The 72,089-nt window shown below is 40.6% G+C and overlaps 2 pseudogenes; one reads left to right on the top strand and one right to left on the bottom strand.

Annotated features, from left to right (window-relative positions):
* The first annotated feature begins 4,865 nt into the window (after positions 1-4,865).
* On the top strand, positions 4,866-10,195 carry LOC137234986 (protein EFR3 homolog cmp44E-like; annotated as a pseudogene).
* An 18,817-nt stretch (positions 10,196-29,012) lies between these two features.
* On the bottom strand, positions 29,013-44,671 carry LOC137234984 (mediator of RNA polymerase II transcription subunit 23-like; annotated as a pseudogene).
* Positions 44,672-72,089: the final 27,418 nt, after the last annotated feature.

Here is a 72,089-nt window from a genome sequence, read left to right as displayed (position 1 = left end):
ATGGTTTTTATTAGACTAATTTGAGAGTACTTCACAATTAAACTTCACTTCGCAACTGATAGCGTGTTTAATTCAAACTGATTAGTCATGCCTCAGCTTGTGCTGAGGTTTCCTCGTTCACCCATTTCTCCTAAGGTCTAGTAATTTCCTGAAATTGATGCTTGTTTACTAGCTATATACACGTATATTTGTAATTTGTATCCATATGCATGTGTGTTTAGGCCACAGGCCTAAATATATCTCCCCTCCCTCGTAACATAATTTTCTTAGTTATTTTCCTTCGCTTACTACCACCCACATATGCTTGTGATCACAAATACACACAGGCATGTGTGAGTGGTGGTACGCATGTATCTTAGATTTTACCGCTGTGAGCCCGCGGTATAGCAACTTTGTTGCCGGGAAACCCAACGTAGGAGCTGTATCTTGGGTTCATCGGCTCATGTCGCAAAGAGGCTCGTCCTCTTTTGATCCAGCAGCCAGCAAAGGTACACGTAATCGCCCGTTCACGTAAGTTGTCAATTTCATAAAATATATTCAATAAATTCCGAAATTATATTTAATATTTTCATTTTCACAACATCTGTTAAAATCTTCCTTAACACTTGTTGTATTTACATACATTGAATAAAACAGCACTGTGAATTCCTTTTTATTAATGCGAAACCTTTTTGGTGTTTTTATGTCCTTCCTTTTTTCGCCTTAACCTAATCTTTAACAAATACGTGAGTGCGCGCCGTTGCCACCACGCATTTGTCCATGGTCCTGCGTCGCCGAAAATAAGAGAACCAGATATTTACAATACAGTCCACTCCACTCCTTTAGAGAACATCGAAGAAGCAGTAAAATCGTGATATAATCAAAGCGAAAATTCAGCATTAAGTCAAGGAAGCATAGAAAACAGTGGTGATAAAGTCAAGAAGCCCGCAATTATTATTCACACAGGAATACATTGTTATCAGCAATTTGCACACAAAAACTCTCTTGGTGATACCAGCAAGTTCATATCGGAAACGACAACATCAAAAAATTTGAATCAGTACTCCGGATAATCAATATAACGAAGGTACGTGGTTTTATAAACATTACGTGCTAGGTAGGGTTTTCCTTTTCACTTGTTAATAAAAATTTCAAAAATAAAATTATAAATCTGTGGAAAGTGTTTCCCATTACTAAAAACCGTGCAAGTGATTTTGTTGTGAAGTGAAGTCTTATTTGTGCAAAATAGAAAAAAAAGCGCTTAACGCAGTTATTTAAAGTTTGTGCATCATGCCTTGTGACTATCCGGAATAATCCCCTACAAGCGGTAAGATTTTCCGGACACAGCTCAAGGTAGCACAATACTGCTCTAAAAGGTTAACATAACCTCAACACCGCTTAGCGCCACCTTTCTAATTTCGCTTTTGCAAGATTTCCATTTTCAAAATATTCACCGAAATAAATTTTGATCTGTTAAGGTTACTTAAACAAAGAAATTAATCTAATTTGCGCGCACATTGAATTAAACAAATTTTTCCACATAAAAATCACTTGCGCCTATTTACACCGGCAGTACGTTTGCAATTTAGTTTGTTGCTTTATCACAAAGTGCACTTAGTTTCATACAAATATATTGTTGTTGTTGTTTGGGTGGCCAATAGCCTTATTCCTTGCACAATTATTTGAAATATTGAAGAATTATTATTCTCATTTGCGGCAATACACAAATCAGTTTTTACTGATCTAATTTTGTGATACAAAAGTTCACAGTCCTTGGTTAAATTACCAAAAGTCCATAACAAGCGTTCGTATATTTTTATCTTCACTGACACAATTTTTCCACTAGCCATTACTTATTGGCTTACACAATTTCTTAACACAGCTGCATTAGCACTAATCTTTAATAAATACGTGGGTGCGCGCCGTTGCCACCACGCATTTGGACATTCCCTCAAACTACTAGCTTTCTTGCAAGCTTCGAGGCCACTTCACCGAGAAATCTCTCTCGAATATATTCCTTCATTCCAGTTCATTTTCAATCAGGAATCTCTGCAAAGGCAATTAATTAATTAATATTTAAATAAATTTTCATTTAATATAATGGATACCTATATACGCCAAGCAGAGACAGTGACTGAGTTTGAAAATGACTATCATCATATGTCCCCTTCATACCATTCAAAACACACGCTCTTAGTCCAAAAGGAGGAGTTGAAATCGCTATGGGAGGAGGCGAAGCAGACATATGAGGAACTCTTAAGCTCCTCAGAACTGGAGGCAAAAGAGCTGTCGGCCATCAAAAAGAAGCACAAAATTGCATACTTCAGCTTTCTCAAGTGCCAGGCAGCGATGGCTGAACTTTCGGAAAAACTTGAGAAAGCCGAAAAGAAAGAAGAAAGCTCAGGAGACAGGGAATATCGCGTGCGCCTGCCACCGTGTGATACGGACGTTTTCAAGGGAGATTACTTTTCTTGGCCTTCATTTAGAGACATGTTCACTGCTATATATATACGTAACAAAAACCTAGAAGCAGTAGAAAAATTATATTATTTAAACCAAAAGACTCAAGGTGAGGCCAAAGAGATAGTTGGGCGATGTCCTTTAACAAAAGACGGTTTCGGAACAGCGTGGAAAAATCTTTGTGACAGATACGAAAATAAACGTATCTTAGTAAACGCCCAATTAAAAATTCTTTTTAGTTTGAAAGCAGTTGAGAGTGAATGCGGTAGCTCTATAAAGAAACTGCAACGTGAAATAAATAATTGCATCTCGGCGCTCCAGTGTCATCACATAGACATATCAAACTGGGATGCAATTATAACATATCTATGTTCCACAAAACTGCCAGAAACCACACTGGCACTCTGGGAAAAAACAATTGAAGACAAAACGGAAATTTCAAAATGGGCAGATATGGATAGATTCTTATCCAATCGTTTCCAAACCTTAGAAACCGTGACTGATCTGAGAGGGGATACAGTTTCCAAAACCTCAAAGCCACAAGTATCTCGTTCGACAACAGATACATCTGCTAAAAATTAGGGTCCTATCAGGCAAGTGCAAATGTAGCCAAACCTACGTGTAAGATGTGCAAAAGTCCTGCACATCGAATATCAAAGTGTGAAAAGTTCTTACGTTTAACACCCAATAAACGGTTTGAACAAATTAAGAGCAGCCGTGGGTCTATAAACTGCCTTTCTGCTGGCCATTCGGTGACAAAGTGCACCAGTCAAATGAACTGTGCCACATGTCATTTAAGACATATTTCAAATCAGCCAAAACCAACAAATACTTCTGACAGTATCGGAGCATCTACCTCACGGGAAGCTCAAATACGACGCAATCCTGAAAGAGAAAACGCTCCGATTAATAATGTGAACTCATGTTTCGCAAACACAAATAAAGGGGTATTACTAGGGACAGCTCAGGTCAATATTCGTTTTAATGGTGTTGACTATTCGGCGAGAGCCCTAATAGACTCAGGATCTGAATGCTCATTCATTACCGAGAAACTAAAGCGCAGAATTAATCTGCCATCCAAACACCTGCATGCCCAAGTTTCGGACATCAATAATACAATGTCTGCACAAGTAAAAGAAGCTTGCAACATACAATTGCGGTCACCAACAGACCCATTAATCGAGATCAATACGATCATGCTGGTTTTACCACAATTAACAGGGAATCTTCCAACTTGCCAAATAAACGCAATGACTAGGCAAGCATTCCCTGACTTAGTACTGGCTGACAAAAGATTCTTTGTCAATGAGCCAGTCGACTTAATTCTGGGCGGAGACATATACCCCCAAATTATGCTAGGCGGTATTAGGAAGGACGTGCTAAACACATTAATAGCACAGGAAACGGTGTTCGGCTGGATTTTGACAGGCCGGACAGATGCGGTTGATACAAATAAGACCCTAGTTTCATATTTCAATGAGGTCGCTTTAAATAAACAATTGGTGGCTTTTTGGGAGATAGAGGAAATTCCAAAGAAAAGGAGCATCAATAACAATGACACTTACTGCGAGGAGCTATACAAATCTACAACAGTTCGGAACAACGATGGCAAATACGTAGTCTCCTTACCCTTTAGGAAAGAGTTTAACTTAGGCCCCTCATTAAGAAGTGCGTGTTCTCAATTTTATCGCAACGAGACACGACTTGCGAAAAACCCAGTCCTTCAAACGGAATACAATAGAGTTGTATCCGAACATGAAACTTTAAGGCACATTAAACAAATAGGCAATATTTCGCCAGACTCAAATGACTGTTACTTCCTACCTCACCATGCTGTTATAAAGGAGGGAAGTACAACGACACAAGTCAGAGTCGTATTTAATGGCTCTTGTCCTACCAATAATGGCAAAAGTCTAAATTATGCCTTATATCCAGGTCCGATTCTTCAATCCGACCTGACAATTCTTATACTACGTTGGCGACTGTTCAAATACGTATTTAACAGCGACATAGAGAAAATGTATCGCCAAATATGGGTCAATGAAGACCAAACAAAATATCAGCGAATCATATTTCGCAAATGCCCCGCAAACCCAATTAACATTTTCGAATTGAAAACAGTAATCTTTGGTGTTAATTGTGCTCCGTATCTTGCGATTCGGACGCTGCACCAACTGGCTGATGACGTGGAGACATCGCATCCAATGGCAGCAGATATCTTGCGAAATTGCATGTACGTTGATGACGTACTCGCCGGTGGACACACCATCGAAATTGCAATCAAGGAAAGGGACGAGATATCATTGGCATTGCAATCGGCAGGTTTCCCATTGCGAAAATGGACGTCCAACTGCAAGAAAATTCTACAGGGTATACCGAAGAAACACTTATTAAGCGAGGATTTTCTTGAGTTTGCAGACACCAGCATGGTAAAAGCACTCGGTATCAGATGGAACGCTCATTTCGACTACTTCTACTTTGCAGCGAAACCAATTGATAATAACACTACTGTAACAAAAAGGTCAATACTGTCTGCGATAGCAAAACTTTTTGACCCTCTTGGCTGGCTGGCACCAGTCGTAATTGTAGCCAAAATTATAATGCAAAATATTTGGTTGGAAGGCACGGGTTGGGACGAAGAAGTATCACCAACTACTCTAGATCGTTGGACCGCATTTATGCAAAATTACGGAAAAATCAACGATATGCGCATACCGCGATGGGGTCATTTTACCCCAAAGGAGAGCGTCGAAATACATGGATTCAGCGATGCTTCGGAAAAAGCATATGCTGCCACTGTTTTCCTGAGGGTACAAACGAAGGATCAAGTCTTCACCAACTTGCTGATGGCCAAGACGAGAGTAGCCCCGGTCAAAACTATATCATTGCCACGATTGGAATTCTGAGGCGCAGTCCTACTTGCAGAAATGATAGAGTCGGTCATAGAAAATATGCAAATTTCCAATATTAAAGTAACCCTTTGGACAGATTCGACTATAGTACTGGCATGGATCCGAAAACCACCATGTTCGTGGTCAACGTTTGTGGCACATCGAATAACGGAAATCATCGACAAAGTTGGAGACAAAGTATGGCGGCATGTATACTCTGCGTCAAACCCTGCAGATTTGGCGAGCAGAGGCCTCCTCGCTTCGGATCTAATCGACAATTCTTTGTGGTGGCAGGGACCTTCTTGGTTACAAGAAGACAAGGAAAATTGGCCAGCACAAGAAGAAGATTACAATACGATTATGGAGGAAAAGAGGGTGAAAGTTCATACAACTTCGGTCAAAAATAACTTTGATATTCTGGATAGGTTTTCCGATCTACCGAGGGCTTTGCGCGTTATATCCTATATTCTTCGGTTTTCCAGAATACGCACCCAACAACTAAAGCCTCTTTTAAAAGGGATTCTCATTCGATAGCTCCTGACGAAATAGAAAAAACAACACGAAGATTGATAACAATATGCCAGAGGCAACATTATCAAGAAGAGTACGCAAATTTGAAGTCAGGAAACCTAATAAATGGGAAGAGTGAGATTTTACCCCTGAACCCATATATAGATGACGAAGGCATCATTCGAACTGGGGGGCGGACTGGGACATCCAAAGACATGTCTCATAACGAAAGTCATCCCATTATTCTTCCATATACTTGCAGGTTATCCAGACTTATAGTTCAATCCTCTCATGAGACCACCCTGCATGGAGGGAACCAGCTGATGGTACGTCATATCCGCACTCAGTACTGTATCCCACGCGTTAAAGTCATGATAAGGTCGGTTATCCACAACTGTAAGGTCTGTACTATTTACAGGAAGTGGACACAAACGCAACTTATGGGGACCTTCCGAAAGAGCGCACCACCTTTACTAGGGCCTTCACTAACACTGGGGTAGATTTCGCGGGACCATTCGATATAAAATCCTACCGAGGGAGGGGATGTCGAATTTCAAAAGGATACGTTTGCCTGTTTGTCTGCTTTTCGACGAAAGCCATCCATCTAGAAGCGACAAACGAACTTAGTACCGGGTCCTTCCTAGCTGTCTTCGCCAGATTCGTATCCAGACGAGGCTGTCCGAAAAAATTTTACTCCGACAATGGTACTAACTTTGTCGGAGCTTCGCGATCGTTACGATCCGAGTTTAAGGCATTTCTGCGTGAAGCAAGGGACGGAACATTGAATAAATACAGCTATCACACTTTAGAATGGCATTTTATACCGCCAAGCGCTCCTCACATGGGAGGTTTGTGGGAAGCGGGGGTAACAAGTTTTAAGACCCACTTTAAAAAGATCGCGTCCGATCATAAATATACTCTCGAAGGGTTTACAACCCTCTTATGTCGAATTGAGGCCTGCCTCAACTCGAGACCTCTAAGTTCCTCATCCAACGACCCTTCCGACCTGGAGCCGCTTACTCCAGGCCATTTTCTCGTAGGTGGGCATCTTTTAGCTCCACCTGAACTCGACTGCAGTGAAATCCCTGCCTCCATTGTAAACCGATGGCAAAAGATGAAAGCCCTTCATCAGACCTTTTGCAAAAGATGGAAATCGGAATATCTCACCGAGATCCAGAAACGGTATAAATGGAAACATCCACAATCCAACCTAAAACCAGGGGACCTTGTCGTCATAAAAGAGGATAACCTACAACCAAACGAGTGGAGAATGGGGAGAATCGTCAACACACATTCAGGTTCCGATAACCGCGTACGTGTTGTTGACGTCAATACAATCAAAGGACAAATTACGAGACCAATAGCGAAATTGGTACTACTTCCGCCCAACGACAACGAAAATGAACTTTAATAGTCCATATTCCTTTATCCCAAAAAACCCAGCTCTCGTTTACCCCGAACGAGGCCAACACAAATAACCCAGCTCTCGTTCCCCCGAACGAGGCCAACACACCCTAACGCAGATTTACTATCTGCCGCAGAATACAATTGAATAATTTTTTTTTCTCATCAGCATAAAAATTCAACTGCATATTGCCAAATTCCTCAAACGGGTTTTTGGGTTTGCGATATCTGACACATTGCACCCGCAACCGCTTGGGCTTAAATGTATAATAATTTTTTTTTTCAACTTTGATCACTTAAATGAGTATCCAAATGTGTTATTTACATTTCTTTACAACAGTTAAATAAAATGAACTACCTATGTATACTGAGCCTCGTCCGTCCGGATGTCACGTTGTTTAAAAGTTTTCCCAGATTATTTAACGAATTATTGAATTGCTTCAAATGAATGTTTTCATACATTTAAAGCGATACGGGCAATCCCCGCCTAACTCATACAAATAGAAAACATTGGGTAATTCGTTGTAGTTCCATAAGTGGAACACAAACAGCAACATTACCAAGTTTATTTGAAAGCCGCCTTACCTACAAGCATAACTTTAACACATATGTAATTACATACGATGTATGTAGCGTGTAAAAGAACAAAATATGCAAAGAAGGCAATTGGGAGAACTCTTCAACAGCTACGACAAGACGCGGCTGAATACGCTGGTAACACTTCAACCATCGTAGGACTGCGGGTCCAAATCTCACTCCCGGGATCAAAGGCTTCGAAGAGTCCTGACCAAAGCTCTCAGCTGGGTATGTAATGTTCGGTTACACCCGAACTTAGCCTTCCTTACTTGTTAACATTAAAACCCCACGACCCAAAGGTGCAAAAGTTACTGGAGGACACTAATCCGAACCTGCAAATCATGGCAACAAACCCGTTCGTAAAATTTGCAAATATAAACGAAGACACACCATCGTACCACCGCCGTTATGAGTTCTTTATTTCAAAATTTTCCGCTATGTGCCATGGAAACCATGACAACATTGAACTACGTGATAGTATTCGCTTGGCTGGTATTAAAGGTTTACAAGGTGTAATACGCAAGACCGTTTCGGATGATTTAGTGGAGAATATTTGGGACAAGGTGCATATGGAGAAAATTGTGCCGTCGCTTCTGTTCAATATGCATTCTGGCGACTTGACACCCGTTGAAGATGCCACTCATATTACTCCACCAGTTTTAGCAGAAAAAGTATTACGCGAATTAGTCGGGCGTGCATCTTTTGATCACATTCGCAGTGTACTAAAACCATTATTAACCCATTTAGATAGACACGAGTTATGGGACCGAACACATTTGCTATACACACTTTTCGAATTGTAATGATTTCGATTCAATCGCAATATTCATATACAGTTGTGGAGACTTTGATGCAACATTGAGATAACAACTTCAAATCATCACCAAAGACACGAACATCATTGGCCGTTGTTCTATCAAAAAAGCTATAGCTGCTGGTGAAAGTGTTGGCCCCTCTGCATTGGATATCATAAATAATTTACTAACACATTTACGAACAAGCGTTAGTACAACAACTGAAATTACTAACGAAGAATCCCAGTATCAAGAAGCTCTTATAAATGCACTTGGTGAATTTGCCAATCATCATCCTGATCATCAGAAAATTGAGATAATGCTATTTATAATGAATACGGTGCCTGATCTTTCAAAGAAAAGCAAAGGTGATCAGATGTTACAGAACATACTTCTAAAATCTCTACTGAAAGTGGGCACACAATATAGTACAGTTTCATTTGAGAAAGCATTTCCTGCATCATTTCTTCAACCTTTATTAAAGATGGCACGTGCTCCACATGATCCTACACGTGTTATTGTTATGCAAATATTTCAAGCTTTGCTTGATCGTCATCAAAATGAAAAAGTATTGAGTCATGTGACTGTGAAGCCTTATGCAGCATTGTCGCAGGAGCCGCCATCACGTTCGGACAAAATATTAACACATAAATATGGTGCTAATATAATGCAAGCTTTGATTGATAGTATGGCTTTATCTGATCGTATAGAATCGCTTGTTTGTAGCTTTAATACAGCTGCATTACTAATAGTAGAAATGGCGTGTGGAGAAACTGTACAAGAATTCCTATTGTTCATTCTTGGCATTCAACAAGTCGCTCTTGCATCTGATTTGGAATTGGAACCGCTGCATAAGTGTAATTTACATTGTATTGCAATTGCTTTACTGTCGCTTATATCTCGTGTTACGGGCGTTAATAATTTACTTGAATACACACAAAAGATAATTGATGCTCGCAAAGAGGAAGCACCATATTTCTTACCGCCTTTGCTGGATCCTAAAAAGACAACATCTACAAAAATTAATATATGCTTACCACATTTAACAATCGACAAAATGGCTTTAGCTGAAAGTCTGCAAAACGCTGGCATGGATTCAAATCGTTTACAAACTGGTACGCCATATGCTTTAAATCAAATCGATAATCCAGCCCATCGCCATTCTTGGGTAGACACAGTGAGTAATCCACAATTACCACAACGTAACAGTTCCGCTGACTTGACGGCATACAATGCAGATGGTGATAGTATTACCAGCTCACCAGGGGTTTCGAAGAAAACACTTGCTCCGGAATATAATTTTGAATCTATGAAACGTGCACTGGCCGAACCATCGGAAGCAATGAAACGTGAGCAACATGAAAAGCAATTGCAAATACTACGTACATTCCGCGAGAGTAACTTTGACGAATTGGTACGAAGCACCGAACCAAAGCATGATCTGATACAAAATCGTCTCAATGATCTCTTCAACTCATTAGCAGTGGAAAGGCAATAACGCAAAGTGATACGAAAACACAGCAGCTGCAAACAGAGAAGCCAATTTATGAGACAAATTTTCCAGAGCTATTCTATTATTAATTAAAAATACCTACATATAACAAAGTATAAAATTAAACAGTAGCTCGTTCGAAGTTCAATAACTTTTCTTTGGCAATTTTTTAACAGTCGCCTTTTTTTGCTAGTTAATAATGTTACGAAAAAATTTTATTACACATAGCAAACTCTTTGTAAGGCGAATCTATTCAAGGTGATAGCAAATCGAATTCAACCAAATTTTCCATATGAAATAATGTCTAACATATTTCTCAAATAGAAATTTATGCACTATAGAAATTTTCTCACCACCGCGTGTTTTACCTCAATGATTTTTTTTTTCATTCAGGAAATGGAAAAGCGTAGCAGACGTCAAAATCTCTACATTTAATGTCTGACTGTCACTACACGTTATGCACCACACGCCGCATTACACGTCACGCACTACACGTCACGAATTACATGCCGCACGACATATCGAGCACAACACGCCACACATGTCGCGTATTACATATCTCGACCAATCATTCATTTGGTCGAGATTTAAAATACTTAATTCCACGAATCTCAACATTATCGACAATACACGTCAAAATACTGTTGAATGGTGGAAGTGCAACTCTGTAATACCTTTTCAGCCAGGTTTGGAACCGTTCCGTGTGGTGGCAGGCCACTTGTTGTGGAAACAAAGTTCACCACAAATCAAAAATAAATTTTAGGACTACTTCGGTGACATCTACCGACAGAAATCAAATTATAAAATCTACTAAAGGCGCTAAAGCACCAGCCACATCGCATGGCTGCGTGCTAAATCCGTTTTTCTTCGTTTCTTTGCGCGCATAAGTATTCACTTATGGCCTTTAATTTTTTATTTAAATTAAATTTTATGTCAATAAAATGTTTTTTTTCCCTCTTGCGAAAATATATTAGAGATACCTTTTTGTTTACGCCACCCAAACAACATTCCGCTAACCTCAATTTGGGCATGATCAATGATACCAATATTCTTTCAGATCATGACCCGTTATCAAACCTTATTGGCCAAGTCAGAGGGAGGCGCAAAGCGTTTCGACGTCGCGTGCCAGCTCTGCGGCAGGGACCATAGTCTCCGAGTCTGTGCCGAATACAGGAAAAAATTCCCGGAGGAGAGGTTGCGGGCCGTGCTATTGCACAAATACTGTCCGAATTGTCTGTCGCCCTTCCACCGCGTGGAAAAGTGCAATAGCAAATATCGCTGCAAACGGTGCCAGCAAAAGCACCACACCACGCTCCATCTAGATGAGCGTCTTTCTGAACGCGATGATGCAACAACCATTGGCGACGACAACCCGTCCGATGACACGTTGTCAATCCACCTAATGAGGCCGACAAAGTCCTGGGCTCAGCAGGTGGAGGAAGAGGAAATGGAGGAAGAGAGAGCAAAAACAGAACTGAAACCGTCAACGAGCAGGAACGGGATGCGCAGTTTCCGACCGCTGTTGCAGCCGAACGAAGGGCGGAGGAAGTAAAGAAAGCTCGGAACCATCAAAATAATTGGCGGCGCCATGACGTTGGACTCCAACGAGGCCCCACCAAGCCATCCAAACGCGAGAGACAGCAGCGGCAAAAAAAATCGACGCCATACTCTCTTGAGTACTCTCAGAGAACAAGGACGCTAACGCGCGACACGCCGGAAGGCTTCCGGACAGGGCGGCTGCTCCAGGCTACTCCATCGCCCATCATGCGGCCTTTCGTGCCCATTGCGCCAACGGCCATCGTACGAATTGGATCGCGTGGGCATTTACACCTGGTTCGGGCCATTATTGATCCCTGCGCCACCAGCACGATCATCGATGCGGAGCTGGTGCGCTACTTACAATTGGAGCGCCAAGGACATGGACAATGCACCCTCATACTGCGCGGCAAATGCGAAGCGTCGACGCGCATAACGACCCAAGCAGCCGTCGTCGAAAGTCATTACCGCTTGAGTCCACCGTCCGATGTGGACCCCAAGATCGCCGCGCCCTTTGAATTCATGCGGCTGGCGAATCCGAAATTCTACCGCTCATCACCAATACGGCTTACACTCGGCGCTGACATTTACGCCGAAATGATGGTGAGCGGTACACCGGCATCGACAGTTGGCGGTCTCCTAACCCAACCGGCCGTGTTCGGGTTGGTGGTCTCGGGAGCCTGCCAAAAATAAATATCCGACTTTCACGCCTCACACATGCGCCATCTTATAATATATATTTAAGTAAATATGCACGGCATTTAAAACCACGTACGTATATCTAATAACTTCTTTTCTTTTTCCACAGGAGAGCGAAACGTGAGGCCAACCATCTGGCGTGCAGTGCTTGCAGTCCGCATATGCACTGCCTTCTTTCATTACACCGCCTTACTGGACGTGCGATCACGTGGCATCCCCTTTTTTAAGTGTTTTCTTTGTTGCTTACGGCAAGGGGCCGGTATGTTTAGGCCACAGGCCTAAATATATCTCCCCTCCCTCGTAACATAATTTTCTTAGTTATTTTCCTTCGTTTACTACCACCCACATATGCTTGTGATCACAAATACACACAGGCATGTGTGAGTGGTGGTACGCATGTATCTTAGATTTTACCGCTGTGAGCCCGCGGTATAGCAACTTTGTTGCCGGGAAACCCAACGAAGGAGCTGTATCTTGGGTTCATCGGCTCATGTCGCAAAGAGGCTCGTCCTCTTTTGATCCAGCAGCCAGCAAAGGTACACGTAATCGCCCGTTCACGTAAGTTGTCAATTTCATAAAATATATTCAATAATTTCCGAAATTATATTTAATATTTTCATTTTCACAACATCTGTTAAAATCTTCCTTAACACTTGTATTTACATACATTGAATAAAACAACACTGTGAATTCCTTTTTATTAATGCGAAACCTTTTTGGTGTTTTTATTACCTTCCTTTTTTCGCCTTAAACTAACCTTTAACAAATACGTGGGTGCGCGCCGTTGCCACCACGCATTTGTCCAATGTGTATATGTGAGTACTACTTCTGTTACCTTGTATGTATGCGTGTAGATGATGATTGATTTGTTTATGTACATACTGCTTAGTATCGGCTTAGTATTGGTAGTATCGCTTAAAAATAAATAAATATAAGGCGCGATAACCTCCGAAGAGGTTTCAGGCCAAGCTTCTCTCCCAATTTGCGTCGTGCTCCTTTTAATTTTTCCTACAAATTGGCGTGACGGGACCTACTTATTTTATGCCGACTCCGAACGGCATCTGCAAAGCAGATGAGTTTTCACTGAAAGCTTTTCATGGCAGAAATACACTCGGAGTGCTTGCCAAATTCTGCCGAGGGGCGATCCCGCTTGGAAAAATTTTCTTCTAATTGAAAAACATGGTTTCAAAAATTTTGATGTTGCTTTGCCAGGGGCGAGAACCCAGGATATTCGGTGTGGTAGGCGGAGTACGCTACCATCACACCACGGCGGCCGCCGCTTAGTGACACCAATATTCGTCACACTGCCCTCCACATAAGTCGGATCGTCCCGATCAGACAAATTTCCTGATCTAAACACTGCCAGCCTTTCCAAATGAACCAGTTTCATTTTAGTTCGGGGTTTTCCAATGGTTTGTATGCAGTAAACTACATAATTGATGCATTTTACAACTTTGTAGGGCCTTCCCAATTACAGTGCAATTTCGGAGACAAACCTTTTTTCCGTTGTGGGTTGTATAACAGCACCAAATCTCCTTCCCGAAAACCTTCCAATTTAATTGCTTTATCGTATCTGGCTTCCATCTTGTCACTCACAATCTTCGTTCGTAGCCTTACAAGATCATGTATTTCTATCATCTCTTCTTCCAAGACACCAATGGATTTCTTGACATTTATCTCCGCATCGGCATCTATCAAAAACTTCAAATCAGCTGGCAGTCGAAGGCCATTGCCAAAAATTACTTTTGCGGGAGTTTGGCACGTTGTCTGATGCACAGCCGATCGGTAAGCCACCAAGAATAATGATATGTGTGTATACCACTCTTTATGGTATTTGTCCACTACTTTCCTTAAGTGTTCCTTCAAGGTTCTATCGAATCGTTCCACCATACCATCGGACTGAGTATGCAATGCAGTTGTCCATGTTTTTCGAATGCCCAATTTCTTACAAATTTCTTGAAACTCCGCTGATTCGAAATTCCTGCCTTGGTCAGAATGTAACTCCATTGGTACACCATACCTTGCAACCCAATTGTTTATAAGCACTTTTGCTGCTGTTTCTGCTTCTTGATTTGGGTTTGGGTATACCCCTGGCCATTTACTGAAATAAGCCCATAACCACCAGGACGTATTTGTTTCCGCGGTTGCTAGTAGGAAATGGAACTGCGACATCCATGGCGATCCTTTCAAATGGTGCACCTGAAATATACTGCTTCATCTGGCCATGACTTCGGGTTTTGGGCCTTTTGGCTCTGCTACAAACTTCGCAGTTGGCAATTCACTCAGTGACCGACTGAGGGCAACCAACCCAATAGAATCTCTGCTTAATCTTCTCGAGCATCTTCGTAATTCCAAGATGACGTCGACCGTTAAGTAGCTCACTGAGAACGTCGGGAATACTTTTCCTTGGAACAACTATCAGTTTCCTCTTACCTTGACCATCCTCACTCTCCCATACTCGATCAAGGCAACCGGTTATTAATTCTAAACTGTTCCACTGTGCCCAATATGACTTCGCAATGGGACTCTCTGCTGACATCCCCTCTCTATTTGGTCTTTCGTTTCGTTCGAGCCCTTGCATAACATGTGACAGATTTGTATCTTCTAGCTGACACTTCCTTAGTTGTTCCTTGTCCCATTCTTCCGTACATATTATAGCCATTGGCCGGACATCTAAAATGTCTCTTTAGCCTCGGCCTTTGAACAGTACTTGCATTCCAAACTACATGGTCTTCGTGACATTGCATCAGCATTTCGATGGGTACTACCTTCCCCATTGCTCAATAGAAAAATCATAGCTTTGTAGTCGCTCGATCCACCGTGCCAATTGTCCTTCTGGATTACGGAGCTGCAAGAGCTATTTTAGCGCTGCGTGATCTGTCCTGACGCGGAATCGCTGCCCGTAGAGGTAGTTGTGAAAATGTTTAATCCACTCTACAAATGCCAACAACGTGTAATGCAATAGTTCCTCTCTGGTTTTCCAATTGTTCGGCTGTAATAGGAAACTACCTTCTCCTGTCCATCGACCAGTTGTGATAAAACGCCTCCTATAGCTTATCCGCTCGCATCTGTATCTAGAACAAACGTTGCTCCTGAAATCGTATATGTCAACATTGGGGCAGTGCACAAACGCTCTTTCAATGTTTGGGAAGCTACTTCTTGTTCCTTCTTCCATTCAGCAAAAATTTCCCAGTAACATAGAAAATAGCAATATCATAAACAATAAGAAAATAATAATACACAAAATAGACTTAAATTAATAGAATAAGTAAATTTTCAAGCTACAAACATAAAATACAAAATATAGAATTAATTTATATTTAACTAAATAAAAATAGAATGCTCATGCATTCGCCAAATGCATAAGCATTTTGAAAAAAAAAGGGAGAAGTAGTGTCAACAGCCAACAACTTCAATGCCAAATGAGTAAACCAGTTAATATGCTACCCTGTAACAGAAAGAGTCTAAATTTTAATCAACACAAAGGGGCATTTGCTAATTGTTGCTGACAGAACAATTCACACGATTTAATACAGGTGTGTGTACAACGCACGACTAAACCAAATTTGCATTCAGGCACATTTGCTGACATTGCAGAAGTCACAGCTCAACACTTATATGTAGGTCCATATTTGTGTCGAGTTGTATGTAGGTATGTAAGTATGTATGCTTAAAGTAAATATGTATGTATGTAAGAATATGTTTAGAATAATGTAGTATAAATAAGCTAACAATATTTGCATAAAGACTCATTCACTCATTAATACTTACACCTCACAAAACACTCTATTCATTTTCCACCTTGTATACTTGGTCACCGGCATCCCGCCGCCCTCCTATGAGGCGAAACTGCGTAGATGTCAGCCCTAAACAGCTCCGCCTCATAGTCGGGCGCTATGGAGTTCGGCTAAGCCCTCACACCAACGACAAGGTGCCTACCCTAGTGAGGGAAAATAAATATAAATATGTAATAAAATTACATATTGGGGCGTATAACTAATTCAATATCCACTTATGCGTAAGCGGTACATATGGAAATTTGTTTTATAAAATTCAACTTTCAATGTAAAATTCAATACTCTTAAGATTAATTTGTAAACATAGGGTCGTTTGGACATCGCCCCGCCCTAGGCGCGTTCAGCGGAAACTTTCCTTCGAGCGGTAGTTGTCTGCAGCCCTTGCGCGGTGCATCGAATAGTACGTGGGCTGGGTGCTTACGATGGAGTGTTTGGCAGGGATTGATACAGCGGATCTTCCAGGCCGGGGTGCCTGGGTGACGCGCGGGGCACTTGTGGTAGCGTCCCGCCGATGGAGTGGAGTGTGATGCCATGCTCCGCAAATCCGGCATCGATTGTGCGAGCGTCACCCTCTGGTGGCGTCTGGAAAGCTTTATTTTTTCTTGTAAGCACGTGGAGGCTATGTGCTACGCTGGCAAAGTTTGGTACAAATCGGCGATAATATGTGCACAGCCCTAGAAAACTTCTTAATTCATGCAAGTTCTGTGGTCTTGGCCAATCCTTTACAGCTTCTTTCTTTTCATTCGCAGTGCAGATGCACTCTGTCTTTACCTTGTGACCCAAATAATTTAAAAATAAATAAAATAAAAGCGCGATAACCTCCGAAGAGATCTACGGCCGAGCTTCTCTTCCAATTTGCGTCGTGCTCCTCTTGATTTTCCCTACAAATTTTCCGGACGGGACCTACATGTTTTATGCCGACTCCGAACGGGAGAGCTTTTCATGGCAGAAATACACCCGGAACGCTTGCCAAACACAGCCGAGGGGCGACCCCGCTTAGAAAAATTTTCTTCTAATTGACAAACCTTATTTCTAAAATTTTGATGTTGCTTTGCCCGGGGTGTGAACCCAGGGCATACGGTGTGGTAGGCGGAGCACGCTACCATCATTCCACGGTGGCCGCCAAATAATTTACTTCCTTTTTAAACAGCGAACACTTTTTGGAACTTCGTTTCAGACCAGCGCCAGCTATTCTCTGGAAAACTTCCTCCAAGTTCTTAAGATGTTCATCAAAGTTCTTGCCCAATACGATGATGTCGTCCAGGTACACCAGCATGTTTTCCAATATAGTCCTTTCAGTACCTGGTCCATGAGTCTTTCAAAAGTAGCTGGTGCATTACAAAGTCCAAAAGGCATCACTGTAAATTGCCAAAGACCATCACCGACACTGAAGGCTGTTTTCTCTTTATCTTCCTCCTTCACCTCAACTTGCCAGTAGCCGCTTTTCAAGTCCAGTGTGGAAAACCATTTCGTACCAGATAGCGAGTCCAGAGTGTCGTCAATTCTTGGCAACGGGTAGCTATCCTTTTTCGTAACGTCATTCAACTTTCGGTAGTCCACGAAAAACCTCATTTTTCCATCCTTCTTCTTTACAAGTACTACCGGTGAGCTCCATGGACTAGCTGATGGTTCGATGACGCCGCTGTCACTCATTTCTTGTATGATTTGACTCACAACTTCCCGCTTCGCCAGTGGAACACTGCGTGGGGCTTGACGGATCGGCCTCGCATCTCCAGTGTCAATTGGATGTTTCACAACGTTGGTGCTGCGTGGTTTGGAGCCATCTTGGTTAAATATGTTCGCGTACTTTAGGAGCAGTTGTTTTGTCTTACTCTGATAGGCTTCCTCTAGCCCCTCGGTCCATGCCGTGATGTCATTTGAAAGATCGGTATTACTAGTTGAAACATGTTCCTGGAGCAGTTCACAGTTAATAACTACTTCAGCCTCTTGATATCTTCCCAAAATAGCTCCTTTGGTCAGTTTCGGTGGTGACTTGAACTCATTGAGTACTCTTACCGGAATACGTCCATCTTGTTTTGTCATAGCCAGGGCTTTTCCTACAAGTAAATTCGGTGTTGATTTGTTTGCTGCTTCAACAACCAACAATTTGTTTGTCCCACAATCTACACCAACCTTTGCCCCGATGACTGCTTCGGATTTTGGTGGTATTTGCTGATTCTCGAGTAATGGTGGACTCGTTTTCTGCTGTAGCCTCTCTCGTAGCCGAAATTAAGTGGCATATCCATGTTCTTATATCGCATCGCTTTGCATATCGATCTTGACGCCTTGGTGGATTAAGAAGTCCACTCCAATTAAGATTTCATCAACAATCTCTGCCTCTATAAAATTGTGTAATACCGTGACGTTCCCAATTGCTACTTCACATGCTACTTCTCCAATTACCTGGGTGTCCTCTCCCGTGGCTGTACGCAATCTTGCTCCAAGCAATGGTCTTATCTTCTTGTTGACTAAATCCGATCGAATGATGGAATGAGATGCACCCGTATCTACAGTCAGTAAACGTTCCTTTCCATCCACATGTCCTCCGACAGTAAGATTGATCGACCTTCTTCCAATCTGCGAGATAGAGATTATGGGGCATTCAATTGCTGTCGCCCCCTGCGGCTTACTCGCTTTAGTTTAACGATTGAGTGATATTGGAAATTTGCTTATCTCCTTCAGCTCTGCGTTTACGACCACTCACACTGTTGGAATTATTAGGTTTGCTATTGTAATAATGCGTAATGTGCCCGGGCTTTCCCCACCTAAAGCATTTGACTGCATCATTAGTCTTCTGCTGCGTACTTTTCAATGCTTCCAAAATTGTGTCTACCCACTCTGGTCTTTCTACTTCTTCTCAATAGGGAGGCAGTTTCCTGAGTCAATGCATGTGATACTTGTTCGGCCTGAGTGCGTCGTAAACCGGCAGTGGGTAGGCGCACAAGGGTCGATCTTGGAGTGGATGGTTCGCTCAAAAGAAATAAAGGAAACTAACGCACAGAGGATTTCCTCGTTATAATAATGTTTTATTAAGAGTGTTAGGAAATATAGAGTGGATACAATATTACCTTGGTGTTGAACGTGACGGTGGCGATCTTGGGCGATGTGTGCTGGTTGGCGGTCAAACGAAAAAGAGGCCGGTTATCCCGTTGAGGACAACCGCTAAGCCGCGAAAAAGTCCTCTGGTATTAAGGAGGGGGAAAAAAGCCACACACACAACAACCCCCACATATACGTGCATGGGTGCTGACAACCCCCACACACACGTGCATGCGTATGAAGCGCATGTATGTGCATGCATGCAGACAAATGCGACGTGAGTGTGGGTGGCTGGAAATCTTATTAAAACGTTAGGGAGGGGCGCCGTCAATCAAGTAAAAGTTAGGCCTTGGGCCTAAACATGCCGCCCCCCTTGCGGTACGCAACATCACAGTCCGCCAAGGATCACCGACCGTGAAGAAGAGAAAAAAAAAAATAAAAAAACTTATAACTAATTATATCTAACTTAACATAAATGCCGGTCAGTCCGCCGGCTTGGCGGCACGCAAGATGGTCTGCGCAATGGCTGAGCTTGGTTGCTGATGCCTCTGTCATTCGGCACTTTTCCCGTTATGATTCAAGTCCTAAGCCAGGTTTGCCTAGAGCTAGGGATTGCGAAAAGAAGTAAGAAGATATACGTGTTCATATTTCTTGCCGTTTATTACAAATTCATTGGAAATTCTATGCTTGTGAATGTCGTATGAAGAAAATTCAATAAAAAAATAACTTATTGTAATGATACAAGATTTTAAACGCACACCTCCTGCGACTGTGTACAACAGAAATTCAATAAAATAAAAAGGATAAAAAGTGTAAGAATTCATGTGTTTCGGTGGTTACCGAACATTTTGCTGTTAGGCCTTCGCTGTGCCCGAGAGTACCCAACCGAAGATGGTACTCTGAGCTAACAAAGGGCCAAACGTGGTGGGCAGAATCCCTGGGAGTATTGTCTCGGCATATACATCTGTGCCCAGGACGAGGCGGATCGGGGCGGATGAGTAGAACTGCGGATCCGCCAGACGAAGATGTGCGTACGGGGCTGCGATGGCACTGTCGATGCTGGTTGTGGGTGTCGTGCGCCGGAAATTCGCTACGACCGCAGCATGGGTCGCAATCCTTCTGTTCTGTCCGTGTCTTCCTCGGATACGCAGCAGACATCCTGCTTGCCCGCCAATGTTGCTGGTAGGAAGTTGGAGCTCCTGGGCGAGCTCATCCGCAATCACTGTGGTGGGGGAGCATCCGTCGATTAAGGCGCGAACGAGGTGTAGCCGCCCCCCTGCTTCTATTTTCACGACCTCGGTGGGGGTGATCGCTACCGTCGGTATCATGGTGGCGGTGGCAGCTGAATGCGGGGCTAGGAGCCCTGCCCGGAAGGCGGACACGGTAGTGAGCTGCAGCGAGTTGGATCCATGACTGCGATCTCGTGGTTGATGATGGGTGTGATATCTTTGTTGCAGGCGAAGAGGCCTTGTCTCCGCTCTGCGATCGCGCGGTGGTTGTCTTCGTTGAGGGTCCTTAGTTTGCCGGCGAAGAGACCGAGTCTCCGCTCGGCCGTCACGAACATGGCGCTGGACTGTAGATGTGTTGTGCTGGAGCCACTTCCTTTCATGCTGCAAAAGCGGTCTAAAGGATTTGGCTGCTGGTGTTGTGTTCGGGCGAAGAGACCGAGTCTCCGCTCCGGTTCGGTGGATTCGAGCTGGACGAAGAGGCCCAGTCTCCGTTCCAGCATCTGACGCATATAACGATATGGAGTCGTCAATCCGCTCACGGGGTGATTCCAGCTCCTCCTCAACTTGTACACTCCATGGCTTGGAGCGAGCTTCGTGGAGTAGCTGTTCCTCTTCATCAATCGAGGAGATGTGAAGCATCGTGTGATGTTTTTCGCCGCATTTTTTACATCGGCCTTGGCTTGGGCACGCGTTCGAGCGGTGGTCTAGAGCCAAGCAATTTCCACAGCAGCTCCCGCGGATCGCTAAGTAAAGACGCTCCTCGGGTTTTTTGGCCCGAAAGATGGGGCACAGGCGTATGGGATGTTGCTTAAAACAAGCGCGGCATTCCGACGTATAACGCATGACGTTCTTGGCAGCGCTTCGTTGCATAGCGGCAAAGCGACCCATTTTTCTGAAAGAAATGCAATATGTTTGACTGGGTCGAGTCATTCTCGAAAATGCGGGGGCGAGTGGTCCCTAGGTGTATTATTGGGGATTTGGGAAATTTTATTAGCGCGCGCATAAGGGGAAACATCTGTCGCTGCATAAAAAAAATATTCATATGTGGCGTGCATTATATGCATGGCCTCTTTCCCCGCACGTTTTGTGCCTGGGTCTTTAGTGCCTTATGTTGTTTATTTTGTGTCACCCGGTAGCGTTTTAGTTGGCCACGGGCACACTAGTGCTGCAGAAAGAGCATTTACGATTTTTCGGTTCGCACATTCTGGTGCCGGACCGGGTAGAAAGTGTATAGCGTGGGTTCTTTTGATTCGCTGTTATTTGTGTTGTTGGTGCTAAAACCCAACAACTTCCCTGCCCGCCACAAAAAAAATGTTTGGACAGCAAAATTGTATGCGATGTAAAGAAAAAATAAAGCTGGAGACATTGGTGCTTTATCGGTAACCGTATCGGTAACCCTATAACAGCTGATTCGACCAACCCTATGGGAATCAATGCAATCGATTATTGGTGCCGCTAAGGTCGTAACCGTATCGTAGCCAACCAATTGGGGTTTGGTTTACCGTCGTAACGATAAACAGCTGATTACGTTAGGGATCCGGATACAGCGACACGACATACGGCACCAACGACTCCGGCTTAAAAAGTGTTCGTTTTGGATGAGGAGAATCATTTGTAGAATGTATCAGTTTTCTCTTTTTGTATTACCTTTCGGTTATTTATTCAACCTTTCCCCAAGTACGCTTGTAGTCCTGTTTAATTGATGGCCTTTAGCAAATGGCACGGTTCCCGAAGGGTATTTGGCTCCGGTACCGATTTTTCGGAAACGGGTTCTTCGGTACCCGTTTGCATCATTTGATGCATCCCTAATCTAATGTACATTTAAAACTCGGCATATATATGTACATACGTTGGTATAAGTATATGGGCAGTCAGTGCACGGACTTTACCGCATTGGTAGTTTGACCAACCTTTTTGACCCATTTTTAATTTTCTACTACTTCTGCTACCAAAACTTAGATTCTACCAATATTTCAGTATTTTCGCACTGAAAACGTATACTGCGATAATTTTAAAGTATTGAATTACAGAGCCCACCCAACTAACAATAGGAGGCGATACTGACCAAATCAGTAGATTTTGAAAAATTTGTGAAGAACTTAAACAGGAAATAGATTTTTGAGTAGAGAAATATAATGACTGAGTACGCGAATATTTTCTGCGCTAATTTTCACAGTTTTTCTTTTTTTGCATAATTTGAACGACAATAAGAAGTTTTACTTAACGATAACATGCTGAACTTGGTTATTCGGCGGCAGTAATTTTGGTACCTTGGAAAATTGCTGTGGTAGGTAGATGTTTTGGGATGTGATTTATTTTGTGATTTGTTTGTTTTACGATAAATTGGGAATTTTTTGGTACCAATATAAACCGTAGTTATCGTTTTCACGAAACTTCTACTACCATTTTCAGTGCCCCAACATTTTGCCTTTACAAAAGTCCATGCACTGGTAGATATTTACCAGCCGCAAAGACAAAAAAATTGTGCACATTCATACACACCCGTGTCCCCTGCGAGGACCTTGTAGTGGTGCAGGGGCTTACGCCGATCACAAGTTGTCGCGAGTCGGCCGGATGGGAGCAGCCTCGCTACTCACATCCGACTGATTCGTCGCGCATGCGAGCGGTAACTAGGAACTGTCACCTCCTAATCCAGGGTGTTATGCGACACCGTGCCCATTGGACTGGTTTGCAGCCAGGAGGTTTACAACACCGGCTGTATTATAACGGCGCCTCCCTGACACCGGGCCACCTTGGGGAGTAACTATGGCCTTACCGCGTCAAGGGGCTCTGCCGCGGTGGACGAACCGAGTTCCCCTTTTATACTGAATAGATCACTACGCTTGCCACGGCAGGCATGTGATCGTACGAACAAGATGATGAATACAAACAAATATAAAACCAACAACAACAACAAAAATCAACAAAAACAAATTGAAGGGAGGGATAGCAAGTTGACAGCAAAGAGTGGCGGTAACAACAAACGCCGAAGGGAAAAGCATGGCGAGAGAACCTACTCCCTAAGCCACCTAAACCTGACTGCAGAAGAACTTGCCCTTTTTGAGGAGCATGCCAGGGACGACGATGACCAAACGTCCGGAAGCGAGACGGTCAAGAAACTCAAAAAAGACACGGCAGGCAAGAACCAGCACCAGAGTGGGCAGAGCACCACCAAGACGTGTAGCGAAGGCAAACATCACAGTGGGTTAATCACCACCGTGAAGACTAACACAACCAGCAGAAATCAGCAGCACAGTGGGCAGAGCACCACGAAAGTGGAGAGCAGCGTCAAACCACAGCATGGTGGGTTAATCACCACCAGTGGGCCAAGCCGGGCAGAGGCAAAAATCGCAGCCAGCAACAGCCTTTGCGAAACCCGGCAAAGGAGACCCCGAGAGGAGACGCAAGAGAAGCGGGAAAGTCGAAACCGCAAACGCTCACCCTCAAGGGAGAGACAGCAGCTAAGAGACACCTGGGTGAAATGCATGATCGCCAGTACCCAGGGGAAAGAAGACGGTCCAAGTCAAGGGACGACAAAGCCGAACGTGACGGAGGAAGGAAGAGGTCGAGTTTAGACCGCGGAAAACGATCGCCAAAGGAAAGTGCGAATGCCAGAGCGAGGTCATCGTCGTTCGAAGACTCTGGCACAGAGCATCGCCATGGTGCGAGCTGGCCCGAACTGGGGGAGCCAGGTGGCTTCGATGACCCAAGAAGAATCGGGCTAAGTGGCGCAGGAAAGAAGTGGTACCTTCGATACCTGAAGCAGGGAAAGACCCCGGACAGTGCACGCGAGAAGGCACTGCAACACATGAGGCCGAGCAAGAAGAACCCATCCGCCTGGAAATCAAGGCGGGGTGAGAGGGAAACGGCAAGAGGCGAGCACGCATCGCATCACCGCGGGTCACATAACCGCGGGAATCAACAAAAAAGCCGTAATGAGAAGCAAAGCGCTCCCGCTGACAACCGAAGAAGAGGTCAGGCACGACGGGAGGACGCAACGCAGACCAGGGGACAGAGAGCTTACCCCACACCGTCTACCTCAAGAAGAGCGAATGCGCCGCTGCCAGCACCTGGTACATCAACTGCGCAGGGGAGGCCCAAAATGCAGGGCTACTCGGATGCCTTAAAGGGCATACGGATGGCGGTGCTTCCAAAGCAATACCCGGCGGAGGTCTTGAGCCAGGAAGAGCTGACGCGGCTGCAAGACACGATAATGATCGAGGTATCGAAGGGATGGGGAAAGCAATCTCTGGCTTTCTGCGGCGTGTACTTTAGGCCAGGATTACTCCTTGTAGACTGCAAGGATGAGGAAACAGCCGAATGGCTGACCAGAGTCACACCAACTCTGCATAGTTGGGAGGGCCCTGCCCTTATTACGAGGAAAGGGGATGATATACCGCCGACGCACACCGTCACTATGTATCTCCCCAGAAGTAGCGACAAAGAATTCGCACTTAAACTGCTGAAGGCACAGAACACCTTCTTAAATGTTGGGATGTGGCGTATAATCAGCAGCAGTGCTGAGGAGGGGGGCTTGCGGGTAAACATGGCAATTGACGAGGCATCGTTCATTAAAATAAAGGAAGCTAGCTTCAAGGTGAACTACCGGTTCAGCTTCGTCCCGGTCAGACCTTGGAAGCAAAAAGCCCAAGCCAGTGTGGAACAACCCCACGTTCCAGGACAAGTCCAGAGCACTGGGGAGCAAAGCGAGGAGGTAGCAACAACATCCAGGGCAGCAACATCCAACCAGTGCCCAACCAGTGTCTCGTCAGCCACAGGGTCAACAACCGGGTTAATCACCGGTAAAGAGCATACGCAAGCTCCATCAACAGAGGAGCTCCTGGAAGGTCTAAACTTAGAAGACCTAGGTTTGGAGGACAGAAGAGAGGAAAACCAGCGGCTGTCCGATGAGGACGAGCCGGTAAGGCTTCAGCACTGACCGGCCCATACACAAAGGTTGCCCAGATCAACCTGCACCATGCTAAAGCTGCTTCGGCAGTAATAGCACGCAGGTTTGCCTCGGAAGATCTGGGCATAGCACTCATGCAAGAACCTTGGGTGTACAAAGGTCAGGTGAGAGGCTTAAAAGAGAGAAATAATAAGGTAATTTGGGATCTTTCTCAAGAAAGACCAAGAGCGTGTGTAGTGCTTAACAACTCCATTAACTATTTTTGCATTACAGAGTTTATGAGTCAAGACCTCGTAGCAGTTCAGGCGACGATGGTAATACAAGGAGAGTCAACAGACATCGTCTTCGCAGCGGCCTACTTTGCGGGAGACAACTACGAGGTCCCTCCAGAGGGTGTGAAGAAACTGACGGAATACTGCAGATGGGCAAAAATACCGTTGATCATGGGATGCGACGCGAATGCGCACCACGAGGTATGGAACAGTACAGACACCAATTCGAGGGGTGAGTCCGTTCTTGAATTTATTATTAGTAATGACCTAAGCATATACAACGTTGGGAATTCACCAACCTTCATCACTAGGTCTAGAGAAGAAGTCCTGGACATAACCCTGGGTAACGATCTGGCTGATGAGCTGGTCTCTGGATGGGGGGTTTCCTCTGAACCCTCAATGTCGGACCATCTTATTATCCAGTTCGTCATCGGGGCTATGCCCATAGAAGGACCACCAAGGCGAAACCCCAGGAACACAAACTGGGACATGTTCAGGAACATAATACAGGGAAATCTTCCTATCATAGATAGTAGGAACAGAGGAACAAGTTATATGGAATTGGAGACAAGAGTTAATAACTTCAACCGTGTCATTATTGAAGCGTTTAACTCTAGCTGTCGAGAATCCAAAGGCCCAGGAAATAAAACCCCCTGGTGGTCGAGGAAACTCTCGGAAATGAGGAAAACCGTGCGCAAACTCTTTAACCAAGCGAGGCGCACGGGAAACTGGGAGCAATACACAGCGAATCTAACAGCATATAACAAAGAGATTAGAAAAGCTAAAAGAAAGAGCTTCAGGAAATTTTGTGAGGGTATTTCGGAGGTTCCAGAGGCGGCAAGGCTCCACAAAGCCCTAGCCAAGGACCAAAGGGAGACACGACTATCAATTAAGCTCCCTGATGGAACCTACTCAAGGACTGAGGAAGAAAGAGCACGTGCCCTACTTGCAGCTCATTTCCCGGACGCATCCTCGGATACCTCAACGGAGGAGGCTCGAGAAGGGAGACCAACACCCACAGATTGGAACCTCGCTAAAGAACTCTTCAACGATGGCACAGTTAAGTGGGCAGTAAAGTCTTTCCAGAGCTACAAGTCTCCGGGAGTGGATGGTATATATCCAGCCTTTCTGCAGCAGGGCGAGGAATTGATCCCACACCTGGTCAGGATTATGAGGGATAGCCTCGCACTGGCATACATCCCGACGATGTGGAGAAGAGCAAAAGTGGTCTTTATACCTAAGGTGGCTAAAAAGGACTACTCCATTCCTAAGTCCTTTAGGCCTATAAGCCTGACATCCTTTGCTCTCAAAGCAATGGAGAAGATTGTAGACCATGAGATTAGATCAAAGGCTCTGGTTAGAGTGCCACTACATAAAGATCAGCATGCATACAGAACAGGCAGGTCGACAGAAACTGCACTGTATCAGCTGTCCACAGAAATCCAAAGTGCGCTCGAGTGCGGGGAGATAACTCTATGCGCATTTTTGGACATAGAGGGGGCTTTCGACAACACGACACACGAAAGTGTGAATCGGGTACTCGAGAGAAGAGAGATACAGCGTCCAATCCGTATGTGGATAAACGCCTTATTGCGCACGAGGATTGCCGAAACCTCAAGTGGGGACGGCACAGTAGAGATTAAAACAACGAAAGGATGTCCACAAGGGGGCGTCCTGTCACCCCTGCTGTGGAGCCTGGTAGTAGATGAACTTCTACAGAGGCTCTCAGACAACGGAATCCGATGTCAGGGGTACGCGGATGATATTGTTATCATTGTAAGGGGCAAATTTGAGAGCACCCTTTGCGACATAATGCAAAGGGCATTGAGGTTAACGAAAGAATGGTGTACTGAGGTAGGGCTAAGCATCAACCCTAACAAGACATCCATTGTGCCCTTTACCAGGAAAAGGAAACTGGAAGGGATTAGGCAAATCACAATGGAGGGAGTACAGATGGAGTACACGTCTGAGGTGAAATACTTGGGAGTCACGTTTGACTCTAAGCTCTTATGGAAGAAACACGTCGACAACACCATATCAAAGGCTACAAGAGCAATAATGGTGTGCAGACGTATTGCAGGAAGATCCTGGGGATGCAGCCCAAAGATCCTAAGATGGATGTACACTATGATAGTGAGACCTATCATAGTGTACGGAGCAGTTGCGTGGGCATCAAGAACAACCATGGTGACCGTACAAAAATCGCTCACGAAGCTTCAACGCTTAGCGTGTGTCTGCATTACGGGAGCCATGCGAACATGCCCGACGGTGGCTCGAAGACACCGGAGGGCATAGGAGCGGGGATCTTCGGGCCCCGAACCAAAATATCCCTACCACTCGGAAAATATCCGAGCATCTTCCAGGCCGAAGTTGTTGCCATAAGCCGGTGTGCAGAGATAAATTTACAGCGGGGATATACCAACGAGAAAATCGTTATACTCAGCGACAGTCAGGCTGCACTCAAGGCATTAGCTTCGGTTGAGATCAAATCATCAACAGTCCTTGAGTGCGTGGAGAGGTTAAACAATCTAGGAGTCAACAACACCATCCGTCTAGCATGGGTACCTGGACACAGAGGAGTGGATGGTAATGAGCGAGCCGACGAGCTTGCCAAGTTGGCAGCGGCCGGAAAGCCAATAGGACCCGAGCCTATGGTGCCAATAGGGTCACATACAATAAGGGAGGACTTTATACAAAAGGAGGCGTGCCTCAGAGAACAACACTGGCGCGAGAGTCCAGGACTTCGGCAGGCAAAGGCACTAATAGGAGGGTACAACTCGAAGCGATATAAGGCTATGATTAACCTCCCAAAAAGTAGCCTTAGGATTGTAACAGGTATACTCACAGGTCACTGTAGGCTAAAGAGCCACATGCATAAATTAGGCATATCAGCTAGTAGCCTCTGTCGCTTCTGTGATGTCGAAGATGAGTCCGCAGAACACATCCTGAAGGAATGTGAGGCAGTCGCGAGACGAAGACTTAGAATCCTAGGATTATCCAAACTAGGAAATAGTCACATACACTCTCTGAAGCCGGGAACCATTCTGGATTTTCTCAGGGAACTCGGCTTGGATGAAGTGTTGTAAAGAGAATTGAGGGCACAATAGACCAATAGGTCGCAGTGCTTAACCTCACAACATCTATCTATCTACACACCCGTGTATAGAATGTAAATTTCTCAGAATTGAAACAAACGGGACGAATCGAAAGAATTTTTCCGTTGTTTCATTATTTTTACTACGGCGCGTGGCCGTAGTACAATCGCTTGCTAATTTTTCAATTGAGTAGACGTGTTCCTGCTGTGGTGTAAATTTATCTCGCTTTCCGATCACACCAGTGTTATATTTGCGATATCTTTCAAGGTAAAACCTTTTGACAAGAGATTTCTTCGTTTATTTAATCACAGATCAGAAATTTGAAGATGCCTAAGCTACCGTGTTGGGTTGCTCCAAGTCGATACGCTGTAAAAATGGGCCAAAAACATGGCATAAGAAAACCAATTGTGGTTCAGTGCGGGCGCAAGTTTTCAGCTTCTCAGCGATATATTTTGTCATTGACGCTAACTTAAAGCCACCCATATGATGGAAAATAGAATGCCCTACAGCCAATATTAGCGCATAAGTTTTTCTCAATCATTGATTCGCATACAGTCTTAAAATTGAATAATTCGAAAGCCGAAAAACGGTAAGTCCATTTAATCATTTTGGGCGCATTTAGCGCTTCTTGTAAACGATCATAAATAACACTCCAATGTGTTTCGGGCAATGCAGCTCATATGACGCCAACTGCATTAATATAATTGTGAATCTCTTTTTGTGGTATTACCGAATAACCCTTTACAATAACATCGACTACATTGTTTGCCACAATTGAGGGCGCAATTGGTAAGCTCAACCACTCCAAGCAGTACACATAAAGTGCATGTGCAGGTGCATTGGGAAACTCATTGAAGCGCCAATCAGTGTTGAAAACCAGATTTTTACCAGTTATTGTATCCGATAGCCTGCGCACTAAGTTAATGTAGTAGTTTAGCTCAGGATGCCAAAGTAATTCTTGATTTTGCAAAAACATTTTATATGGTTCACCAACACACCAATTAAGTGATGGACGTTCGCGTAAAATGCGTTCATAGAAATGCAAAGTATTGTATAAATAAGTTATCGGGCAATCGTGAAATTTGTACAAAATACTCAAATGGTCTAATATAACTTCACAAATTTCATGCACATGTTGTATAGGTAGTTCAATGAAACGGTGCACAACAATATCAAATACTGGTAAAAATCTCAAGCATACATTAGAGAAATAAACAGGTAATGGCGGATGTGAAGCAGATTCATCTGGTGCAAATATTTTTCGGATATTTTTGATGAAATGACAAGTGCTTTTCGTGCCAATTATTCTGCTTCCAATGATCGGGATGATTCTCTTTACAAAACTCTTGTATACGATTGCGTAATTCTGATGTTTTTAATAAGCGCAGTTGTATAATAAGGAAACAAACTTGCGCCTCATTACCCTCTTGTGTACGTAGTGCCAGGCAAAGTACCACACGATCGATAGTAACAATATTATATTTCCAAATCATATTATTAATGGTGTCGACACATTTATGTATAAAATCTTTGCCATTAATATTCGCTACTTCGCCAACTAAATAATCACATAACTTGCGTAAATGTGCTGAAAGTGCGCGTGCGCTAATACCCTCTAAAATTTTATATGCAACAGGACTAACATTCTCGGTTTCCCAAATCATTTTTAAAAAGTAGACAGAGGAAAAGTGGATTAGTACTAGGCCGTATAAAAATGGTTCATAATATCATTGTCATTTGACATTGATGTCCAGTTACGATATTCCCCTTCAACTGATTTTTTGAGCAATTGCTTATTTTCCAACGAATGGTTATTTTGCACAAAAAATTCATTTAGTGCTGGTGGAAAGCAAGCTAGTGAATGTGAAGCCCAAGAGTGTGGTGTATTTTGCATTATAATGCTCAATAACGCTTTGCACCAGGGTTGTAGCTCGTCACCTAGCCCAGTCATGTGCATTGATCTTGCGAGCGTTAAGATTAGAACGCGATTCAATTCTTCACTTTCAGTCGACGCCACAGAGCCAGGTGGTTTTTCGCTGAAGTAACGTGACATTTGCGGCTGCATTTCAACTGATCCCAGTCCGGTAATAAGCCTTAAAGCTGTAGATTCAAAGCATAGGTTTAATTGCATTTTATTTGTTTGTGGCGAAACCACAGTACAATGCGAAAGTAGCTGTAGACGATATTGTGTTGGAATATGATGTAAACGATATAGAAACATTTCCAACAATGTGTGGAGTATACCCCAAGCTTGGTGTTTAAATACAGCAGGCAGCAATTGTTGCAAAAAATCCTTTAATGCCCAAGGATTCGATTTCTGTGTAAACCAGAAGTCGTGCGTGGGTTTCGACTAATGCTGGCGCTGGTATAGAGATTTTCGCTTGCGCTGGCTTTATCATTTGAGTGAAAAAGCTATGTATGAGCGACATTTTACTATGAACTGTTAAGCTATCCAATACCACCATAGAAAAAGGTGCTGAAGGAACTTGTCCTCCAGCTGCAGTTTTGGCATTGCCATTTTACGCTTCAGTAAGAATATTCATTGGGCGTGAAAAGTATTCCTGATTTGTAGAATATGCATTACATATAAGTATTATGCGAAAGTCGTTGCCCAAACTCATAGACATCATAGCATTAGGCATCACAAGATGTTGAAGAAAGTCGTGATGATTTTTCAATGCTTTAGGCAGAGGTCTATTTATATTCATATTTTCCAATCTAGCTTTCTTCATTAGGTGTATCCAAATGCATATAGGTGCCATCTGTCGCAATAATGATGACTTGGTACAGTCAGGTAACCATGGTTCCTGCTCGGGATAGAGTAAATCGAACAATTTGAAAGTTGGAAGAAAATTTGCAATTGGATTTTTTTTGTATGCTGCCCGAAATAAACTGTAAGAGTATCCACATTAACTGATCGCGTCCTTTACGCAATTCCTTCTTAGAGAGCTTTTCATACAAAGCTGTAACAATATGCGAAACGCTTACAAACTGAAAAAGCACAAAGTAAATTAGCTGTGATGATAAATGCAGCCATACCCATTCGTTCATAGAAGTTTGTTCTTTGTAAACATTAAAACTACTACCCATCATAGAATCATTGCTCTCTGTCATTTCCATAGCGGAAATTATTAAATATACTGACTGCTCTTCTAGTGCGTTACAACGTTGCTTTTGTTGCTTCTGTAAACTCATCATAACAGACACCATTTCTTTGGAAGATGGTTGATCGAGCACATAACGTCGGAGTATTGTTTGTTCTTCTAACAAATCTGCATCATATGGAAGATTGCCTTTAAAAACAAAACGTAATGTATTTGGATCTAATTTCCAAGAATTCATCATGTGATCTGCATAGCCGAAAACACTCAACAATGGGCAGCATATGCGAGTGGCCAATTATAGAAACCATTTGTGCGGTTCGTACGGAATTCCTCCATGAAATCTGTCATCATTTTATTAATAGTCCAATGATACGGGGGTGGTTTCATTATTTCATTGGCAATAAAGTATCCGGGTAAAAGACAATTATTTCGGCAAATATGTAGTTCAATGTATCCTTCAGTGCTTACAATTGTGGGAGCTAACTAACGTTTATGTTTACCGGAAATGTTTGAGCTTTGTCGCGGCACATCTTCATTATTTCCCTTACTCCTTTGTAGTCAACAAGCGATAGCACTCGTTTAATTAATTTAAAACTTTCCACCCAAAAATTCGCATTTTCATAAACTAATTTATCACATAACAGAATCTTGTCACAAAGCATTCTTGATGTGATGGCATGGGATTCTGCAACCTTTCCTAATGTATCGATTAACACGCGCAAATGCGATATATTTGTGGTAGTCGGCGCGCGCTGTAAATATTGTCTCACCACGCCTTCCTTATTGTCTTGGGTTACATCTTCAAACTTACGTAAAATAGTTTCTGTAAACGACCCAGCCTTATCCTCTTCCTCATTCGGTTTGTAAACAATAACGCTGACGAACGCCTCCTCGATTGGTTCCACTTTCAGAAAGCTGTTAACTGCTTCCCCAATCTCTGTGTCTATTTTTACTTCGGTTTTTTGTGGCAGATGGGTTTCCCTTCTGCGGTAGGCTTCTGGTGTCCTCGCTCGGGGTGAGCGAGTGAATTGGGGTGTGATTTTGAAAATAAAAATAATTGTTTGGTGGCAGATGGGGATCTGCATTAGGGTGGTTGATTGGCCTCGGTGGGCGAGCGCCGGGTTTTGAAATTTTGAAAATTTAAAAAAAAGATTATGGGCCGAGTGCCTTTGTTTTCTGTGGCAGACCGAGGGTCTGCGTAAAGGCTCTTCTCGTTATGGAACAACGAGTGAGTGGGATGGTTTTTTGTTTGAAAATAGAATTTTGTGGCAGATGGGGGATCTGCGTGAGGGCTTTTCGGGTATCCTCGTTATGGGAGAACGAGTGAGTGGGATATTTTTGTTTTTTGAACGGAGGGATGTGGAGGAACGGGGGGGATTGTTAAGCGAAGCTTTTGGTCCTCGCACAATCTATCTCCGTGGGAAGAAGGATCAGTTTGACCAAAGGTCGTCTGACTTGACCCTTCTCGGTTATGAGGTCGACTACACGTACTCGGTTATCTTCTCCGGGGTGTACGTCGACGACTCTACCTAGCCTCCACTCGTTGGGAGATAAGTTGTCCTCTTTGAGGACAGCGAGATCTCCCACTTTTATATTTTCTTTGGGATGCTTCCACTTCACTCGTTTTTGAAGTTCGGATAGATATTCCACCTTCCATCGTTTGCAGAAAGTGTGATGGAGGGCTTTGAGCTTCTGCCATCTGTTTATTATGGAGGCCGTGCTTTCGTTCACATCCGGTTCTGGCGGCGCCAGAAGATGGCTGCCTGTTAGGAAATGTCCTGGAGTTAGGGGTTCCAGGTCCGTTGGGTCATTCGACCCTGGACTGAGAGGGCGCGAGTTGAGGCACGCCTCAATCCGGCACAAAAGTGTTTGGAACTCCTCCATAGTATATTTGTGGGAAGAAGCGATTTTTTTGAAGTGGCTTTTGAAGCTCTTCACTCCCGCTTCCCACAAGCCGCCCATATGTGGAGCGCCAGCGGGAATAAAATGCCAAGTTAATGCTTGATGGCTATACTTGGAGACTGTTTTGTCTCGGCTTTCTGCCAGGAAGGCTTTGAATTCCGATCGTAGAGATCTGGAAGCTCCGACAAAGTTCGTACCATTGTCGGAGTAGATGTTCTTCGGACATCCTCTTCTCGCGATAAAACGCGAAAAGGCCGCGAGGAAGCCTGGGGTACTAAGGTCACTAGTGGCTTCTAAATGGATGGCCTTAGTGGAAAAACAGACGAAAAGGCATACGTAGCCTTTTGACAGTCGACATCCCCTACCGCGGTAGCTTTTGATGTCGAAAGGCCCTGCAAAGTCTACCCCGGTATTGGTGAACGCGCGGGTAAAAGTAGTCCGCTCGCAGGGAAGGGTCCCCATAAGTTGGGACTGTGCCTGCTTTCGGTGAATAATGCAGGTTTTGCAATTGTGGATGATGGCTCTGATCATGGTCTTGACATTCGGTATCCAGTATTGGGTTCGGATGAGACGGAGCATGAGCTGGTTCTCGCCATGAAGGGAGTCATGATGAGCCATCATAACTGTAAGGCGAGACAGCCTGCAATTGTAAGGCAAGATGATCGGATGACGCTCGTTATATGACATGTCTTTTGACGCCCCTAGACGCCCCCCTGTTCTTATAATATCATCTTTGTCGATATATGGATTTAGGGACAGTATTTCACTCTTGCGATCGATAGGTTCCCTATTTTTTAATTTTAAATATTCTGTCCCGTAAAATTGTTTCTGGCAGACTCGTATTAATGCTTGAGTCGTTGCCTTAATCTCATCGGCTGAGATTATGCACGACCTTTCGTGGAAAATTGCTTTAGTTTTTGGGTGAGTTCGTTTATAAAATCTCCTAACATAGGATAGAACCTTCAAAGCCCTGGGTAAATTTGAAAAACGATCGAGAATATCTACATGATCTACCCTTGTCGTGGCATATGTTTGTGCCCTCTTTTCCTCAACGGACGTTTTGTATTCAGCCTCTTGTGCTGGCCAGTGGGAATTGTCTTCTTGCAGCCAAGAAGGTCCCTGTCACCACAGCGAATTGTTGGTCAACTCTGATGCAAGTAGTCCTCTGCTTCCTTGATCCGCTGGATTAGATTCCGAGTCCACGTGAAGCCAGTCCTTGCTACCGACCATATCGATGATCTTAGTGATTCGGTGTGCGACGAAGGTTGACCAGGAACAGGGCGGCTTTCTTATCCATGCGAGTACGATGGTTGAATCCGTCCAGAGGTGAACTTTTACGGGTCCCAAATGAATATTGCGGAATATTGATTCCATCATTTCTGCGAGAAGCACGGCGCCGCAGAGTTCTAAACGTGGTAGCGAGATGGTTTTCACTGGAGCTACTCTGGTTTTTGCTAAGAGTAAGTGAATGAAAACCTGATCGTCTCTTTTTACGCGCATATATATCGCTGCAGCATATGCTTTCTCGGAAGCGTCACAGAAGCCGTGGATTTCTATTTCGCCTTCCGGGGAAAAATTTACCCACCGCGGTATCCGTATGTTATCTATTTCGCCATAGTGTTGGGTGAAGGTTTTCCACCGTTCTAATGTATTTGGTGAGACAGGCTCATCCCATCCGGTGCCTTCTAACCAAATATTCTGCATTAATATTTTTGCTACTATGACCATTGGTGCAAGCCAGCCTAAAGGGTCGAAAAGTTTGGCTATAGCGGATAGGATTGCGCCTTTCGTGATATTCTCGCCCTTCTCTAAAACTCCTGCGGTGAAGTAAAACATGTCTGAATGCGCGTTCCATCGTATTCCGAGTGCCTTCACCGAGCTAGCCTCTTCAAATGCTAGGAAGTCCTCGCTGAGCAAATCCGTTTTGGGGATGTCCTGAAGGACTTCCTCACAATTGGATGTCCACTTGCGCAATGGAAAGCCAGCTGAGTGTAATGCTTCGCGAATCTCGTTCCTTGCTTTGATAGTTGACGCTATTGTATGCCCTCCAGATAAAACGTCGTCGACATACATACTTTCGCGTAATATACCCGATGCTATTGGGTGGGTATTTTCTACATCATTAGCCAATTGTAGAAGTGACCGTATCGCGAGGTAGGGGGCGCAGTTTACACCAAATGTGACAGTCTTTAGTTCGTAAAGACTGATGGGTTCGTTGGGGGATGTTCGATGGACAATTCTTTGAAATTTGGCGTGATTATCGGTCACCCAAATTTGCCTATACATCTTTTCTATGTCACTATTAAAGACAAAGCGATACAGTCGCCAACGTAAAATTAAAATAGGCAAGTCTGCTTGGAGTACTGGACCTGGGTGGAGTATGTCGTTTAGACTAATGCCATTTGCTGTCGGACTTGACGCGTTGAAGACGACGCGCACCTTGGTGGTGGTACTTTCCGCCTTTACAACGGCGTGGTGGGGCAGGAAATAATTATCCGAATCGTCGGATGGTACATTATTTTTAATTTTTCTCATATGTCCAAGCGTTTCGTATTCGGATAACACCCGAACATACTCTTTCCCTAACTCTTGGTTTTTCAGTAATCGCCCCTCATTTCTGAAGAATTGTGAACATGCGCGCTTTAGAGACGGTCCTAATGCAATCTTCTCAGAGTAATCCTGCCTGAATGGTAGCGAGACTGTATATCTTCCACTTTCATCACGTTTTGTTGTGCACTTAAATAATTGTTCACAATACCTTTCTTCTTCATTAACCATTTTGTTTTTGGGAACATTTTCTACCTCCCAGAAAGCTTTTAATTGGTTGTCCAACGCAACCTCGTTGTAGAATGACATGATGCTCTTCGTTGGACTCGGTGTTTCGATGCGACCGGTTAGTATCCAACCGAACACTGTCTCTTGGGCCAGAAGTGTATTTAGTACATTCTTTTTCAGACCACTCAGTATAATTTGGGGATATATGTCTCCTCCAAGTATGAGGTCTACATCTTCGTTGATGTAGAACCTCTTGTCTGCCAAAACCAAGTCTGGGAATGCCTGCATATATGACGTTGATATGGCAGGATGGAAGATTCCCAGTGAGTTTGGCTAAGACTAGAACGGGTGTAGTCAGGCTGAAGCAGGCATCCACTGGTGAACGTAATTCAATTTTGGATGCTTCTTTCACCTGGGATGACACCGAATTTGTGATGCCTGAAACTTCGGCATGCATTTTTCTCGCTGGCAAATTGATTCTGCGTTTCAGTCTTTCAGTTATAAAGGAACATTCAGACCCTGAATCAATTAATGCCCGTGCGGAGAAGTCGGTACCATTATGGCGAATGTATACGCGATCAGTTCCTAATAGCATGCCTGTGCTGGACTTGGCATGACAGGATTTTACATTCTGGTTCGCAGATTGTCGCGCCTGTGCCGAAGTTGTTGGGCTATTATCCGCATCTTTGAAAGGATTGCGTACAGCCGTGTGCTGAGATGTATCCGCATGCAGGAGCGTGTGGTGACGAGAGTGGCATTTGGAACAGTTGTAGGAACTCGTGCACTTCGTCACGGTGTGTCCTGGGGATAAGCAATTCAGGCAGCCACTTGTGGATTTTATAAATTTAATCCTTTCTACTGGGGTTAAGTCGCAGAAGCGTGAACAGTTGCGTAATCTGTGCTCCGTAGATTTGCACATTTTACAAATTGATTTTATTGTTTGCTTGGATACTTTCGTTTGAAAAGCACCAAGTCTTTTCGTAGGGGTTTCCGTTGATTGTCGCGACGCGTTTGGTTTTTGCACTTTCGAAGTGGTATGCCCTGTAAAACCAGACACTGTTTCAAGTGTCTGAAACCGATTAGACAGGAATTTATCCATATCCTTCCACTTGGATATGTCCATTTTATGGTCTATACTTTGCTCCCAAAGAGCCAGCGTGCTCTCTGGTAACTTGGTTGAGCATAGATAGGTCAGGATTGCATCCCAATTGGAAGTGTCAATTTTGTGGCATTTGAGGGACGAAATACAATTATTTATATCATTTTGCAGCTTTTTTATTGAACTGCCACACTCACTTTCTACCTTTTTTAAGTTAAATAAAATTTGTAGTTGTGTGTTAAATAAGATACGTTTGTTTTCGTATCTTTCACACAAGTTTTTCCAGGCCATCTCGAAACCTTCATTTGTGAGGGGGCATTTTTTAACGATATCTTTTGCTTCGCCCTGCGTTTTGTTGTTGAGATGGAATAACTTTTCCACCCCTTTCAAGCTGGAATTGTTTATATAAATTGCCGTGAAAAGGTCGCGAAAAGTTGGCCAAGACAGACAATCCCCTTTAAAAACTTCCGTATCGCAAGCAGGGAGGCGAATTTTATGCCCATGAGGTTCTTGCTCAGGGTTGACGATCTTTTCATCCTTCTTGTATTTTTCTGCCTCAGCAGATATAGACGCTGAACATCGCACGTAGATTGCGTATGCTGCCTTTTGCTTCTTTCTGATCGCCATAACGTCATCCGCTGACACCTCATCAGATCCCAATAGCGAATCAAACGCAGACTTTACCTTCTTCCACAAGAGCCGCAACTCTTCCTGCTGTATTGCAAGGGTGTGTTTGCTATGGTCGCTCTCCGGAATAAGGCTGTAATCTTTATCAAACTCTGCGATTGATTCTGCTAAACGGATGTAGGTTTCCATTGTTTTATTTACGTTTATTAACGAGAAAATTGCCGATTATAGAAATGGAACTCTTCAGAGTTAAAATGCCTGCCCAGCCCTAAATAAAAACTATTGAACTTCAAGTTTATTATTTATTTTGTTTATTGCAGACTTTTTGTCTTGGTAGCGACAACGAAAAGGGTTTATTTTATGGACTTTTTGTCACAGCAGCGACAACAGAAAAAAAAACAACAACAAAACCTATTTAGTATGGTGCGGAAAGTGAGTTTAGGTTACCCTCTTCCTTGTGTTGTGTCTGGAAAACCTTACCACTGGTGGGGGGATAGACCAGATAATCACAAGGACTGAAATAAAGGCTAACAAACCGAGTGATTTAACCTTTGAAAATAGAAAATAAATTGGTGCTCACTAAATCACTTCACTGTTTTCACTTTTTTTTTTCTTGATTTAAATTTTTTTTTTTCGCGCACTACACGGGTTTCTTCTTTATTTTGCAAAAAAAACAACACTCAAAAAAAAGTGGCAAGAAATATAACACTTACTTCTTAGTTTGTCGTAAGAAAATTTGATTGTGCTGTGCTGTGGTTGGCGAATACGCTGTGGCTCTGGTCACCTATGTACAATATAAAAACTCCAACTTTTTCCTTGTCAATTTTTGGCTGCTGTGATCTGCTGTGGCAAATAAATTTTTTGTAGGCAAAATCCTTCGGCAAATTGTCTAGTAGGCAAAATGTGCTGTGTTGTGGACTGTATATATAAAGAGGCGCTTTTAGTTCCTGGTGAGGAGGACCAATGTTCGGCCTGAGTGCATCGTAAACCGGCAGTGGGTAGGCGCACAAGGGTCGATCTTGGAGTGGATGGTTCGCTCAAAAGAAATAAAGGAAACAAACGCACAGAGGATTTCCTCGTTATAATAATGTTTTATTAAGAGTGTTAGGAAATATAGAGTGGATACAATATTACCTTGGTGTTGAACGTGACGGTGGCGATCTTGGGCGATGTGTGCTGGTTGGCGGTCAAACGAAAAAGAGGCCGGTTATCCCGTTGAGGACAACCGCTAAGCCGCGAAAAAGTCCTCTGGTATTAAGGAGGGGAAAAAAAGCCACACACACAACAACCCCCACATATACGTGCATGGGTGCTGACAACCCGCACACACACGTGCATGCGTATGAAGCGCATGCATGTGCATGCATGCACACAAATGCGGCGTGAGTGTGGGTGGCTGGAAATCTTATTAAAACGTTAGGGAGGGGCGCCGTCAATCAAGTAAAAGTTAGGCCTTGGGCCTAAACAATACTGATTCTTCGAATGTGGGTTTTGGGTTTGCATATGTCGCTCGCCTCGTTTCAACATCTCATATTCCATTGATAAAGCACTGAATTTTTACTCGTGTATTATACGGGTGCGTCCGCATTTGCCAAATGAGCCAACCTTTCAACATCCGAAGCAAACTCCTGCAAAGTCTTATTAGCTTTTTGGCAATTATATTTGGTGTATTTGCTTCATGTGTTCGCTTCCGTATCGCCTTTCTAGAGCGCCCATCAATTTTCCGGTATTGTTTCGTTCTCTTTCTGGAATGGTCTGTAAGATTTCAGCTGCAGGTCCTTTCAAGGCGACAGCGCAGCAACCTTATCTTCAGTAATCCAGTTGTTAACTGATGACGTCTTCTCGAATTGAAGCTTAGATACCTGGAAAGGAACAGAACCGTCAAAGGATGGTGCTTTTACCTTTGGATTACTCGCTGAAACTGCTGACCAATTTAGTTGTAACTGCTCGATACGTCCTCTCAAACCTCTGCCTCGATTTTTTCCTCAAACTGTAAAATTTTTGTTTCCTGGCCTCCAACTTCATGATACACTTATCTCCTATGCTCCCAGCTGCGAGGATATGCGGACCTCCTGTGCTTTCAACTGCTCAGACAACTGAGATGTCATATATTGTACCATGGGTACATGAACACTTCAGCACCAACCATACTTTCCATCTTTTCATTTAAATTTTTTTCTTTTTATGCTTTTGTTTTTTCTTATTACAAGTTTCATGACTCTGTAACACTCTGTATTATCTAACACTAGTCTAAACTCAACTTCCGTCTGTCTGTCAATGCTTGCATATGATTTTTGATAACAAAATACATATATCGATAATCAAGACGTCAATGATAACCATATGGGCCTTGAGCGATTTCCGGAGCTCAGCTCTTTCTTTTCCTGAGGAACTACCGTGCGGTAAATATCTGGTGCAGAAATTTAAGTCCGGGTCGAGTGTTCAATTTTAAGTTAAGCCTAGTAAGGCGTCTAAATTCGCTAGTATTTTCGTAGGACGTTACCCACGGTAGATCGAACATACCAACACAAAATCATCAATTCCTGCACAAGATCCGGCCCAGAAATTAGGTAAGACGCAGTGATAACCTATAACTTAGTGTCCGTGTAGTTTAGTGCTGACGGGTAGTGTTAGTATTTTAAACAACGAATGGGAATTAAAATTCGGTACCCTTGCAGACAAATACCTACTGCGCATACACTGGAGAAGATTAGCGAGCGGAACGCTGGAAGACGGGTGCAGGAGCCCCCATCGAGTTGCATACGGCTAACCACTCAAAACCCGATCCAACTAGGCGCTTGAAAATACATCCAGTTGTATATTCGCAAATTATGCAACCGAATCACACATAAAATAATAAATTAAATTTAGTTCCCATAATTCAATGTTCTAGCGATGCGTGGTCGCTAGAGAAGAAGATAGAGCAGTAAATAGATTTAAAAGTGCATATGCATCTAGAAAGATGGTTAGCATGCTGATCTAAAATGATCCTAACCTAATTTAATTTAGTAATACCTACCTTTGGACCTAAAGTCTGAGTTCCCTTGTGTAAAGCTAGATGAAAAGACCTATTATTTTGTAACTATGTTGCTGCATGTTAATTACACAGGTGGATAGGTTTAACCATATATTTATAAAAAAAAAGGAAAAAACGAATTTAAAATTTTACTTAAGCTGAAATGAATTTGAAATCAAATATACGGTTAATACATTAGTTTAATACTTACCCTTAAGATATACCAAGTATCCTCCTACTTCCAGTTAAGCTACTCTTTATACTTACCTTCAAACTAGATCTCAACTTTGCCGTCGGATATTTAATTTGATTAAGAACATTTTTTTTTTATATGCAAATATGTTAAACAACCTGTTGTTAACAGAATTATTCTATGTACGTTTACATAGAATACCATATGATCGCTGCTAAACTGACCTAGTTCCACAAAATGTCATAACTTTTCATTCCATTTACCCACTTTCTGTTTACTTTTTCGAGAGAAAACCGAAAGGCACATAAAACTTACCAAAACTCTTACTTTAACAAAAGTTTGGAAATTCTCTTAGAATCTCTCAGTTTTTCATTTGTTTGCGCTCATGCCGGCGGCGATTAATCTTTGATACCTTTTAAGCGACCTTCGCACACCAGTCATACAATGCATGACAAAAAAATAGCCCCCGTCGGTTTTTAAGATTAATTATATCGCAGGATTTTTTTTGTTGTTGGTTGGATGAAATCTTCCCTAGCCCTAACGCTTCTTCCATAGGGTTAAGCTTACGATCGCGTACCAGCCGCTTCATACAAAGCAAGGAAGGCCTTCTTCGCTTCGTGGGACAGCGTTGGACTAAGCAAATGGGTACCTAACGACAAAAGCATGTAAGTGAATTTAAGTCATTTTGTCCACCAACTATTTAGCATAAACAGAGAAGGTGCTTAGTTACACATGTACTTACATACATATTAGTTATGTATGTACGTAGATGCATTATATTTTTGTTTTTTTTTTTGCGTGCGCCAAATTGCACATAAGTTCATACATATCTATATATGCACTTCAACTTAGTTTTTTTTGTATCATTAATTTCTATTTTCGAATGGATCTCTGAGAGCTCTGATTTGCCAACCTAAGTGAGTTAGAGTTGGACTTTTCTTTCCTCTCTATAATTTTTTTCTCTGAATAAGCCACAATTCTACGAGAATGACAAGGTCGTTTGCCTATGGAATACCTTATGTATGTATGGTTGAGGTTGGTTGGTTTTGGGCAGCTGATTGATCCCCCCAAACAAATAAATGTTAGTACTTTAGGAGATAAGTAAATAATTGTAATCTTAGTGTTAGAATTATACCTACATAACATTATCCCTATTTTGAAGCTTCTATTAGAATTTAAGAAGAATGAATTGAGCTCCAATAAATATTTGTAATTATGGAATTTTAAACTTAATTGCGTTGGTCTGATTCCATAGATAGTGTGGGTGGATTTATTAGGGCTTTACTAACAGCTTTAAAGCCATGGTAGGGTGGGTTGAGGGCAGCCGGCAAAATAAGATACGCGCTGCTAGGTATGGGGTTTTCCAGGCATGATTGGTGGTACTCAGGCTTTCCGGTAGCTTTTCGTTAGTCTGAAAATTAAATTTCGTGTTATGCCCCCAAGCTGAAGGATGATGGCTTGGTTCAGTAAAGGTGTTTCGAACCCACCCCAGGCTGAAGCTCACGTACTAACGCCAGTGCATACACCACTTTTACTAACATGCTAAGCAAGCCCATCTTAAGTAAGAGGCTGAATGGGCTCGTAACAGAAAATGGCGCCCGAGCAGGTACCTGACTGACCGACGACCGGTAGCGTACTAGGTTGTCGCCGAAGACTTGTTGTCCCTACCAATTTTTCCCTCTTGGAATATTCGTTTTTTGTCTGTTCGTTTTCTTGAAAATATTTATATAACCTTTTTTATTTTTTTTGTGAACCAAAGTCGATTGATTGGAAGCGCGAAACTTTAGCTAAATGCTTTTTGTTTTGACCAATTTAATTGATAGTTTTTTTGAAATCATATCTAGGTAGTCAGAGTAGCTCAGAGCTGACGCTGGAATTGCAGAACCCTAAAGGCTTGATGTCTACGGATCTGACCGCTGACGCTAAACTACCTATTCGAAGATACGTTAGAGGAGTTAAGATTTTGCAGATTTCATGAGCGTTTGGATGTTAGCTATCTGGAACTGTGGTTTTAGCTCGTCTTTATGTCAGCTAACCAACCGATAGTGTAATTATCTAACACCTTTGTGAAGTTCTGGCAAACTAATTTATCTCAAAATCCATTTTCGAGTGTTTTTCTAATTTTTGATTTTTTTGTTTACATGCCGAAAGCTTCGAGTATTCATTTTCGATTGACCTGGAATGCCCCTACCAAACTAACCGCCACACAGCTTGGAATTGAGACCAAAAATATTTTTGATGATTTGCTTTACTTTGTAGATTTGACAATTTTTTTTGTAGTTTCACGAATATTAGGCAAAACAAAACTACCAATCTTACATTGGTAAAACCATACATATACACCTTGATTGAGCGAGATACGTATGTACAATATATAGGAGCATATGTGCATACAATTTGAATATATAAAACGATTAGTTTTTTTTCATTTTATTTTTTCAAATCGATTCATTGTTGTTTGAATTTGATATTTTTTTTAAGTTCCCAAACCCTCGCATTACGGGCATTGAGGAATTGTTTTTTTTGGGTTGTGGTCCTCAGGATCGGAGTTTCTTTTCAATCATTTACTTTTCTTTTGATTTACGATTATAAAATTATTTTATTATGTCGTTTAACCAAGGGTCTGTACGGGTGACACCTCAGGGAAATAGCTGTACAATCTGTCAAGAAACCCTTGAAGCTACCGACGATACCTTAACAACGTCTTGCTCCCATACCTTTCACCGAGCATGTTTGCTAAACTGGTTGAAAAAGAACAATTCATGTCCTCAATGCAGAGCAAGGTGCACTAGCAGGGAATTTAAAAAGAGCAACAGTAAGAACACAGAGCTGTCTCGCAATGAGCAAGGTCAGGTTGAAGAAGGTGCTCAGAGTTTACCTATTTATGCACCAGATACAGGTAGTAGAGACGAGGAAGGGCGGATCAGAAATATAGTTGCGGCCGTGATTGCGACTAGACAGGCCACTTTAGTTGATGACCTCGAGAACCGAGTAGCCCACTTGATCGAGCAAAAACTCGAGAGTATCCTGACCATGGTCCTAGCCAGGCTAAACCTGAATAGGGAAAATCCGAATGAGCCGCCAGCTCCACCAGTAGAGAACCATAGTCCGTATCCCCTTAGGTCCGCCAAACAATCATTCGACTGGATTTTGGCCTAGGGACATACCTCGTTTACCCAATAACTCCAACCAAACTTTCCATCGCGCAATTGACCAGCTTCGCTTTAGCGATATGTCGAGTGTACACAATTCAGGCAGAATTGCACACCTCATTTCGAGTTGGGGTATCACGTTCGATGGGTCAACGCGGATATCGGTCGGTAGCTTTATTTACCGTATCGAGTGCCAGGTAATAGATACCCTCGGTGGGAATTTCAACCTCCTTTGCGAACATGTACAAAGTTTATTTACTCACGATGCGAAAGATTGGTACTGGAGGTATCGACGTTCAGTGGAACGCGTCACTTGGATTTCCCTGTGTCAGGCTCTCAGAACTAATTTCCAACAACACAAAAGTGATTTTGAGTTGAAGGAGCACATTAGGGGCAGAAAGCAGGGTATGACCGAGAGTTTTGATGAGTTTAGGAATTCTGTTCTCAAATTGGCTGAACCCTTACAAGTACCACTGACAGAGGCCGAACTGATAGAAATTTTGCAACACAACCTACGTCCCCGCATCCGACAGCAGTTGCTATATGTACCTGTTAGCTCTCTCGCCGAACTACGTAGACTATGCTTGAAGGGTGAAAGCCTTGCAAGCGAAATTACAAAATCCTGTACCCCACTACCATCCGCAAATGCTCGACAAGCACCCCGTAGATATGCTAATGAGCTGCAGTACGAAGACGAATAACCGAAACTGCAGAGTGTGAAGTGGACGAGGTGACGAAACGGTCGTTCGACGCGTCGAAACTAGTGTGCTGGAACTGTAGGAGTGAAGATCACAGGTATATGGATTGTCTTGAAGACCGAAGTGTCTTTTGTTACGGCTGCGGCAAGCCAAATGTTTATAGGCCGTAATGCGAAACGTCTTCGGGAAACTTGCAAGCGGGCGAGGTTTCGAAGTTGAACCCTCGCAAAGACCCAAAACCGAAATAATAAATCCTTTGATTTCGCGCGCAGAAACAGGTGGCCACTCTGCGAAGATTAGTCCATTTGTCCATGAGATTGTTCCCTACGATGTCCGTCTGAAAAATTATAATGAAGTCCGAAACCGAATTTTTTCTGAAGGAAATAAATCTATACCCGTTAGAAGTCGTTCGTCCGTCCGTATTAACGAGTTTTGGCGAGGTATTAAGGACAAACGAAGATCAATTAAGAACTTTGTGTGCTCTTTGACCAAGAAGTCATCTGACCTAAGGCCCTATGCTAAAGTAACGATTTGTGGTGTAGATCATTTAGGATTGCTAGACAGCGGAGCCCAAGTCTCATGTATAGGATCCTCAGTTGCAGACGAGATTCGCAAAGAAAAGAAGCTGCGAGAACATAAAACTGCAGTTTGTACAGCTGATGGTAAAACGTAAGTGGTTTTCGGGATTATAGACTTGGGCGTAAAATTTGAGAGTAGGAATCAGTTGATTTTGTTTTTTGTCATACTAAGTATGTCTCAGAAAGTTATATTGGGAGACGATTTTTGGATTAAATTCCAAATCGCGCCCCACCTTATATCCGAAATTGCCCTTGATGTAGAACCGAGTGGTAATGCCATTTTCTTAACTGACGAACAAACCGCTCACTTAAATATGATTAAAAACCGATTTCCGAACTGTGATAAGGAAGGCTTAGGGAAAACGTTTCTTATGGAGTACGTAATAGAGCTACAGCCCAACGTCCGTCCGATCAAACAAAGATACTTCCCCATTTCCCCTGCGGTAGAAAAATTAGTTCACGCAGAAATCGACGAAATGCTTAAGTTAGGAGTGACCGACGAGTCCCCTAACAGTCCTTGGTCCAGTCCGGTCGTTCTAGTGAAGAAGCCAAATAAGGTCCGTCTGTGTCTTGACTCCAGAAAGATAAACAGCGTAACCGTTAAGGACGCTTACCCCCTCCCGCATATAGATGGTATACTAAGCAGGATACCAAAGGCAAAATATATAACTTCACTAGATTTGCGTCGAGCGTTTTGGCAAATCCCCCTGTCCGAGAAATCTAGAGATTATACTTGTTTTGCTGTCCCCAATCGTCCGTTGTATCGATACTGTGTGATGCCCTTTGGCTTATGCAACGCCCCTCAAGTACTTTGCCGCTTGATGGATCGCGTCATTCCATCCAAATTAAAAAATCAAGTTTTTGTGTATTTAGACGACCTGTTTATACTGTCCGAATATTTTGATAGCCATAGTTAAGAAAAGCTGGATTAACCATTAACGTGGAGAAGAGCAAGTTTTGCATCAGTGAGGTGAAGTATTTGGGATATATTGTGGGTAATGGCACTCTTCGAACTGACCCGGAGAATATTTCCGCAGTTACCAATTATCCAGTACCCACTACCGTTAAACAAGTTCGGCGATTCCTTGGACTGGCCGGGTGGTACCGTCGGTTCGTAGATAACTTTGCGTCCATTGCCACCCCCTTGACTAACTTATTAAAGAAAAACCAAAAATTTCACTTGGAATGATGAAGCCCAGAAGTCGTTTGATAATTTGAAACAAGTATTATTTTCTGCCCCTGTCTTAGCGAGTCCTGACTACACAAAGCCATTCATAATTCAATGTGATGCCTCTAAGCTTGGTGTTGGTGCGGTTTTGGCGCAGAAGAATGAAGAAGGTATCGAAGTCCCAATTGCATATTTCTCCCAAAAACTCAACAAGGCTCAAAGCAATTATAGCGTTACGGAGCTAGAATGCCTTGCAGCTATGCTCAGCTTAAAAAGTTCAGAGCCTATGTTGAAGGGCCAGATTTTACAATTGTGACTGACCATGCCAGTCTTCAGTGGCTGATGTGCCAAAGCGACCTATCCACCCGACTAGCACGATGGTCATTGAAACTTCAAGGTTATCGAATCAAAATAGAGCACAGAAAGGGCTCTTTAAATGTAGTGCCGGATACCTTATCCCGCCAAAACTTCGAAGAAATCAATGAGTTAGAGGTCCTTCCGATAGTTGATATAGAATCGTCCGAGTTTAAGTCCGAAGAGTACAAGAAATTAATAGTTCATATTAAAAACAATCAAAGTAGACTACCTGATCTGCAAATAGTTGATGACCGGGTCTATAAAAGGACCGAATGTCCCAACGGTAACCCGGAGCGAGAGATATACAACTGGAAACTATGGGTCCCGAAAAGCTTGGTTGAGAACGTAATACAGAATGCCCACCGCCTGCCTAACAAATGCCATGGAGGAATAGCAAAAACTTTAGAACGGCTTCGAATGAACTTTTATTGGCCAAACATGACGGTTGACGTAAAGGACTACATCCGAAGTTGTGAAACCTGCCAAACTTCTAAGCCATCAAACGCTACGCTGCGATCCCCTATGTTCGCACAATACACCGTCCAGCGTCCTTTTCAAAAACTCTACGTCGATTTCCTCGGTCTATAGCCCCGTTCAATGCAAGGTAATATCGGAATCTTTATTGTTTTGGATCACTATACCAAATTTCCTCTTTTCAAGGCCTAAAGAATTTTAATGCTCTTGGGATATGCGATTTTCTTCGGGAAAGTGTGTTGGCTGTTTTCGGAATACCCGAAATAATCTTAAGTGACAACGGGAAACAATTCAAGTCATCCCAGTTCAATAACTTGCTTGCTGAACGGGGTATCAAGCACGTATACACTGCCTTGTACAGCCCTCAAGCGAACACCAGCGAGGGGGTTAATCGGTCCATAATTGCAGAAATAAGGGCTTACTTAAAAGATGACCAGGCTCTGTGGGACAAACACTTGCCAAGCATTGCAGAGGCATTGAGGAGTTCTGTTCACCAGTCCATAGGTTGTACCCCTTACTATGCCCTTTTCGGTCAGCAGATGCCAGCTCATGGTGACGAGTATCCGCTTTTTCGAAAATTGGGGTCCTTCGAAGGTCTCGTCGTAGATAGATTAGACAAACTGGCGTTAATACGTCAGCAAAAGGATATAACTTGCGAAGTTCTGCAGAAAAATTTAAGGTTGGAGACCCGGTCTATAGACGAAATTTTGTGCTGAGTGACTTTAGTAGTTAACCAAATATTTAAATATTTATTTTTTAGAAATATTATTTATTTACTTTCGAGTTTAAATATTTTCCAACTAATTAGAATTTTCTTTTTTTGAAGTTATTCAAAATTTTAAGTTAACACGTAAACTCAATTAAAATTATTTTAAAAATTAAAGTAAAGAGTATAAAGTAGTTAACACTATATTTACTCCCCTCAAAATTTTAAGTTAACACGAAAACTCAATTAAAATTATTTTAAAAATTAAAGTAAAGAGTACAAAGTAGTTAACACTATAGTGACGCCTCAAAGAAATTTTGTGCCAAGTTTGCCCCTAAGTTCGTAAAAGCAACCGTTGTTGCACAAACCGGAAATTGTTTATATGAATTGCAAGACGTAGATACAGGCAAACGAACTATTTATAACCAAAAGGACATCCAAAAAGACAGAGGAAAGATACCAACCGCACCAACACTCTAGGTGGGGGGTATATGTACCATGGGTACATGAACACTTCAGCACCAACCATACTTTCCATCTTTTCATTTAAATTTTTTTCTTTTTATGCTCTTGATTTTTCTTGTTACAAGTTTCATGACTCTGTAACACTCTGTATTATCTAACACTAGTCTAAACTCAACTTCCGTCCGTCTGTCAATGCTTGCATATGATTTTTGATAACAAAATACATATATCGATAATCAAGACGTCAATTATAACCATATGGGTCTTGAGCGATTTCCGGAGCTCAGCTCTTTCTTTTCCTGAGGAACTACCGTGCGGTAAATATCTGGTGCAGAAATTTAAGTCCGGATCGGGTGTTCAATTTTAAGTTAAGCCTAGTAAGGCGTCTAAATTCGAGAGTGTTTTCGTAGGACGTTACCCACGGTAGATCGAACATACCAACACAAAATCATCAATTCCTGCACAAGATCCGTCCCAGAAATTAGGTAAGACGCAGTGATAACCTATAACTTAGTGTCCGTGTAGTTTAGTGCTGACGGGTAGTGTTAGTATTTTAAACAACGAATGGGAATTAAAATTCGGTACCCTTGCAGACAAATACCTACTGCGCATACACTGGAGAAGATTAGCGAGCGGAACGCTGGAAGACGGGTGCAGGAGCCCCCATTGAGTTGCATGCGGCTAACCCCTCAAAACCCGATCCAACTAGGCGCTTGAAAATACATCAAGTTGTATATTCGCAAATTATCCAACCGAATCACACATAAAATAATAAATTAAATTTAGTTCCCATAATTCTATGTTCTAGCGATGCGTGGTCGCTAGAAAAGAAGATAGGGCAGTAAATAGATTTAAAAGTCCATATGCGTCTAGAAAGATGGTTAGCATGCTGATCTAAAATAATCCTAACCTAATTTAATTTAGTAATACCTACCTTTGGACCTAAAGTCTGAGTTCCCTTGTGTAAAGCTAGATGAAAAGACCTATTATTTTGTAACTATGTTGCTGCATGTTAATTACACAGGCGGATAGGTTTAACCATATATTTATAAAAAAAAAAGGAAAAAACTAATTTAAAATTTTACTTAAGCTGAAATGAATTTGAAATCAAATATACGGTTAATACATTAGTTTAATACTTACCCTTAAGATATACCAAGTATCCTCCTACTTCCAGTTAAGCTACTCTTTATACTTACCTTCAACCTAGATCTCAACTTTGCCGTCGGATATTTAATTTGATTAAGAACATTTTTTTTTATATGCAAATATGTTAAACAACCTGTTATTAACATAATTATTCTATGTACGTTTACATAGAATACCATATGATCGCTGCTAAACTGACCTAGTTCCACAAAATGTCATAACTTTTCATTCCATTTACCCACTTTTTGTTTACTTTTTCGAGAGAAAACCGAAAGGCACATTAAACTTACTAAAACTCTTACTTTAACAAAAGTTTGGAAATTTTCTTAGAATCTCTCAGTTTTTCATTTGTTTGCGCTCATGCCGGCGGCGATTTATCTTTTATACCTTTTAAGCGACCTTCGCACACCAGTCATACAATGCATGACAAAAAAATAGCCCCCGTCGGTTTTTAAGATTAATTATATCGTAGGATTTTTTTTTGTTGTTGGTTGGATGAAATCTTCCCTAGCCCTAACGCTTCTTCCATAGCGTTAAGCTTACGATCGCGTACCAGCCGCTTCATACAAAGCAAGGAAGGCCTTCCTCGGTTCCTGGGACAGCGTTGGACTAAGCAAATGGGTACCTAACGACAAAAGCATGTAAGTGAATTTAAGTCATTTTGTCCACCAACTATTTTAGCATAAACAGAGAAGGTGCTTAGTTACACATGTACTTACATACATATTAGTTATGTATGTACGTAGATGCATTATATTTTTGTTTTTTTGCGTGCGCCAAATTGCACATAAGTTCATACATATCTATATATGCACTTCAACTTAGTTTTTTTTGTATCATTAATTTCTATTTTCGAATGGATCTCTGAGAGCTCTGATTTGCCAACCTAAGTGAGTTAGAGTTGGACTTTTCTTTCCTCTCTATGATTTGATTGACACCCCCAAAAAAATAAATGTTAGTACTTTAGGAGATAAGTAAATAATTGTAATCTTAGTGTTAGAATTATACCTACATAACATTATCCCTATTTTCAAGCTTCTATTAGAATTTAAGAAGAATGAATTGAGCATAATTTGTAATTATGGAATTTTAAACTTAATTGCGTTGGTCTGATTCCATAGTTAGTGTGGGTGGATTTATTGGGGTTTTACTAACAGCTTTAAAGTCATGGTAGGGTGGGTTGAGGGCAGCCGCCAAAATAAGATACGCGCTGCTAGGTATGGGGTTTTCCAGGCATGATTGGTGGTACTAAGGCTTTCCGGTAGCTTTTCGTTAATGTGCAAATTAAATTTCGTGTTATGCCCCCAAGCTGAAGGATGATGGCTTGGTTCAGTAAAGGTGTTTCGAACCCTCCCCAGGCTGAAGCTCACGTACTAACGCCAGTGCACACACCACTTTTACTAACATGCTAAGTAAGCCCATCTTAAGTAAGAAGCTGAAGGGGCTCGTAACAATATGTCTTCTGCTGCAGTTGGGATGAAATTTGCGACGACATTTCTGAAATACGCGTTTCTTATGCTTCTATCTTCGATTTTATGCGTGTGTCCTGCGATTCCAGTTGGGATACCATATATGTCTTCTGTTCTGCCAGTTGAGATGTTATATTGTTCTTCCAGTTGAGATGACATTTCCGTTGATATTTGTGACGACATTTGCTTCAACACTGCGTGTATCACGTTAGTGTCAAAACTTGCCAATGGATTTGGAGTCTTTATCTTCTGTCCATTTTAGTCTCTGAATCTTCCACATCAGGATAAAAAGTGTGTTCATCGACGTCGATACCTTCCAATTCCATAGCTTGCCTTAGTCGGGTCTGAAATTCGAGTTTATTGCCGGTTGTATTCAATCCACGGCTCTCCAACTCCTTCTTCAGTTGGTGGATCTTCAATTCACTCCACTTTCCATGTCCGTGTTGTATTCGCAATCTTTGGAATTTATTCAACAATTCCTCTTCTGACACCAATTGTAACGAATTTCGGGGAAATTCTGCTTATATGCAAGCTTCTGCTAATGTTCGTATCCCTCAACTGTTGAATAAAATACTCCAATATTTTGCATTACAAAATGGTCTTTATTATACTACTTTGAGCTTACTTCACAATGAAACTTCACTTCGCAACTGTTAGCGTGTTTAAATCAAACTGATTAGTCATGTCTCAGCCTGTGCTGCTTTCATTCTCTTCGGTTTCCTCGTTCACCCATTTCTCCTAAGGTCTAGTAATTTCGTGAACTTGATGATTGTTCACTAGCTATATACACGTATATTTGTAATTTGTATCCATATGCGTGTGTATATGTGAGTACTACTTCTGCTGATGATGACATGCGTTTGTGAGTCTCTCTCTGCTGCGTTGTATGTAGGTTTGTAGATGATGATTGATTTGTCTATGTATATAATACATACTGCTTAGTATCGGTTTAGTGATGGTAGTATCGCTTAGTGATACCAATATTCGTCACACTATCTTATAGCCATATGCAGATGTATGCGTGAATACTACTTCGGCTGATGAATACATTTGTGTGTGAGTTATCTCTTCGTTGGCTTGTATGTATGTGGGTAAATGATGATTAATGTGTTTATGTAGCTTGCTTTAATGTTTTTGTTGTTGTGCATTTATTTAGTGATGTGAAAATTCGCCACAATAGGAAAAATAAATTTCACCACAGTATTTTGCTATCGTCTTACTTCTGCTGTTTTATAACTTATAATTTATCTTCTTGTTTTAGCTTCCAACTTTGCGTTGAAATCTTCGATTATTTGGACGAAATATTGGAGATACATCCTCGAGTGTTTGCATCCATAAATGTATATCCTATGTTTTCCATGACACTATTACTCTGATAAAAGATTCGAACCCCCTATGTGACGTATGCATACGTGTTATGTTCAAGCTACATGATAAGCGGCCACCGTGGTGTGATGGTAGCGTGCTCGGCCTATCACACCGTATGCCCTGAGTTCAACTCCCGGGCAAAGCCACATCAAAATTTTAGAAATAAGATTTTTCAATTAGAAGATAATTTTTCTAAGCGGGGTCGCCCCTCGGCAGTGTCTGGCAAGCGCTCCGATTGTATTTCTGCCATGAAAAGCTCTCAGTGAAAACTCATCTGCCTTGCAGATGCCGTTCGGAGTCGGCATAAAACATGTAGGTCCCGTCCGGCCAATTTGTAGGGAAAAATCAAGAGGAACACGACGCAAATTGGAAGAGAAGCTCGGCCTTAGATCTCTTCGGAGGTTATCGCGCCTTACATTTATTTATTTATTTACATGATAAGCTGCCTAATGATATCTTAAACGGACATCGTGTTGCTTTCTTCGTTGGTATTTGAACGTGTTTATTTGGAAAAGGATTCGGTTACTACAACACAGCAGGCAGGCAATCAAAATGCCAATAAAGATAATACATTTTTGGATGGGGATAATGCTACTGGGGGCAATGCTGAAATGCAAACATTTGCCTCAGACGCATTTTTCTTATTTCAAGTAGTGGGAAAATATAATGCCTCTGAATTAAAAAACAAAAGACAGTCAAACATTATTATTTTCCAATTTATTTAATAATTTGGGAAAATTTAAACAACGTGACATCAGGACGGACAAGGCGACAGCTGTTTCGATTATACCTTGTAAATCTCTTCAAAGCCTTTTCTCCTGGGAGTGGGAGTCGAACTATTTTCCAGAATCTCGTACAGCTAGTGAATGCTGATCAACCTTATTGACTACTACGTACTTTCGGTTGGGAATTATTAGTGCTGTATTTCATGAGGTAAACACAAACACATACCTTTATTTTATTTTAGAGGCACTCATCTCCCCTTTTCTGAGTTTGTAATCATGCCTTTGGGTTTGAATTCAAAGGCCAGAGGACCTAAAAGTTATAGGAAGAGTTATTTGAAAAATGTGCTCTACCTTACTGTTATAAGCAGTAATTTAAAAATGTTTCCCTTTCACATTTCCAGGTGGAGTTGATACCAGAGATTTCATTGATGGCAGTGTTATATTTGAGAGTGCGCTGAGCATTTAAAAATTAAACTTGATTCTCCAGAAGAAGCAAAGGCTATCATTGAAACCGATTCTTCGCCATCTACACTTTATTTAATAATATCAATATTGGAATCGTGGGCAAGAGTTAAGAATTCCGAAGTACGCGTTTGCGCTTCACACGTCTTCAATAACGCCTTGGAATTTTATATTAAATCAATGAAAATCGGTTTTGAGTCCCCATCGAAATTCAATCAATCTGACCAAATTTTAGGTAAAATTGTTCCGCGTTGTATTGATTCAAATGGCACTGCGCGTCAATTGTCGGTGGATATATTACAAAAGACTCTTGAAATTTCGTATATATATGAAGCGCTCACCATTGCCGATAGCGAAACCGATTGGATGAAGGAGATTGAGTTGGTTAAAGAAAAAATGATTACTGATAATCCGAAAATGATTTATAATTTGGCTGGTGAAATTGCTAAAAAATTGCTAAAATTATAGCGTTACGCTTGTCCAATTTTCAATATATGCAATTTTGGTGAGTAAACAAATTAGACATTTGTTTAATGTTTTATAATTTATCTTCGTCACACCTATCTCATTCTGAATCCCGGTTTCGATGTTCCTATACCTTTAACTGGGTTATCAAACTTCATTTATATATTCATTAGTTGGCGTTAATTTTCAGCATCAAGTTAAAAAATCCCTATTTGATTTAGAATGGTTCGAAGAGGTTGATTAACAGCATTTGGCAAAGGCTTAGAACTTTTGTAGATAACTCAAATTTAGACATATCTGCTCCATTTCGCGCTGTCAAAAATTTCTTCGAAGCCGGCAAAAATTTAGTGCATATCGATTCTTTGAATTTTGACATGTCGTGGAAATCTAGTCGATGGCAAATTTACCATATTGGAAGCCTCACTGATGAATAACTTGAACCAAATTTTTTTAAACAGAAAAATAATTTATTCATTCTTTAAAAAATCCAAAAATGACATATGTACATATCGCGCACCGAAATCTAAGGGGAGCTAACTCAAAAATCTGAAATCTTGAAGTTGAAAATTGTGATTTTCTTAGTTTATCGCTGCTTAGATCTACCTGCGCGATATATTTTATATTATACGTATTACATTAATTTTACAGACATAAGTTAATGCGAAGGATGGGCTTGCTTATTTTGAAGTAATTAATAATATAACGCGGAATAACGCGGCTCCATACGTGACATGCAAACAATCAAATCATTTTCTATATTAAGTTTATTTCGTTTCTTTGTTTTTATGTTCACCATTTGTGAAAAAGTCATTTCGCATAGATATGATGTTGAAAACTGAGTGAGTATTTTAAGCGCTATTTTCACATTTATCCAAAATGTTGAAATATTTTCGGATAAAAATTCCATTTTCCACATAAATTTTCGTTCAAAATGATGCCGAGATCTGCGACCTCAGCGCAGTTACTGAGGAATGGATTTAATATCCAGCACTTGCTGTTATCTTCCTGTAGCTCTCTTGGAAAATAATAGTGCAATTCGTTTTTTAAATTTTGCAGCGCTTCAGTCATGAAAGGAATACATTTCTTTACCAGTTCGTCTGATGAAATCTCTGCAGCAATACTTTCAAAGCAAGTAAATGAACCAAATGGTAAGTGCTGCAGAGATGATAGCCACATTTCAATTTTTGAAACAAAGGCTTTTATTTTATCTTTGGCTGATATAATGTTTTCGTCTCTTCCTTGCATACTAGTATTCAAGATGTTTAAGTGACGAAAAATATCTGATATTTCTGATTTTTCTTTCAAAAACATGTTCAATTCCGATCTCAATTCTATTACTCTTGTCAACACATTTCCTTTGGATAACCACCTCACCTCTGTATGAAAAAGAAGATTTTGATGTAGTGCGCCCATGTCTTCACACACCGTACGAAACAACCTTGTTTGTAAAGCTTTTCCCTTCATACAATTCACAACTTTGATAACAGAATTAAGCACGTCGTTTAAATTCGATGGCAAAAATTTGGCTGCCAAGGCCTGACGGTGGAGAAAACAGTGCGTCCAGTGTGCATTCGGCATCTTTGTTTTCAACCTAGCTACGAACCCACTTTTATTGCCGGTCATTGCCCTAGCGCCATCAGTGCAAATACCTCCGCAAAGTTCCCAGTCAAAACCCAAATCCTGGGTGCTTTTTATAAAAAGTTCATACAAACACTCAGCAGTTGCATTCTTCGGTAAATCTTTGCAAAACAACATCTCTTCCGCAATTTGATCAAGGTTTTCAAACCGAACATAACACACAAACTGGGCACAACTGGATATATCTGTCGATTCATCGAATTGTAATGAAAAATATGAGCTTTTTTTGACTTTTTCGACAACTTGATTGCGAATATCTGCAGCTATATCACTTAACCTTCGTCCAATTGTGTTACCAGACAAAGGTATAGCTTTCAATGTGTGGGCTTCTTTTTCTCCAATCATTATCTCAACCATGTCTACTGCTGCCGGTAAAATAAGATTTTCAGCGATTGTATGTGGTTTTCCATTTTTACCCATGAGATATGCAACTTTATAACTAGCCAAGGAAGCTTTTTCACTTATTTTAGTACTCTGGTATTTAAAAGAGGGAACATATTACAAACCTAACTAATGTCAGGATATAGTGCTGAAATTACCTGTCACATACTGGTCTTTTGCTTCCTAAGTAAATCGAGTTTTCTTTGGAAATAATCCAACGGTTTATCTTTGTCGTTTTCATGTTTTGATGAGAGATGGCGTAGTAATTTTGAAGGTTTCATGCTTTCTTGTGCTAAAACTTGTCCACAAATCACGCATTGTGGTTTGTTATCAATGGCAGTAAAACCATATTGTAAATATGCATCGTCATAAATTCTATTTACTTTTGCTTTTGGGCCACCTGCCTCTGAAGTAGATGCCCCAGGTCTTTTCAGAAACTTAGCCATTTATAATAAATAATAAATGTTACGCAATTGCAGTTATTTACTTTATGATGCACGACTGTCAACAACGGAGTGAAAGTTGCAACTAAAACTAATGCGCACTTCAAATAAGAAAAAGTTTTTCGGCAGCTTAGTACCGTTAGTTACTCTCAGTGATTCTGCAGCTATGCCCACATTCAAAACGACGGCTGCGAACTACAACGACGAAAAACCCATGCTTGACTATATTTTCCGCCAATTGGCGACATGATTATAAAGGAAATGGCAACGACAGTTGCGAATTTTCTCAAACAACAGCAACAAATTTTCCAAAAGTTATAGCACGTGTCAAAAAATGTATAACTTGTCGATTATAACATATATTTAAAGTTATTTGCTTGTTTTATCATTTTAATTAATAAAGAAGAAAAAAGGATGCCACGATCGTCGCTGTCAAAAATAGAAAAAGATCTAATCTGGCGACGGCGGCTATTCTGATTGATTGCCGCTTTGGCGTGTCGTGCTCAAAAAATTCATTCCCATAAGAACATGTGTACAAATAATTTGACAGATGCAGCGTTTTAGCAAATCTTAAGGTTTTAGCAGCGTTGCGATTTGTTGAATGAGTTTGAACATATCTACATGTCTGTAGAAGAGTTCAAGAAAAACGAAATAGCACTTGATGTCATCATGGTGTCATCAATAGTGAATACATATAAGTCAGTAAAGGAAAGAGAAAGTCCTGTTGTTATGAAAATTGTACTTAAAGATGATATACCAGTGTACACTACTCCTAGAAGAACGTCTCGTGTTGATCAGGTTTATATTGAAAAGCAAATAAACGAATGGTTAGAAAATGGAATAATTCAGTCAAGTATATCTGAGTATGCTTCACCAATAGTTTTGGTGCCTAAAAAGATGGTACCAAAAGAATGTGCTGTGACTATCGCAAATTGAATGAAAAAATAATTAAGGATAATTTTCCAATGGCATTGATCGATGATGTAATTGAGCGATTACAGGGTTCAAGTGTTTTTACAACTTTAGACTTAGTAAATGGATTTTTTCATGTATCTGTAGATAAGGATTCTCGAAAATATACCTCTTTCGTTACTCATAGTGGACAGTTTGAATTTTTATACGTACCCTTTGGTATATCGAAATCTCCAGCGGTATTTTGTAGATTTGTTAATTCAGTATTTAGATATCTTATTCAAAATCGTACCATTGTTGTTTATATGGACGATATTATTATTCCAACAAAGGATGAAAAATCCAATATTGAAGGCTTGAAAATTGTGTTAAAGCGTGCTTCAGAATACTGTCTTAAAATAAGATGGGACAAATGTCAGTTTTTGAAAAGAAAAGTATCATTTCTGGGTTATTTGATAGAAAATGCAACAATAAAACCATCTGTCAAGAAAACTCGCGCTATTACTAATTTCCCTGTACCAAATAATACGAAGCAAATACAACGTTTTTTGGGACTAACATCCTACTTTATAAGATTTGTACCTGACTATGCATCTAAATCTAGGCCTTTACTGATTTATTAAGGAAAAATGTAAAATTTAAAATGAGTGAAGAAGAATGTTTGGCTGTTGAACAATTAAAAGCAGACATACGAATGCTTGCATGTATGGGTACGGAGCAGTATTATTGCAGAAGGATACTACCGATCAGCAATATCATCCCGTTCAGTATATGAGTCGTCGCACAAGTCAACAAGAAGAAAAATGCCATTCGTATGAACTGGAGGTTCTTGCTATTATTGAGGCACTTAAAAATGGCGTATTTACCTAATGGGGCTTAAGTTCAAACTAGTAACAGATTGTAATGCTTTCACTCAAACTATGAAGAAAGTTGAGGTTCCACTTAGAATTTCAAGGTGGGCTATTTTCCTTCAGGATTTTGATTTTACAATTGAACACCGTTTTGGAACAAAGATGAAACATATATATGCATTAAGTCGTGTCGCGTGTAGAAGAAGTAGAAGATTCAATTAGGCATCGTTTAAAAGAAGCTCAGATGAGCGATGAATGGATTAAGACATTACGGAAATTACTTGAGAGGGAGCAGTATTCAGACTTTTTTGTGAAATATGATTTATTATATAAAGATCCAACGACGGAACTGTTGGTAGTACCGTTTGCTATGGAGGAAGAGATAATTAAGATCGTGCATAGTAAAGGACATTTTGGCGTAAAGAAAACGCAGGAATGCTTGGAGAAAGAATTTTATATTCCACAATTACGTTCAAAAGTAGACAGGGTAGTTCGAAATTGTGTTGATTGTATTATTACGGAGGGCAAAGCAGGAAGGAAGGAAGGATTTCTCTCTCCAATCGATAAAGAAGATGCACCTTTAGGAACTTTTCACATAGATCATGTAGGTCCTTTGGATTTGACTTCTAAAAGGTACAAATATATTCTGGTAGTTGTTGATGGGTTTTCTAAGTTCGTCTGGTTGTACCCAGTAAAGTCAACAGACGCTGCATGAATTGTAGTTCCAATGTTAGCGAAATTGTGTATGGATAATCCATCCCCTTGGTATAAATACGTTGGTCGTGTGCAGCAAATTATTAATAATACTGCACCTAAAAGTACCAAGTGCTCACCATTCAAAATACTAACAGGATTGGATATGAGGTTTACAGACGATTTAGGGTTAAATGACATATTAGACGAACTTATAATAGATGAGATTCATGAGGAAAGAAATAATTTGCGAAAAGAAGTTAAGAGAAATATTCAGAAGATTCAAGAAGAAAATTGCAGGAACTTTAATAGGAAACGAAAACCAGAAAGAAAATACAAAGTCAATGATCTTGTAGCTGTAAAAAGAACTCAGTTTGGGGTGGGATTGAAGTTGAAACCTAAGTTTTTAGGGCCTTATAAAATTATTGCAAGGCTTCAACATGGCAGGTATAAGGTTAAGAAAGTTGGGGATCATGAAGGCCCAGTAGAAACCATTACGGTGGCCGAGGTATGAAAATGTGGAATGATTCATTCGGGGCGAATGATTCCTCAGGACGGCCGAATGTAGGAATAGTACCAACTCAAGTACTAAAATACTAAAACAAAGTAATCTATTTTTGAAGAAATAAAGAAGGTAACTCAGGAAAAATAGTATAAATGGAATAGAAAAAATCAGATCAGTGCAGTTGTAGAAAAAATATAAAAATAATTACGCCGGAACACACAAACACAAAATCTTAATTTAAATTAATTTTAAAAATCTTTTTAAAAAAGAACTTTTTCATGTACTAATTTAGTATACATAATTATTAAAATAAATATTTAAATCTAAAAAATGTGCTAAAACAAAATGATACTATATATATATGATGGTATATATAGTATATATGTTTTTTTTTTGCATTTTTCGGCCCCATTTTAACAGCTAGAAGCTTCAAATTTCACCAAATTCTTGCGGTTTTATAGCATATATTGATGTCTGAAAAAATCATTGAGATCGGTGGTATACATAGATACAACCGATTGTTCAGATAAGAAACTTTGCGCAATTTCTGCCCCGTTTTAACAGCTGGAAGCTACAAATTTCACCAAATGCTTACGCTTATAGCATATATTGTTGTCTGAAAAAATCATAGAGATCGGTGGTATATATATTATATACTTCATATAAACTGTCATTTTTTACCATTTTTTTACGGCTAGAAGCTTCAAAATTCATCAAATTTCATCAAATAGTTACGTTTAGGTCATATTTGGGTGTCCGATTAGACATTTGTCGGAACCGGCCGGATCGGACCACTATAGCATATATCCTCCATACAACCGATTTTTCAGAAAAAGAGGATTTTTGTCATATCTTACTCAATCTAACAGATAGAAGCTTCAAACTTAACCATATAATTTCGTATATTGCACATATTGTTGCCTGAAAAAACTGATGAGATCGGTAGTATATATAGTATATATCCCCCACAACCGATTGTTCAGATAAGAAACTTTTCGTAATTACTGCCCTATTTTAAGAGCTAGAGGCTTCAAATTTCAACGAATGCTTACGTATATAGCATATATTGTTGTCTGAAAAAATCATAAAGATCGGTGGTATATATAGTATATATGGTGGTATATATAGTATACATATATATATATATTTTCGCAATTTTAGCCCCATTTTAACAGCTAGAAGCTTCAAATTTCACCGAGTGCTTACCCATATGGCATATATTGTTGTCCGAAAAAATCATAAAGATCGGTGGTATATATAGTATATATATGGTGGTATATATAGTATATATATATATATATTTTCGCAATTTTAGCCCCATTTTAACAGCTAGAAGCTTTAATTTCACCGAGTGCTTACGTATATGGCATGTATTGTTGTCTGAAAAAATCATAGAGATCGGTTGTATATATAGTATATATCTTATTCAACCGATTGTTCAGATAAGAAACTTTTCGCAATATCTACCCCATTTTAACAGCTATAAGCTTCAAGTTTCACCGATTGCTTACGTATATAGTATATATTGTTGTGTCGAAAAATCATAGAGATCGGTGATATATATAATATATATATGATGATATATAGTATATATATTTTTTTTTTGCGATTTTGGCCCCATTTTAACAGCTAGAAGCTTCACATTTCACCAAATGCTCACGTGTATAGCATATATTGATGTCTGAAAAAATCATTGAGATCGGTGGTATACATAGTATATATCTCATACAACCGATTGTGCAGATAAGAAACTTTGCGCAATTTCTGCTTCGTTTTAATAGCTAAAAGCTTCGAATTTCACCAAATGCTTACGCATATAGCATATATTGTTGTCTGCAAAAATCATAGAGATCGGTGGTATATGTATATATTATATACTTCATATAAACTGTAATCTTTGGCCCTTTTTTACGGCTAGAAGCTTCAAAATTCATCAAATTTCATCAAATAGTTACGTTTAGGTCATATATTTTTGAAATACGTGATTCGTAGTCATAGTTTTTACATGCAGACCGCAAAAAACGTGAAGCTTTGCATCCTCACACAAAGTACCTGCCTATTTTTATACCTTTCATGAAAATGAAATGGTATATTATTTTCGTCACGAAACTCACAATTGTAAGTCTTTAAAGTAGAATCGATAGACCCAACATTAAGTATACCGAAATAATCAGGTTGAAGAGCTGAGTTGATTTAGCCACGTCCGTCTGTCCGTCTGTCCGTCTGTCCGTCTGTCTGTTTGTATGCAAACTAGTCCCTCAATTTTTGAGATATCTTGATAAAATTTGGTGAGCGGGTGTATTTGGGTGTCCGATTAGACATTTGTCGGAACCGGGCGGACCGGACCACTATAGCATATATCCTCCATACAACCGATTTTTCAGAAAAAGAGGATTTTTGTCATATATTACTCAATTTAACAGATTGAAGCTTCAAACTTCACCATATAATTTCATATATTGCACATATTGTTGCCTGAAAAAACTGATGAGATCGGTCGCATATATAGGATATATCCCCCACAACTGATTTTTCAGATAAGAAACTTTTCGTAATTACTGCCCTATTTTAAGAGCTAGAGGCTTCAAATTTCAACGAATGCTTACGTATATAGCATATATTGTCTGAAAAAATCATAAAGATCGCTGGTATATATAGTATATATATGGTGGTATATATAGTATATATATGGTGGTATATATAGTATATATATATATATTTTCGCAATTTTAGCCCCATTTTAACAGCTAGAAGCTTCAAATTTCACCAAATATTATATTGTTGCCTGAAAAAATCATAGAGATCGGTGGTATATATATTATATACTTCATATAAACTGTAATTTTTGGCCCTTTTTTACGGTTAGAAGCTTCAAAATTCATCAAATTTCATCAAATAGTTACGTTTAGGTCATATATTTTTGAAATACGTGATTCGTAGTCATAGTTTTTACATGCAGACCACAAAAAACGTGAAGCTTTGCATCCTCACCCAAAGTACCTACCTATTTTTTATTTTATATTTATCTTAAAAATCGTTTATTTTATATTTATCTTAAAAATCGTTTAGGTATGTAGATCTGTTCATTATATATTTCTTATCTTATACATCCGATTATTCGGAGATTACGAACGGCATAAGATTATTGTTCAGCCCCATTCATGAAAGGTATGAAGTCTTCGGCACAGCCGAAGACAGTCCCGTCCTTGCTTGTTTTTTTTTACATCTTGCACACAAATTTCAATTAAGACGATCACCACGTTGGTAGAATCGATACTACCAGTTCACTCATTTCCCATAAGCAACAGCGAGTGATCAATAAATCAACAGCTGAATGGGTGTTGAGTATTGAGCGTATATGCTTTGAGTGTTTTCCTCTCTTTCCAGCTTGGCTACTCAACCACATGTAGGCCCCTCAACGAATTGAGTGATTTGGTAAGTGAGTAAACAACTAGAATTTGCCTTATTATTTGAGTATATATGCATGCAAGTTTTCGTGGAAATTTATGTCTGCATATACATATTTTGATACGTACATATTTCTATAATTTCGATTTATTTTTGTCATTCTTTTTATATGCAAAACTATTAATTCTTCCCGTTGTACATAAATTCCTCACTTGTTACATTTATATGTTGAGTTGGGTCTGGGAATAGGGCTTTGTTTGTTTTGTCGGTTTTTTTTTTGTTACCAGCGTAAGGAATATTGTCATTGAATATTTTTTGAAATTGTATCTATAAGATTCCATACGGAAAGTAACATATTAGGGTGGGTCAGAACCCCACACGAAATGTTTTTAATTAGCCTTTTGGCCATTTATATAATTTTATTTTGCTTTTATATTTACGGGTTTTCTTTGTGAATTGGAAGTAAAATATTTTGTAATTAGACATTGAAGTAGCTTAAGTTTTTTTCATATTATTGGTAATCGCTTTTGCTTATTTTGAATTATTTGGCAATTGAAATAGTAGTCGTAGTATTAGGGTGAGATAAGGCCAATTAAGATTAGATTTATTTATAATTTTTTTGTTTGAAATCGAGAGTAAGTTTTTTTTATTTCCTTTCTCTTTTAAATCAATCATAATTTATTGTCACGTAGAGGTTAAGGAATATTTGAATTGTTAATAAATCTTAAATAATGTATGGTTGAATATATAGGTTTCCTTTTTTTGTCATGCAGGGCTAAATTTAAATATTTGGTGTAGGTGCTGCGCTTGCGCGCGATAAGGGTAAGTGAAGGTGAACATAGGGAAATGACTTGTTGACGGACGTACTTATGTCAGGATTGGGGGCACTGTAAGTAGATAGGATTCAGCATAGTGCCCACGGTGCGGTGCAAGTTGCACTGCAGAGGGAAGATAGACTCCACCTGACAGAACAGTCCTTCATTTTTTCCCCCTCTTAACTCTACCCTTCACGTTTCTATTTGTTTCAGCTTTTCTCTCCTTTATATACACATGCAGGTATGAACCCTTTTTGTTCATGTGGCTGCGGGTGAGGTCGGTGGTGCAATACCCCGCCCAAGACGACGAGCTAGCCCGGGCCCGCAAGCATACATGCTTGCCGCCGCTCCTCGCCACCCAAAAAGCACAGCCACGTAACAAAATATAACATTTTCTTTTAAATAATTTTTGTGTGAATATTAACTTCAATAAAAATAAAGCATCCTACACTATATACGATTAATAGAAATAGTTATTATGTAGCAAAAAAGTAGAAATGAACACATTAAACTTAGGTTTCAAGCAGTTTTCTTATAATTCGATACAGCGTCGACAACAAATTTCTATTCGCTTCAAAATTAGATACACAACGAAAATTTCGACAGATATTAGATGTCATAATACCAAAATCAATTTCCATGTTCGATAGCCAGCGAAGATCGAAGATCGAAAAATGCTCATAACAAGGTCCTACAAGCAAATTCGATCTTCGACTGTGGTCGAAAGAGCTGATCGAACGAATTTTCATTCGGTATTTGCAGTCATGGAGAGAGTTTTATGGCTCTGGCTCACGCTCAATTCTTACGGGAATGTTCTGGATCATTGAGAGACTTGAGAAGCAGATGGCGTGAAATTTTCGCACACGTGAAATGTGATAGGCAGATGTCACCGCTGTTTTTCATTTAACTCATACGGCGAAAGACTACGCAGCGACATCTATTTTTGAAAAATTGGGTTTAATAAAGGTAGCATTGCCAAACTAAAAAGAAGTAATTAACAAATTATCTGGCTCACAAATTGAACTAGATTTCTATCTGGATTTATATGGCTCAAATTGTTGTTGTTGCATTAAATGCAAAATTATTTATCTGACTCAGAATTTTGCCAATCGGAATTTTTTCCACCTGATCCTTTCGGCATATTCCTTTTGTTATAAAGGGATTTTGTCTAACCAGTCTTACAAGCAGTTGTTTTGTATTCACGACCTTGGACCTATATGCAAGGTTCTTAGATTATATTGATTCAATTATTTTTATTTAACTTTGTTATTATATTACTTTGAACTTTGTAATTTTAATATGTTTTACAATATTTTAATTTTCAATATCGATTTTACTGTTTTCAAAAATTTTCATTATTATTCAATTTTGCATCATGAAAATTGTAACGACAGCCTTTCACCATACTGGCTTAAAGATACGACAACATGTTCCTAGGTTGAGTGTCTGTCGCAATGTTGCAGCGGAAGTAAAAGGTTTCGCATTGGCATCAGGCTGTTATCAGCAGCCACCATGTTGCTAACAACCTAGCAACATTGCGGCCTGTACACAAATGTTATACACGTATATGTTTGCAACAGTGTGTGTTAGTTCGTACAAGCGTTTAGGTATAAATGCAGAAGTGTGAAAGTATAAGGATGATAATACGGGAAAGCCGAAGGAATGTTTTATACGTATAGGTAAAGAAGTTTCTCGTTCTGGGTAACGTTCCTTACCACGGCGGCAGCTATAAAAGGGCATAACGCTAGGCAACGGGCCAAAGTTCTACTTCAGTGCTTGGTGTGAAGTGCGAAGTGAAGTGTCAAGTGTTAGATAAATACTTTTCCTAATTAAAAAGAAAAAAAAGAAAATGATTGAGTTGGGCCAAATATTTGCTTAGCTATTTAATATGAATTTGGAGCTTTTAGGCCGATTTAATTAAATAAAACAAGTTTATTTTTTTATTTCCGACGCATTTCGACACATTTTCGTGTCTTCCTCAGGGAATCTATTTATTAAATACGAAAAACATATATGTTACATATACAATAATTGGTATTAATGTTCAATATTAAACCACTTACATTGTTTAAACCAGTGGTTTTTGTCACATTTCTTTAAAAATATAAGTACACATATTAATAACAAACAAATAAGAACAATAATTAAAAATCACACCGACATTTGCTACATTAAAATACCGTCTATTAATATTAAAAACAATATTGCACTTGTTACCTCCAGACATTCTTTGTTATTGACGTCGTATAGGCACAATTAATATTATCAACGTCCTCTTTGAAGTTAATCGTTGTTGGTAGTTTTTGTTGTATGCGCAGTCCCTCTAGTGTCATCCTTCTACGCGTTCTGTTTTCCACATCCAGTATTGTTGCGTTGTCGAAATCAGCTGTGTGTTTCTTTTCCGTAAGGTGTTGGGCCAGTGCTGTGTTGCTTTTGTTGTTTTTTGCATCTAGTTTATGTTCCTTTATTCTCGTTCCTAGTGATCTTCTTGTTGTGCCGATATAAACTTTGTTACATTTCTCTCCTTCTTTACCATGACATCGAATTTCGTAAACTACGTTATGTAGTTGTTCCTTTTCAATTTTGTCCTTTGTTTTTGTATATATGCTTTTTAATGTATGATTTGGTTTGTGCGCATAGCTTGTGTTACTGCTTGGTATGATTTTGTGTAATGTTTTGTTGTCTGTTAGATGAGGTATATATGTAACGCTAATGTATGTTTTTTTGGTATTTTCGCTATTTGCTGTATTCAGATTCTTGTGTTTGTTTTTGTTTATTGCTGTTTGTATTAAATTTTCTATTGTATTGACTGGATAACAATTTTTGCGTAATATGTTTATCACTTTCTCTCTGTTGTGATTTATGAACTCCTGGTCGCTCAAGGTGTAAATTTTCGATATAAAATTGATAATGGTGTTCTTCTTTTGCGTCCATGGGTGGTTTGAATGATAGTTAATTAGTCTTGATGATGGTATGGATTTTGTGTACCAGTTAGTTGTTAGTTTGTTATTGGATTTGTATATTTCTATGTCCAGGAATGCCAGTTTGCTGCCTATTTCTTTTTCTATTGTAAATTGTATCTTTGTGTGTTGTCTATTGGATGTTCTTAGAATTTCGTCCACGTCTTTGACCTTAACTACGGCGAATATATCATCTACATATCGTTATGTATTTGATATATATGTCGGAAGATTTTAGCTCAGCGATGCTGTTGGGGATAAAGGATTTCCCATTGGCATTCCGTAAGTTTGCTGATAATAGGTTTCATTGTAAAGGAAGTAGTTATTCTCTCTCAGACAAAATTCAAGTAGTGTTAAAAAGTTTATTTTGTTGATGTTTGTAAAAGTCTTCAAGCTTGACCACTGCTTTATTATTGTGCTTATGGCGAATTGGATCGGTATGTTCGTGAAGAGGGAGACGACGTCCAAAGATATGAGAATTTCATCCTCTTCAATATTTAAATTTTTTATTTTTTCTTTTAGGCTTACGGAATTTTTAATATTCAGCGTTTCAGACACTACGTTTTTTAGAACTTTCCCAACAAATTTGGATAGTTTGGAGCAAGGTACATTGATTGATGACGAAATAGGTCTAAGTGGTGTGTTAATTTTGTGAACTTTTGGCAAGCCATAAAGTCTGGGAGCCGTAGCTGCTGTGCACATCAGATATTTTTTCTCTTTCAAGGTTATGTTGTTGTTTTTGTAGAGACAGTTTACAATGTTGTTGTTTTTGCGCACTAGATATTGGGTGGGATCATTTCTAATTGTTTTATATGTGGTTTTATCGTTTAACAGGTCTTGCATTTTCTTCTCGTAATCTTCTTTATACATCATCACTGTTTTGTTGCCTTTGTCTGCATTTGTGATAATTATGTTATATTTATGTTGAATAATAAAATTTCGTGTATTCTCGTAGATTTGGAGTATGAATTTATCTTTTGCGTTGTTCTGAATTTTGTTCCTGAAGGTATTAATTTTCTTCGCGAAATTGCATCTAGCCATATCTTTCTCCCTATTGTCTGTTATTGTCTGTATATTTTGCTCAATATCAGCAATTAGATGTAGTGGTGAAAAAGATTTCCTGGAAACTGGTAGCGCGAATTTGTTACCTAATGATAGTATCCATTTACACTCCGGGGGAATGGTGATTTTAGTATTATTTGTAATCCAATCCTCATTATATCTCAAATCAAATTTTTCAAAATTTCTCTTAATTGAGTTACGTAGTTTTGTCGTGAGGGTACTTTCTGACTTTATTTTTGTATTTTCTAAAAATTGTTGTTGTGTTTCTACAATTGCTTTTTAATCCTTTTCTTCTACTTTTTGGCGCAATTTTTTCTCTATTTCTCTTGTAGTGTCTTTTATTAGTTTTATTTGTATGTTCGTTTATTTTACCTCTAAGCTTAAGACTTTTTCCAAGAATTTCCTTTCTATCTTCTCCATTTCCTTCTTCGTTTTTTCTAATGTGAAGCCTTTTGTAAATTTACCAGCCTTACCGTTTAAGTGTGATGGTGTGATTCCAAATCTTTGCATTTTAGCAGAAATTTCAGCCTTTGTTGTTGTTTTGCCAATGATTTTTGGTTTTTGCCGTATTGTTTAATAATGTAACAGGTGTCCATGTCATACTTGTACTTGATGTGTCGGAAGAAGTGTTTCATTTTGAAGTATTTATGTTTTTCGTACTTTGTTGTTGCGGGTTAAGCTCTCCGCTCTATTTATTATATGATTGAGTTGGGCCAAATATTTGCTTAGCTATTTAATATGAATTTGGAGCTTTTAGGCCGATTTAATTAAATAAAACAAGTTTATTTTTTTATTTCCGACGCGTTTCGACACATTTTCGTGTCTTCCTCAGGGAATCTATTTATTAAATACGAAAAACATATATGTTACATATACAATAATTGGTATTAATGTTCAATATTAAATCACTTACATTGTTTAAACCAGTGGTTTTTGTCACATTTCTTTAAAAAGAACAATAATTAAAAATCATACTAGGTTCAAACACACACCAAATTGGCAATTTATACTATTTGGGCAATTTATTACGCAATTTGTCATATAATAAATTGTAATAATAAATTGCCAATTTAAAAAAAATTGCGTAATAAATTGTTTCAAACTGCAAATGCAACATTGTAAAGTGTGTTTATTGAGTATGTTTAAACGTCAGTTACATTTTGACAGTCTGAAAAAAGGTATGTTCTTGCTGTAGAGATGAGCCAACCAGCTATCAAATTACTATTGTGTAAGCTATATCGAGTTGTATGAACAGCACTTAATTCAAATCGAAATTTCCTCAATTTATTTTTCTGTTTGAACATAGTATCACACCGACATTTGCTACATTAAAATACCGTCTATTAACATTAAAAACAATATTGATAAGATAAGAAATGTATCGAGAACAGATCTACATACCTAAACGATTTTTAAGATAAATATAAAATAAAAATAGGTAGGTACTTTGTGTGAGGATGCAAAGTATCAGGTTTTTTGTGGTCTGCGTGTAAAAACTATGACTACGAATCACGTATTTCAACAATATATGACGTAAACGTAACAATTTGATGAATTTTGAAGCTTCTAGCCGTAAAAAAGGGCCAAAAAAATACAGTTTATATGGGATATATAATATATATACAACCGATCTCTATGATTTTTTCAGACAGCAATATATGCTATATACGTAAGCAATCAGTGAAATTTGAAGCTTATAGCTGTTTACCGTATCGAACGCCAGGTAATAGATACCCTCGGTGGGAATTTCAACCTCCTTTGCGAACATGTCCAAGGTTTATTTACTCACAATGCGAAAGATTGGTACTGGAGGTATCGACGTTCAGTGGAACGCGTCACTTGGATTTCCCTGTGTCAGGCTCTCAGAACTAATTTCCAACAACACACAAGTGATTTTGAGTTGAAGGAGCACATTAGGGGCAGAAAGCAGGGTATGACCGAGAGTTTTGATGAGTTTAGGAATTCTGTTCTCAAATTGGCTGAACCCTTACAAGTACCACTGACAGAGGGCGAACTGATAGAAATTTTGCAACACAACCTACGTCCCCGCGTCCGACAGCAGTTGCTATATGTACCTGTTAGCTCTCTCGCCGAACTACGTAGACTATGCTTGAAGGGTGAAAGCCTTGCAAGCGAAATTACAAAATCCTGTACCCCACTACCATCCGCAAATGCTCGACAAGCACCCCGTAGATATGCTAATGAGCTGCAGTACGAAGACGAAATACCCGAAACTGCAGAGTGTGAAGTGGACGAGGTGACGAAACGGTCGTTCGACACGTCGAAACTAGTGTGCTGGAACTGTAGGAGTGAAGATCACAGGTATATGGATTGTCTTTAAGACCGAAGTGTCTTTTGTTACGGCTGCGGCAAGCCAAATGTTTATAGGCCGAAATGCGAAACGTGTTCGGGAAACTTGCAAGCGGGCGAGGTTTCGAAGTTGAACCCTCGCAAAGACCCAAAACCGAAATAATAAATCCTTTGATTTCCCGCGCAGAAACAGGTGGCCACTCTGCGAAGATTAGTCCATTTGTCTATGAGATTGTTCCCTACGATGTCCGTCTGAAAAATTATAATGAAGTCCGAAACCGAATTTTTTCTGAAGGAAATAAGTCTATACCCGTTAGAAGTCGTTCGTCCGTCCGTATTAACGAGTTTTGGCGAGGTATTAAGGACAAACGAAGATCAATTAAGAACTTTGTGTGCTCTTTGACCAAGAAGTCATCTGACCTAAGGCCCTATGCTAAAGTAACGATTTGTGGTGTAGATCATTTAGGATTGCTAGACAGCGGAGCCCAAGTCTCATGTATAGGATCCTCAGTTGCAGACGAGATTCGCAAAGAAAAGAAGCTGCGAGAACATAAAACTGCAGTTTGTACAGCTGATGGTAAAACGCAAGTGGTTTTCGGGATTATAGACTTGGACGTAAAATTTAAGGGTAGGAATCAGTTGATTTCGTTTTTTGTCATACCAAGTATGTCTCAGAAAGTTGTATTGGGAGACGATTTTTGGATTAAATTCCAAATCGCGCCCCACCTTATATCCGAAATTGCCCTTGATGTAGAACCGAGTGGTAATGCCATTTTCTTAACTGACGAACAAACCGCTCACTTAAATATGATTAAAAACCGATTTCCGAACTGTGATAAGGAAGGCTTAGGGAAAACGTCTCTTATGGAGTACGTAATAGAGCTACAGCCCAACGTCCGTCCGATCAAACAAAGATACTTCCCCATTTCCCCTGCGGTAGAAAAATTAGTTCACGCAGAAATCGACGAAATGCTTAAGTTAGGAGTGATCGAAGAGTCCCCTAACAGTCCTTGGTCCAGTCCGGTCGTTCTAGTGAAGAAGCCAAATAAGGTCCGTCTGTGTCTTGACTCCAGAAAGATAAACAGCGTAACCGTTAAGGACGCTTACCCCCTTCCGCATATAGATGGTATACTAAGCAGGATACCAAAGGCAAAATACATAACTTCATTAGATTTGCGTCGAGCCTTTTGGCAAATCCCCCTGTCTGAGAAATCTAGAGATTATACTTGTTTTGCTGTCCCCAATCGTCCGTTGTATCGATACTGTGTGATGCCCTTTGGCTTATGCAACGCCCCTCAAGTACTTTGCCGCTTGATGGATCGCGTCATTCCACCCAAATTAAAAAATCAAGTTTTTGTGTATTTAGAAGACCTGTTTATACTGTCCGAATATTTTGATAGCCATAGTTAAGAAAAGCTGGATTAACCATTAACGTGGAGAAGAGCAAGTTTTGCATCAGTGAGGTGAAGTATTTGGG

This window comes from Eurosta solidaginis, chromosome X (assembly GCF_040869045.1).
Source record: "Eurosta solidaginis isolate ZX-2024a chromosome X, ASM4086904v1, whole genome shotgun sequence".
Classification (NCBI taxonomy): domain Eukaryota; kingdom Metazoa; phylum Arthropoda; class Insecta; order Diptera; family Tephritidae; genus Eurosta; species Eurosta solidaginis.
This window is presented reverse-complemented; position numbering and strand designations above follow the sequence as displayed.